The sequence below is a fragment of the Aulonocara sp. 'chitande type north' Nkhata Bay genome, linkage group LG10, assembly GCF_057382095.1.
Source record: "Aulonocara sp. 'chitande type north' Nkhata Bay isolate Kocher_YH1m ecotype deep benthic linkage group LG10, A_spYH_male_GT1.1, whole genome shotgun sequence".
Classification (NCBI taxonomy): Eukaryota; Metazoa; Chordata; class Actinopteri; order Cichliformes; family Cichlidae; genus Aulonocara; species Aulonocara sp. 'chitande type north' Nkhata Bay.
Window position 1 is genome coordinate 2635238 of NC_141353.1, and position 56800 is coordinate 2692037.

At 43.5% G+C, this 56800-nt stretch overlaps 6 protein-coding genes across 6 annotated transcripts in view; 1 reads left to right on the forward strand and 5 right to left on the reverse strand.

Moving 5' to 3' along the window:
- Positions 1-4089, reverse strand: part of wnt11 (wingless-type MMTV integration site family, member 11) — a 10057-nt gene extending 5968 nt beyond the window's left edge. Inside the window, exons 1-3 of the mRNA XM_086307791.1 lie at positions 3854-4089; positions 2324-2519; positions 1-155 (exon numbers count right to left, since the gene is read on the reverse strand). The exon at positions 1-155 is cut by the window's left edge and continues 90 nt beyond it. Coding sequence (XP_086163917.1) covers positions 1-155; positions 2324-2406 — 238 coding nt within the window. The 5' untranslated portion in view covers positions 2407-2519; positions 3854-4089. The remainder of the gene's footprint in view (positions 156-2323; positions 2520-3853) is intronic.
- Positions 4090-10152: 6063 nt separating this feature from the next.
- Positions 10153-23450, reverse strand: LOC147320005 (uncharacterized). Its single transcript, XM_086307792.1, has 11 exons — positions 23041-23450; positions 21227-21347; positions 20491-20598; positions 20353-20389; positions 18433-20237; positions 18301-18331; positions 14712-16480; positions 14575-14623; positions 12683-14481; positions 12436-12472; positions 10153-12319 (listed from the first exon to the last, which is right to left on the reverse strand). The coding sequence occupies exons 1-11, from the start codon at positions 23133-23135 to the stop codon at positions 10785-10787; spliced, it is 7386 nt and encodes a 2461-aa protein (XP_086163918.1). The 5' UTR covers positions 23136-23450; the 3' UTR covers positions 10153-10784.
- Positions 23451-24619: 1169 nt separating this feature from the next.
- On the reverse strand, positions 24620-30699 carry thap12a (THAP domain containing 12a). Its single transcript, XM_086307793.1, has 5 exons — positions 30512-30699; positions 29587-29704; positions 29330-29428; positions 26858-26894; positions 24620-26729 (listed from the first exon to the last, which is right to left on the reverse strand). The coding sequence occupies exons 1-5, from the start codon at positions 30595-30597 to the stop codon at positions 24913-24915; spliced, it is 2157 nt and encodes a 718-aa protein (XP_086163919.1). The 5' UTR covers positions 30598-30699; the 3' UTR covers positions 24620-24912.
- A 781-nt stretch (positions 30700-31480) lies between these two features.
- Positions 31481-34326, forward strand: LOC147320007 (uncharacterized). The gene is made up of 7 exons (XM_086307795.1): positions 31481-31726; positions 31995-32075; positions 32165-32850; positions 32943-33261; positions 33352-33412; positions 33489-33744; positions 33841-34326. The coding sequence occupies exons 2-7, from the start codon at positions 32034-32036 to the stop codon at positions 34103-34105; spliced, it is 1629 nt and encodes a 542-aa protein (XP_086163921.1). The 5' UTR covers positions 31481-31726; positions 31995-32033; the 3' UTR covers positions 34106-34326.
- A 445-nt stretch (positions 34327-34771) lies between these two features.
- stt3a (STT3 oligosaccharyltransferase complex catalytic subunit A) lies at positions 34772-41710 on the reverse strand. Its single transcript, XM_086307794.1, has 18 exons — positions 41625-41710; positions 40793-40913; positions 40638-40698; positions 40427-40548; positions 40165-40310; positions 39618-39708; positions 39343-39449; positions 39093-39257; positions 38755-38935; positions 38515-38670; positions 38335-38426; positions 37940-38095; positions 36670-36858; positions 36422-36538; positions 36243-36345; positions 35861-36049; positions 35585-35700; positions 34772-35136 (listed from the first exon to the last, which is right to left on the reverse strand). The coding sequence occupies exons 2-18, from the start codon at positions 40878-40880 to the stop codon at positions 35098-35100; spliced, it is 2118 nt and encodes a 705-aa protein (XP_086163920.1). The 5' UTR covers positions 40881-40913; positions 41625-41710; the 3' UTR covers positions 34772-35097.
- Positions 41711-42264: 554 nt separating this feature from the next.
- Positions 42265-56598, reverse strand: ei24 (EI24 autophagy associated transmembrane protein). The gene is made up of 11 exons (XM_086307796.1): positions 56446-56598; positions 55223-55359; positions 53684-53829; positions 53414-53474; positions 53204-53270; positions 52994-53118; positions 50730-50849; positions 50519-50630; positions 49999-50110; positions 43769-43843; positions 42265-43685 (listed from the first exon to the last, which is right to left on the reverse strand). The coding sequence occupies exons 2-11, from the start codon at positions 55262-55264 to the stop codon at positions 43523-43525; spliced, it is 1023 nt and encodes a 340-aa protein (XP_086163922.1). The 5' UTR covers positions 55265-55359; positions 56446-56598; the 3' UTR covers positions 42265-43522.
- Between the last annotated feature and the right edge of the window lie 202 nt (positions 56599-56800).

Below are 56800 nucleotides of genomic sequence, written 5' to 3' on the forward strand. Positions count from 1 at the left end.
ACGTCTTCTTGACTTCTCGAGCAGCTTGGATGATGGTCTGCATGAGTTCCAGGTTGCTGCGACACAGCTGAGCTTGGGAGGACACCATGCCGGGCAGTTGCTTACAGTGCTGGGTCTGGTTGATGTGTAACGATGCGGGAGTATGAGACAGCGCTCTGCGTGGAGTGGAAAGAAGCAGAAACAAAAGCTTTTGTGTCAGCATACGTTATTTAGTACTTATTCTTTTCATTGCCATGGTGACGGCAACAAAGGCTTGTTTTATGACTTGTTAAATTATCGCGTTTGTGGAAATGCAGGCACGCCGTGAGTTTTATTTGGAATGGTGTGTAAGCAATTTGAATTCCATGCGCAGGCACAATTCAAGCCCACAGTGAGACACGTTGGCTGTTAACAAACAATTGGAAAACTGCAGCAGATAACGCTCCGGGCAGGGAAACGTTTTTGGCATGCGTTGCAGCAGAAAACCATCTTATCACGGTGAGAATTCCAGAGGAAAGTCAGCTGCAGATTCATAAAATACACGTGACACGTTCTTGGTCTTTGGTTAAAGTGCACGAGAGGCCTCGAGGATATGCCAAAAAATCTAGAAGCCAGATAGAAAATTGTAGATCCCCTTATCGTCTGAGTGTTTCTGCAGGAAGCATTGCCCTCTGTGGCCTCGGTTTGACATAAATCACTATCAAAGGGAGCACATATTTGATTTGAACAATTTACTGGGAATGAATGTGACAGAGGAAGCACAGGTGGAGCAGGTTAGATCTGTGGGATCTGTCCCTTTGCACACTGCTGATTGGTTTGTGAGAACCGAGCAGGGCAGCCTGCACCATGGCCTGTTTTGCATTAGGAGGCCGAGGAGCCGCCGCTCTGTGCCCCATGAAAAGCTGTGACTCCACTGGGCTCGCAGTAACCTGGTGTTGTGCCAAAAAGTGATCGTCTGCCAAAAACTGATTTCCGGTATTTGCCAAAAACTGATTGCTCGTATTTAAACTGCTATAAGTAACTTGTTGGACTATAATATGTGAAACATATGTCAAATGCATCCCTCATGGATGACACAAAGTCATATTGAGCCACAAACAACATTCGTGTAACAAGGTAGAAGCTGCTATCAGTTTTTGGCAGCGACTTTTATAGAAACTTTATTTATGCAGTTAAAAAAATCTCATTAACATTAAAAATGTCTTTTGTAAGAGTAAGTTGGCCAAGAGGAAATATTACAATAGTTCAGTAAAAATATTTTAAGTGGGGATAAAGGACCGGATTGGTTATAATGTAAGTACAATAACACAGAGTTATAAAGATACTTGAAACACAGATAATGTTTTAATTCTATATATAAGCCCCCTTTGTAAACCCTGTTCACCAAGTCTATTTACCAACATAAAGATATTACACAGAAAAAAATGACACAGAAACATTGGAAATCAGTTTTTGGCACCCACAGGTGTTTACAGCCGCATCCGTTTGGCATTGCACCTCCGTCCTTATGAAGACTGTAAGACTTCTCATGGGACTTGGTGCGTGCCATCCCACCGCTCGTTGGCACATCTGCTCAAGCGCTCCCACTATGAGCATTGCAACTTTTCATTCTGATAGGAAGTCACAGATATTTTTGCTACAGCTAAATGCAGACTTTTCCCAGAAGGTCAGAGAAACAAGACAAACACCAAAAAAAGACGGAAAATGTTAACACACAAAGCGACATGAAAACGGTGAAGAAAACCTTCCAGGGTTCGTAAGATTGACGAACATAAATAAAACCTGGATGTCTGTGGACTTGTTCGTTGGGAAGTTATTGTTTGCATGTACCAGAAAGTAGTTGCAATGGTCCTTTCTTTCAGCTTGCACTGCGTCTTTCTGCAGCGAGCTGTTTTTTATGATTTGAGGAAAAAACTGGACAACACGCAGAAAGCAGTGACATCACTGTCTGCGCCACCATGAGGCCTCGCCAGCCCGATTTTATTTCCTGCTCTCTGCCTTTGAATACTGTGGATGGTAAATTAAAACTGAAATATTCATGCAGTCTTTTCTTCTTTTTTCTTACTTAGGCCACATTACAATCAATAACACAAAATAGTTGCTGGCATGGTTTCATACGCTGGAGCACTCATCACCACACATGGACAGAGCTCCCCACCACCGCCACCACCACCAGCAGAAACAGTGCAGGAATGCTGGGGCCCATTTCAAAGCTGCCATGAGCCCTCCCCTCTATGAAACATGCAGCAAAGAGCAGTGTGGTGTATCTTCATGATGTCATCTGTTTTGACGCTCCTTGAAAGCAAAGCGTTGTGTAAAAATGGCAAAACGACAGAATACTTACAGCCATTTGATGCCAGAGCAGACCTGAGACAGCATCAGAGCCGCGATCACACCAAGAGGCAGGACATGAGAGCTGCCCCTCATGGTTGGACAGTAGCTCCGGCTTACGCAGGACACAAAACACAAAAGACTCGATGAACTTCTCGGCTCAGACTCAAAGGTCAGCGCTCACGGCACGATGCCCCTTCTTCTAAACCCTGTGATAAATCACAAAGAAAACATCAGTGACTTAGAGCTGCCGTGATGCGCCAAGCTGAAGCATTTCCAGACTTTTTGTGAAGAGGGAGATGAAAACATCAATGTAAGCACTCAAGGACAGGACAGAGAAAATCCATTCAGCTTAAATATGCAGATACACACACTAGAAACTAAAGAAGAACAAAATTATTTCTTGCCTACTTTTGGTTATTTTGGAAAAACCTGGAAAAGACAGTTAATCATTAATACTAACCACAAAGCGCAGGATCATTCCTGATGTGATGTTTAGGGAGATATTTTTTTTTGGTTCGAGGCAGAAGGAGAACCTTTAATTAAACGCTCTGGAGAAAGTAATATTTTTAATTTTTATATTTAAGATTTTTTAGTTTTTTTGCTCTCTTCGGCTGTAAAAATTGCGGAAAAATCTCAACAATTTAGACTGGCATTAGGAGAACACCAGCGAGGATCAAGGCAGAGATGGAGGGCCAGCGGACAGGGAGCGCGTCACAGGCGTTTATCTGCCCGCTGATTTGAAAGCTCTTTGAAGGCAGCTTAAAGTGAGCGCGTTATCGCTGCAGGTAATAAACGGCTGATAAACGGCGCTCTGTGAAGGCACAGTTCCGCTCCTCGCCGCTCACTGGCCCCTTCAAAATTACACATATTAATTAGCGGTGTGACTAATAACCTTTCAAACGCCTACTTTATGCTCTAAGATTTTTTTTTAAATCGAATAAAAAAAGTTTCCAGAACAGCGTCGGCCCTTGTTTGCAGTTTGGCGTCAAATGCGTAATTCCCTCTGTCCAGATTTACTTCTGCGGGCCCTGCTGGTTAAAGCGGTCTAAGGGGCAGCTCGTGTTTCTCTCTAAAAGATGACGGCTGATAACCTTTTTTTTTTTTTTTTTTTAACTCTCTCTCTCTCTCTCTAGGTAGGCTAAGCGAGCCAGGGCGCATCGTGGATTATTTAGTCCTTCTTTTCCCCCTCGAACGACTGTGGCCTCTGAAGCTTGGCTACTAACACTCAATGCAAAACAATCATATTTTAATGTAATTAAATCTAATGTCATCTTATCATCAGTCTGTAACGCTGTTAGTCAAATCTCACGACGCACGCTGATGTCGACGTTTTTATATTTTAAACACCAAATTTAAATTTTAATCTGTGCCAGCAAACCAAAGTAACAGGGTTCAATAGTCTTCATATATTTTTAGTAAAAATTCCTCCTGCCGTTTTTTCCCAGCAAAAACTCCCTTCCTCTATTTCTATCCTAAACTTTTACGCACTGAGTTCTCAGACAGCCCGTGGGGCTTTTTCTGCAGCCAAACTGGGGCTCACCTTTGCCGTCGATCTCGGCTTTCCCGTTCAATAAATCAACAGAAGCGGAGAAAAGTCCAGTCCCAGTCTCAGTATCCTTTCAACAGAGCTGTCCGTGGCGCAGTCAGCCAGACGCTTTAGTAAAATCCAGCACGGGGTGGCAGAATAGCTCCGGGCAGGTACGCATGGTGTGTACCACAGCCGTGTCGGTCAGTGAGTGCGAGCGGGACAGAGCAAGGTTGGGCTAGAGGAGAATGAGTGAGTGAGCCTGAATGAGGGCAGACTCAGCTCTAAAGTACCCCTGCCCCACTTTGATCTCACTGCTGATGTCAGACCTGCATTAGCATAAGAAAGCAGTCCAGAGCCGAGCATGCAGGGCTACTGGGAAATGTTGCTGGACTGAAAGTGCTCCGGAACAGGGAGCTGGACTGACTTACGGCGTGTCACTGATGATGAATGGTCCACGCGCTGATCTTATTTTAAAAGCATTTACAGTGTCTCAGGCTTGTCATGCTCCCGACATCCCGGTATTCCTGAAGCTTTTTAAACACAGCCTGTGGCTGCTCATCAAGACCCGCGGAAATATTCTCACCTCAAATATTAGACTTCATATGAACAGATTGTTTGTGGATTCTTATTCTCATGCCACAATCCTGCTCTGTTCTCATGTTTTAAAGTAATAACGTATTTTATTATGACTTATTTATTATATTAAATGTGGTTAAAAATAGAAAGAAATTCAAAAACTGTGTCAAACTGGTGTGTGGACACTTTTATTTTCTATACTTGTCTCATGCTTTGCATCAAAGTCAAGTCACCAACTATACAACAGGGGCATGGCAGGAGAATATCTCTGTTTGGTCCTTCTCTCTTTTTTGTGTTTGTATTAAATCTTGGAAATAATGGAATAAAGGAAATGTCCTAGCGGTGGACACGCCCTGACGTGAAATATAAATCTTCACTAAAACTTTTAAATTGGAACCAGTGCGAAAGGTAAACGATGCTCTGAATTCACAGTGACAGCTTTTATTTATTAAGAGTGGATCCCATAAAAATGTTACAATATATATACTATAATACAGCGTGACATGATATTGTGGTACTCACACACACACATATGCACACAGACAGAAATACGCTCCAGCTTATATTATTTGAGAAAAAAAATCAAATAAAAGCCTCCTAAAGTTACAGCAAGCTTTCCCTCACTGGCTGATTTCCTTAAATCTTAACCACACTGAAAGTGATACGTCGCCGAGCCAGCTGTGGGAAAGTAATGTATAGTTTCCCTGAGACTCTCCTGCACCTCCAACGCCCAGACAAGAAGCCAGTACTGAGCTGTTGTCCAGACCTTGACCTTGCAACTGGTGCAGCTAAGCACGGCTGGCCTGGTGCACTGCAGGGAGCAGCAGGCCAGGTGCTGTCATGCTGTCCTCTGGAGCATTTACAGACCACAACGAGCCCTCTGCCTCTGCTCTCTGTAAAAATTTGTTTGCCAAACAGATCAAGGCATACGATAGCGTTGCATGTATGTATCTTTTTCACGGGACAAAGGTATGCGATCCTCGGTTCCAAGAGAGATTCGATGTGTTTTACATGGCAGTCAACTGTGAATGGGCACGGCGTCGGAGTGTGTGTGGGAGTCGTGGAGCTTCCAGCAGGACCGGGCCCGTCTACAGAGACATTTTACACACAGGCTCTCCATTCCTGAGTTTAAGATCAACACGCCGGCCCTTGATCTCCACATCTTGTCTTCCAAGCAACTCTTCTGACTACAGAAGAGAGCCACTGGAGTTCATGATAGCGAAATAACTCATGTCATATACCAGCAGAGGAATGACAGATAATCTACATCTCAGATGAAAACCAGCTTTACGCAGATAGGGTTACACTTACACGCTCTTTTTTTTAACTGTCACTGTAATCAGCTTTAGACATGCTGGGATCACTGGTGAGCACCAGTGTCTATGGAAATACCTTCTATAATTACAGTTCCCAAAACCGGCATTTGTATGGCACTGTTGTTTAACCCAGTGGTTTGAGCCTGAGCTTGGGAGTTTATTTTCAAATGAGCCAAGCAGCAAATGAGATAAATCCCCTCAGATTACAGTGAAATACTTCAAAAAACCAAAACATGTAAAATGTGCATAAATAGAAAGGGTCATTTATCAGCCGCGGAGAAATATTGTATGTGCAAATTGCACATCGCAGTTTTTGTTTTGCAAAACTTTCACCACAGTGTAAATGTTTGAGTTTTTTCTTTCTTGTTTTTGCTCTGTCGCGGAGTGGCCCGACTCTGGCTCAATAAAGTATTAATGTCTGATGAAGAATGAGTCTCACAGCGCTGGGCCATTGTCTCGTGGATCTCAAGAGGATCGAGCCAATATCGTGAGTCAGGAGGCTCACTGGGGGAAGTGGAATAAGGACACTCGACTTTCACCCAGGAGGATCAGGGGCTGAATGGGTGCAGAGCTGCTATTATGCCTGGGGAAAATATTCCCATGCTGCTGCTGAGTTGCAAAACTAAACCTTCGACCAAGGGCGCAGTGCAAAAGAAAAAAGTTTCATGTTAAAATAAAGCGCAGAATTAAATCACGCGTTCTTAATGTTTCAAGATGATGTAAAATAAGATGAGATCTCTTTGATTTTAGTACAAATGAAAAAGCTCAGTCATGTTTTTATTTTTTAAATCTGGTCCCTTTCATTTTGTCTGTTTGCTAAAATGACAGAAATATGCAAAGCGCTGTGATAAAAACGATAAAGGTTTAACTGATGAGGTGGCCCTACATACACATCTGCCTGTTCACCAGTGTAATTGCTCTCACAACAGATAGCATTCCATATTCAAATTCAAACCAGGAGTCTGATTAACAGCCATCATGAATGCAATAAAGCCAAAAACTTGAAAGGGAACGTTCAAATGGAAACAGTGAACCGTATCGTTTAGTTTTCATTTTGCCTCCGAACAGCGCAGGGCTCTGCTCTGACTGACTGTCGACGAATAACGAGAACGGGATGTCAAAGCCTCCTCGGAGGGGTGAAAATCATCCAATCTGACGTGGCGAGAGACCGTGACAGCTTCACATCAGTCAGGTGAAAATCCCATCACTCTGTGGTGTCCCCGCTGTGAAGGCCTGCCAGAGCTCACAGTGGGGCTCACCTCAGAAACGGCGACCTTTGTAAAGTCTGTGCCTCGCAGCACAAACCTGGGCCCACATCTTTCGTTTGCCATGTGTTTACAACCCTGGTCTGTAGTGGGCTTTGAAGACGGGGCCCTTTCATCAAGCGACAGATGGGATGCACTTTTTGAAACATGTCATGTGGTCCTCCAGGAGCGCTCGGACTGCGCTTCAACCACGATGAGCTATGTGTTCGCGAAGCCACCGCACGATCATTCCCGAAATAAATACCATCACTATGGATGCGGTGACCTGAGCTTGGGGCATAAAACTCGCCTACATTATGGGTTAACCATCCAAAGGAGGAGTGGATTCCAGTAATGCAGCTAATCAAACGCATTGCAGGCCTGCCATATCATCAGAACATCATAAATATCAGAGCTAAACGAGTCCAGTTGTGGCACGGAAAAGAGCAAACACGCTCAAATACTTCTTTTTCTCTGCAGTGAGCACAAAACACTGTCACCAAAGATGGAAATGAGAAGATCAGGACAATTAACGATTTCATCACAAATGCCTTTTTTTTCCTCTCCCGCTTCACGTTATCCGAGCTATACTTGAACACAGAGCCGCAACCTACAGCTGCGAATTACAATGTGTGTCTATAATCCATTAAAACGTCTCAGGGTCTGTTCTGTTATTTACCGTCTACAGAGCAGCTGCAGGATTTGTCTCCTGACATCACCGCTACAGTCTGACTCGTCCCTGCTCGGCCAGTTCGGGCCATCAATTAAAACGGAGCTCGAAAACGAACAAATGTGGATTCTGTTTTTCGGGGCTTGGGGGGGTTGAGTTCCCCCTTTAGAAAAAGAGACATTTTTCCCCGTGTCGAGGACAGCAGCGCCGCCTCGCACGGATCCTTAATCACTGCGTGTGTGACGCCATCTCAGTGTGTCTGCAGAGGTGCTGCTGAAGAGCAGCAAAAGGTGCTGAGGGCAGAGGGGATTGAAGTGAACCCTGTGGGTGGGGAGATGACTTCAGCAGCTTGGGACGCGCCGTCTCTCCGCCCGCACCCCTCCTGGTAAACAGAAAACCCAAGAGCGATAGAAGAATCACTAGGACAGGCACCAGCCTGGCTGCAGGCCTCCAAACAGCACAATAGATAAATTGTGCAGATACATCTGGTTCTTATGAATATACCCCTTTAGATTGTGGTTGATGGAGGCGTGAGAGCACCAGAGCATCCTTATAAATGATCAAAGCCAACTTCTTCAAGGAATACAAAAGAATTTGAAATTGCGAGTTGTGTGCCCGTTGCTCTGCGGAAACGGTTCAGGGCAAACACCAAGTCGCGCTTTGCGCAGGTTCAGGAAGCGAGCCGACCTGACACGGGTCACTTCAGAGACACAAATGAAGCTTGTGAGCATAGAATCATTATTCATGATCAGAGGATGTCTTCTACAACTTGCTGGTAAAGGAGCACACTCAAGTACAATCCTCCACATATGACTTACTGTCTCAAACAATATAGTTTTACAATGGCAAGTACAGATGAAGTGTTCTTGAAAAATAAAATCAATAAGCTGACATCTGAATAATTCAAACCAAAAGTTTTGCTCTTAGTACAAGAAGGATCTGAATTCTTGCCCCTGCTGCCAATTTTCCCTGAAAGGGAACCTTGAAATAAAATCCACTTAAGCCCTCTGTCTTTCCCCCCAGAGTGCAGTTAAATCCTTTCTGTGTATGGACATAATTACAGAGTGTCACGGATCTTACATCAGCGCAGAACCCTGACTTCCAGCAGGAAACCCGGTCCACGGGTCAATTAAGGCAATAGGATGTGCTCTTTATGCTCAAACATACGGGCCACACCTGAGAGTAACAGCGTCCAGCTCCACATCCAGCATGTAAATAAATAAAGCGCAGCTTGTAGGAGGTGTACAGCTCACAGGGGAGTGTGGAGAGTTATTGCAAAACAGCATATATACGTGCTGCTGCAGCGAGGCCCTCAAACCCTGTGGCTGGTGGCCCACAGCAGAGGCAGAATCAGCAGCTGAGAGGGGACAGAGAGCCTCCTTACACACCGAGCTGGGCACCGACAATTGGGCCATTGTCAGGGAGACGTGCTGTTCCTGCTCATAGGAAGAATACATGACTATTTAAAAAAAATGTTAGATGATAGAAGCTTTTCATGTCAGCAAACGTGTTTCAATAAGTCACGAAACCTGGAAATGTAGCCACTTTGTCACAGAAGTCATTTAGTCAAATCAAAACACAAACTGAAAATCTGATCAGATCTGAAACAAGCTCTGGTGTTTGTCGGTATAGATTCTGTCAGTAAATAAGCAGGTTCCCAGGAAGACTTGGAATAACCCAGAGGAAATTAAAATATTGTGCAACGCCACTTTAAATTTAGTTTATAATGTGGAGCAACAATATTGCCATTGTTCCAACAGCCAGACAGAAAGTATTAACCTACTGCTCAAACAAAGTCTTAAATGCTAACAGCTACATAACCTTGTTTCTTCAATTTTCAGCGCGGCAGGGTTTTTTTTTTAATTTTTGCTTCTTCACCATGTTGGAATTAATAGCAAATAATTGACAAGAAAGTCAGACAATGCCCTGCAGCAGACCTACACAATGCATCTACACTGAAAGCATCACACATTAACCAAAGCGTAGTTGTAACAATGCAGGCAAAGAGCGCCGATTTGCATCACTAGCGGAAAGTAGCCGGCAGTCTCTTACATGCCGAGCGTTGCAGTGCTTTTACTCATAGCTGGAGGACAAACAGAAATTGTGTAACACACATTTACCTGCTGTCCACAGATAACTTAGTGGTTGTATGACCTTAATAACAAACCTCCCTTTAAACCCACATCCTTGTTGATCAGTAAGTGAATCATGCAAGTCACGCTCCACTGAATACAACAGTCTGACCAGCATTTAGCAATCATGGATGTATCATCAAGTAGCTTCAGGAAGAACGCAGTTATTATAAAACCTGGCTCAGAAGAAAACATACACATTATAATCAACCCCACACATCCCAGCATTCATCAGTCACTTCATACCAGTCAAGTATTTCTGATGGCCCCATTGCGCCATCTTGTGTTAACACACTGATATGGCAACAGGCTTAAAGCAGTTCTTACCTCATGTACAAAGACAGGAAACCACAAGTCCAAGACCCAAAGCATCTTTTTGGAGCATTTTATTACTTTTTTGACAAATATATATGAAGGTTTTCCTATTAAGGAAACATTCTTTCAAAGATAAGTTTACAGCAAATTCATTCCTGCAAAGAGACAGGAAACAGATATGATGGAGCTAACCATTTCTATTTGTGCCCAGTAAAATGCAAGGGTGCAATTTAATCATTAGAATCAACTGATAACAGTGACACAAAAATCAGTATAGTCATTTCTGATAATGAAAAACAAACAAACCCAAAAAACAAGTATTTTTGAATGCCAATGGGACGTCTTTAAACATCCGTGTTATGATTTGGTGGGGTGAATTATTAGTTTTGCATCAAGGCACACAAGCATTGATAACTGTCAGTGGAGCATCATTTGTTTTCTTGATTTTTTTGCCAAGACACTGGTCCCACTTGGCAGTACAGCTGTACAAACTACAGAATAAAAACAAACCAAAAAAGCATAAGATAGGACATTGCATGATTATAACCAAAGGGAATCTCAAAGAATTCGGATCGATAAATGTACACAGCAATATTGAGTTCAGATCTTGGGACCTCCACCTGTGTCGAGTTCTTCAGTATGGTAGGGGGTGACATCGCACTGACTCTCACTGCTCAAATGTGCTAGCCGCTACAGAGGATGCAGCTCAGCGAGGGATCTCTTTTCCTGTTCACAAAACTCCTGTAAACTCCTCCTTCCCTGCCTGAAGTTGCTCTCCCTCCTTGAAAACGGTAAGATGACCTGAAGTCGGAGGAGAGTTTCAATGTTGCTGAAACTTCTAATGTGTGACGTCTTGAGTGTGTCGAGCACAGTAGTTGGAAGATAGCCTGCCAGAGGATCCAGCCATTTCTCCTTCCATGACTTAATCTCAGAGTGAAGGGAGGCCTGATCTGGCAGGTCCTCCTTGTACAGGCGGAACACAAGACCACTAAGAATGCTGGTTTCTACTTTGGACATTGCGTAAGGCACAATCTCCAGACACCTTAAGGTATCCAACACCTTTTCTGCAAAGAGGTCATCGATTTCTGCTATTGAATGCTCTACAATTTTCATGCTTAAAGATTCTTTGTAAAACTCGCTCAACGGCTCGAGGAGCGCTGAATGCAACATCGTAACGTGGAGTTTAGACGCCAGGGCAACAGCTTCCTCAAACCACACTTTGTGATGGCTGTCAAGATCACTCTTCAGTTTACTGAGGGATGCTTTGACATCAGGCAAGTTGTTCACGGCGAGCAACATATCTAAGGGTTTGCCCTGAAGCGACTGGCTTAGCTTTTTTGTAACAACCAAGACGTTCTTCTGCACCACCGTTGACAGAATGAACTCAAAGTTTCTGATTGTGTCAAAGAACTGAGATGCTTGTTGCTGGTTTGAAGTACTGCCCTCCACTTTCAGCTCATTCAAGCACAGCATGATTGCTTCTAGGATATCTACAATCACCTCGTGCATGTCGTGACTCTTCTCCCAGTTCTTCATGAGCCTGTCCCTCAACTCGTTGCCCTTTCCCTCATCGCGCCGGAACACTTGAATGATCACGTCTTCCAGCTTGTTCTGGCGTTTCGCGTCTTCTGTGAGCCAATGCAACAGCTTACCGATGAGAACCGCTCCATCGGCTGCCTCTTCGGCGGGACAAGACCTAGCGAGCCACACGTTGAGAGACAAAGCAGAGCTGACAGTTCTAATGGCATGCGGGTATTTCTTAGCTATCGCTAAACTTACAGCCCTCATCTGAGCTCCCACTTCACCAACACTCAGCGAGGCCTGACCTCTACAGTACTCCATGTTGAGCCCCCACTTCTCCGACAGGGCGTTTTCGATAGCATTCGCAAGGGTGGCTGGGTCTTCGCTAAAGGGGATAAAGGCCAGCGTTTCCTCACACTGGATGTCCTCTTTGTTCAAGTACCTGATGCACAACGGGACATAGAGCTCACCGTCAATTGCAACTGATTGCTCAGTTATAACTGTGAAGAACTGAGAGTCCCAGAGTTCCTTGAGGATTTCTTCACGTAGCTGGGGTTCGTAGAAGGACACGGCTGTTCTCGGTCCTGGAACCATCTCCGGTATCACGTCATCCTCGGCGGATTTCACCTCACCGTCTTTGGCTTTCTCTGCTACACTGGAGCCATCTGACTCTGTTGGGGCTGCTGGTTTTCTTTCAATGGCGGCTATTTAAAAGATAACAAATGTATTCAAATATTAATTAACACACACACACAAATTTCTACTCTTGGTGTCTGTTAGAACTACTCTACCGATATTTTGTTGCCAATAAAGCACTTACCGCTGTCCAGCCTGTGTTTTTGCAGAAATTCCATTACCTGAAAATAAATGTACAACCATGTGAGTTGTTTGTTGTTTGCAGTTTGTTTGTTTGACTAATGCAGCTATGGCAGCTATGGCTGCATTAGTCGTTTGAGCTATAAAATAGCAGCTTTTTCCAAACTGGCAAAGAGTCTTGACTTGAACACTTGGTGGGATGAATTAACGGCAGAGCTAGTTAATCAAAATGAAGAGTGTATTAAAGTTACCTGGGACAGGCATGGGCTGCTCTCTGGATCAACCTCCACGCACTTCTCAATGACCTCTGGCAGCCTCGTTAGTGTTGTGCAGTGAGAGAGGAGCATCACATGATCTGTTTTGCTTCCTTTGCATACAGTGTTTCTCAACAGGTCCCTCATCGAATTCAGGGTGGTCTTCATCAGATCACACTCCATACTGACACTAGGCAGGACAGCTACTAGCCTAAGCAGTAAGGTAACAGTTGGATGGCTCTTGGACTCGGGGTGGACTAGCGTTTCAGCGATGGATGTTGGAAGAGCAACATCTTGGTAGTTCTCCCTCCACATGGCTGCCCAGGTGTTGAGCTCTTGTTCGGCAACTTCGGGCTCGGGTAGATCTGTAAGGTAGAGACTGAAAGGCTTGTATGTGGACTCGGACAATACAGGCTGTGGATTGCAAGAAGGCAGCAACGACAGGACTGACAGAGCCTTTAGGTGGCTGTCTGAGAAGCTGTACTTCATTTCATCAATTAGACTTTGCAGAAGAGGGATGCTGAGATTTTCTCTGTAATATATTTCCGGTGATTCATAGCTGTTGGCTTCCTCTGAGAAGCACACTTGCTCCGGAGCGACCCTGGTCGCCAGCTGGAATGCTTGCTCAAACCAAGTGGAGTGCATAGCGCTAACATTTTCTAACATTTTGTTGAGAATCTCTATGACGGAGGGGATTTTTTCCACTTCACAGAGAATATCAGCAGGGTTTCCACAGCGAAAAACAGTGCTACAGTTACGAAGAGGAGCGCACGCGTTCTTCAGTATTACAAGGGTGACGATGTAATCCATATTTCTCAGAGCAGTAGACAAAACTTGCGCATGCATTGATTTGGCACCTGTGGCAGTAGAGCTCACAGCGTCTAGGCAGCTAAGAACACCCTCTAATGTGTCAGCGAGTATGTCAAAGAAGTCCTCCCTCTTTTTCCACCTCGAACAACAGGTTTCTGGAATTTCCTCCAGGGCCTCCCTCGGCATATTTAAAAGCCCGTCGATAGCCTGTGCCAACTGTCTTTCCAAACTCGGAGACTCATCAAAGAACAGCAGCAGGTCTTCTGTAACATCCAGCATTTTTGCAACCGATGAGCAAGGCACACTTCTCGCCAGCCAATGGGCAAGGCCACAAGACTCACTGGGTGTCACAACACAAAGCGGGTAGCTCCTGAGGAATTCCAAAGACATTTTCTTCAAGCTTTGATAACCTGGGCCCAGCTGCATGAATGCCTGCCCCCGGCACTGCGACATAGGCAAGCTCCAGTCTTCCGTGAGAATCTTTGCAAGGTTGTTCGCTTGTCTATCAACATGGCAGTTTTCATCGAACGGCAGAAAGCCCAGGAGCTCGACTTTTGGAGCCGACTCTCCAACGTACCTCACAAAAACAGGTAGATGGGTCTTGTCACCAATTTTAACAGCCTTGTCTGTGATGAGCGAGAAGAAAGGAGACTCCTGTATTTCTTTCAGTATGACGTCTCTGATTCCATTCATGAGGAGCTTCACCATTTCGTCACTGCCTATAGAAGATGTGTTTTTTCCCTCACATCCAAACCAGTGACACATCCTTAATTCCTGGACAAAAAGTTCTTGGTCTTCTTCTGAGAGCTCACAAAGAGTGCTATTCTTTTTCCCCAGTAGTGCAGCCAGCCGGAAAAGTGTTGCCAGACTCTGACGATTATCACCTTTGCTCCCATTCTCATCTGCCAGTTTCAGCTCGGGCTCCTCCATCTTGTCTGGAGATTGGGGGATTTGGAGCTCCTCAGCCTCCACCTTTATGTATTCAACTAATAAACGAGAAAAAAACAACAACACAGTGACTTTGACAAGTATTAGAAACATGGCAAAAAAAACCCCATAATGTCTCACAGCAACCGTACCTTCCATATTATTTTCAGTGTTCTTGTTGAAGCTCTTGGATTCCTTATCCTGTAAGAATACCGAGGTATATTATTCCAGTGTTCATTAAAGAAACCCAAAATAAAACAAACTCTATTAAAAAAACAGAAGCACATACCAGACAGATACCCTCCAAGGCTTGTGGCGTAACCTTCAAACACTGGGTCACCATGCGGTCCAAGTCTCTGCTGAAGTCCGTGCCCACCTGCAGCAGAGCCAAGCACAGCGACCTATCTTTGGGATTCGTATCCCTCAGGTACTCTTGGAACTTCTTGTGGCGCATTACAACGCCGCAGTCCTCCAGCGCTGTGCTGGGCAGCACCGACATAATCCTCAGCAGTGTGTTGATGTTCCCAAAGTACTGCATGAGCGGCAGGCGTAACGTGTGAAATATGGAGCTCGGGATGGTCACGGACGCCACTTTGGTCTTCCACGTCACTCTCCAACAGCACAGCTCGGTGAAGAAGTTGTCAGCGTCGGGCAGATCGCTGCTGTAGAGGGGCGGCTTTGATTTCAAGCTCTCAAACACGTAACTCACTGTGACCGAGCACGGGACCAGGGACAGGAAGTTCAGAGCTTCTTTGTGGTCTTCTGAGAAATGATCCTTCACAGTATTGATCAGGTTGTCTACCAGTGGCACGCTTAGGCCATCTTTATAATAACCGACCGGCTTTATCATGCTGTCCCGTGGTAAAGAGTTCTCAGGCACTTCAATCTGCACTCTCAGACTCTGTGCCATCGCACAGGCCTCGTCGAACCAGTTCTGGTGAAACACCTTCATGTTTGTTTTCACTCGGTTCAGAGTGGCCACAATACCGCTGATCTGACAAAGCTGGGATGCAGCAGTGAACTGGTCCTTCTGGATACCAGCACTCAGCTCTCTGGTAAAAGAGGACGCGTTCTTCAGCACCACCATGGCGATGATGAAATCAAACTCCATGACCTTGTGGAGAAGTGCTCCAGCTAGTTCCGATACAGACGCTTTCCATCTCTGTGGGTTGTTTTTGACCTTCTCCAGACATTCGACCAGAGGCTCCAGCATCTGCACAAACACCTCGTAAGAGTCGTGCTTCTCTTGCCAACAGGAACAGAACTTGCCCTGCAACTCCTGGACTTTTTCGTAGCTCTCTCTGAGACCAAAGTCTATCACGTGGTCGAGCTGCTTTTCTAGAGCAACGCTACTGCCAAAAAACATCAACACCTCTTCAAATGTATCCAGGGCTCTTTTAACAGCAGGCACTGGGATGGATTTTGACCACCACGTGTTGAAAGAATAGCAGGAGCAGTGTGTGCTTATAGCCAGAGGATACTTCTCTTGCACTTTGCAAGCAAAGGCTTTCAGCTTGTAGGAAACATCACCAGAGCCCAGGTACGCTTGACCTCTGCAATTTTTCAAATCGAGATGCCACTCCATGGTGACTATTCCCATAAGACGCTGTACCATGACATCGCATTCCAGATCCGCCTCGAGGAATCCCATCAGCTCTAAGCGCATGACATCGAAACTGTCCACAAACCGCAGAAAGAGCGGAAGATAGTCTCTCTCGCCCAGCTTCACAACGCGGTCAATAAACAAGGAAAAGAACGAGCTCCCCACCTCCATGATGATTCCCTCCCTGACAACGTTCTCGCACACACTGAGAACTTCTTTCATTTCAGACTTGGTCACGTACTCGACTTCTCCATCCTGAGGAGGACAGGCGTCACCGTGGAGCCTGCTTTGGCTGCTGTATGCAGAGGTCACTGCAGCCTGTAGCGCCGACTTCAGAGCTTCTCTGTCGGTTTCTGCACATTTCATCTCCACAAGCCTGTCTGGATCCATCTCCAGGTTTATGAGCTGCAGTTCTTCCTCAGTGTCCTTCTCTGCGTGGTTTCCAAAGGAAGTCACTGAAACAACAGGAACAATGTTTCTGATTTGATTTTGAAAATTTGAATTTGAAATATAAATGAATGTAATCGGAGTAAAGTTTTACACTTCAACCTCATTGAGTTAGTTTGGAGTTAGGGCTGTGCGATATGACCTAATTTTTTACATCCTGATATAAGACATTTATCGTCCCAACGACGATAAATAATCACAAAAATTTTAATTTTTTTTTTTTTTTTTTTTACACTCGACTTGCATGAAGTGTTTTCAGCTGGGCATCATGTACCTGGCGTCGAGCATACAAACTTATGTCTGAAAAAGCATAGTTTTAACAGCCATTTTCTTTGTGAGTCTTTATTACACGGCGTGCTGCGGGGAAAAAGCGTGCTCTAACGTTTGAGTCTGAGGTTATCTGGAGCACCTGACGGCTCTTTTTTTTGCTTCTCGTCCGTAAACTCTCTCCACACTCTTTCACGTGATTCCTGCATAGGTGGTTGAAGAGGTTTGCTGTGTTTGAGTCTGAGGTGGGGGCCGGCTTCCTGCATAATTTGCAGAGTACAGTTTTCTGGTCCGTGTCAGACTTTTCATAACCAACCCATGTCCGTGCTACAGAGGCAGCCCCTCGTTTAGGAATAAGGTCCTGGTTTGTTTTGACTGGTTTTTCCGTTTGTCATCATTTTAGTTTATTTTGAAAAGACTCAACAGGATCTTCAGCTTTATTGTGAAAGGTTTATGTGGAAAATAAACAAGGGGACGGCAGAGCCACACGCTGGGTTTATCGTCGTTGTTGCTAACGACAACACATAAAAACAGTCGCTTGTCCGGCCGTAGTGTGGTTATTTTAAATATAAGAGAAAGAGAGAACTTTAAGAAATTAATATAGCTGCTGCAGTGACCATCAAAACGATAAAATATTGCCATAAATAGTTTATTTTGTGACACCATGAAACAAACGATAGCGTGATATGAAACGATGTTTTTATATCGTCATCAGATACATATCATCATATCGAACAGGCCTATTTGGAGTCACCAAAGTTAAATAGCAAACAGTTGATTTAATGTGGTTAATTTGTTTTATTACATAATGAGATTACTCTATACTCTAAACCAGCAACCTTTCTTTGTGCTACGGACCAGTTTAATGTCGGTCAATATTTTCACGGACCGGCCTTTAAGGTGTCGCGGATAAATACAACAAAATAAAATGATACAACAAGACAAAAACGCTGGTATTTTGTAAATATAATAATAAATGCGAATTCAGTGTGTAATTGTGTAACTTTATTAGCAGCGCCCTCCTGAAATGCACCAACAACACTGAGAGTAACGTCCTCCTCTCTGCCCCTTAATGCTCTCTGGACGCTATGGTAACGTGTAAATATTTCTTAAATAAGACAACTACACCAGGGGAAAAGACCCAGGGAAAGCGAGTTAATGATAAAAACCCTGAAAACCATAAATTTCACACCTGAGCCACAACTCTCGCAGCCCGGTACCGGTCCGTGACCCGGTGGTTAGGGACCGCTTCTCTAAATGATGGTGTGCATATTTGGCTTACATTGTTGAGTCAGTGACTCGTGTACGTTGCAGTAGTTTCTTGGAGGAGGCCGAGCATGGAGCTGGTTCAAGTGCAGAGGCCAACCATGCTGACCGTATTTTGTTGTGAATAAAGTTCTGTTTAGTTGACTTCTGTTACAGGACCACTTACTTACTTACATTGTGCACAATGAGCACTTTTCCTATATACAGCTGCATTTAACTATATTCAATGGCTGATAAATAATGTGTGAACAACAAGCAGAAAATTATTTCATGATTTGCTTTTTCATAATCTCACCTTGTGGAGGCTTCTCTTTTGTATCATCATCCTGTAACACAAACAGGCACCAATGTGACGTCATGTCAGGATAAATAAACGATCACCACTGATTAAAGTCAGATATGAAATTTGCTCAGCTTATCAACTCACCATTTTCAGCATCAGTAGGATGTCTGGGTGCTTCTGGACATACGAATCCACCATTTGTTCAACACTGAAGTGCACGTCCTGGTTAACGTAGACGTACGCCATGCTGCACTGTCTTTGATCATCTGGCGTGGCTGTCAGGTACGAGTGGCAGCGCTCCAGCACCATGTGGTATTGACCATACACGTCTGCCTCCGCGTTTACGCAGGGAACAGTTCCCAAGACCCTCAGCAAGCTCTGCACGTTCGGGTAAAATCCGATATCTGGAATCTTGAGGGTAGCAAAGACCGTGGTTGGAAGAATCCTGCGCTTGCTCGCGTGCCTCCACTTCACTTCCCAGCAGCCGAGCTCTTCGTAGAACGTGTCAGGCCGCGCGAGGTTGTTCAAGTTGGCGTCTGCTACTTTATCCCTGCGGATGCTGAAATTATGGTCGGCCATGTAAGACGGCACCAACGAGAGCCATCTGAGAATCCTCACCATCTCTGTGCTGAACACTCTCTTCACCTCTGCGACGAGGTACTGCAAGATGGGCCGGCTCAGAGTTTCTCTGTAAAAGTCTTCCAGCGGCGTCTCGGTGGCGTCCCCTTGAGCCATCTCCGGTTTGGTGACCTCCACTCCCAGCTTCTTCGCTCGACCGACTGCGTCTGAAAACCATTTCCTGTGGAATATTGCAAGCTCTTGTTGGTATTTGCTTACCAACTTTAAGGCATTGGAAATTGTGTACTGCAAAGTACTGCTGATGCTAATTATTCCCCTGAGACTTGAGTTGAGTATGCTCACACAGCAGAGGGTGTTCTTCAGAACAACGAGTGTCATAATGAAATTGAAATTCTTCAAAATGGGCTTGAGCTTGGCCATCTGCTCAGCAGTGTCTTCATCTACCTTTGAAATGATCTCATTGATGCAGTTCAGGAATGGCTCAAGAATATCTAGCATGGTCTGGAAGCCATCAGTGCCGTATTCCCAGTTCCCACTAATAGCTGCCTTGATCCTGTCCACTTCCCCTTTTATGTGCCCGTATGTCATCTGGATCTTTCCCTCCAGTCGCTTGCACAGCTCTGGTGTTCTCCTGAGTAACGAGGCCACTTCCTCTACAGTGTCTGCAACCGTCTGGATGGAGGGCACGGGCATGCAGCGAATGATCCATATGTTGAAAGCGTACGGGTCGCTTGGCGACAGCACGACTTGTGGAAACTCCTGCAGAATTCGGCAAGTGAGATCTCGCATTTTCTGACACATGCTACCTGTAACGAGATAAGTGAGTCCTCTGCAGTGCTCCATTCTGAGCCCCCACTTGTTTCGCAGCTCAGACAGGAGCATGTAAAACAGATTCTCTCCATCCATGTCGCACGGCAAGAACCCGACGAGGTGCTTTTGTGGAAACCCAGCTACTGTGACGGACCTGATGAACACCGGGATCTGCTCCTTTCCTTCTATCTTGGTCACATCCTGAAGCAGAATGGAGAAGAACCTTGCCAGCCTGAGGCTGTTCTGGATCTCCTCTCGCATCAGACCTTCGCTGAACTGCAGGATCTCTTTCTTGTCGATCTTTTCCAAACAGACCTGACTGAGCGCCCGCTGACCCCTCGCGCCTCCGATCGGCTCGTCGGCATTGATGTTTGCACCGTTGATGCTGAATCCCGTCAATGCCAGGATTTCCTTAAAGTAGACTTTCAGAGTCTCTTTTGCTTTGGAGGTGGCTGCATCCTCTTGGGTTTGGTTTTCTTTTTGCAGTTCACTTGCTGCGCTGTTCTCTCCACATCCGCTCTCTTCTTTCGTCTCCTCCGTTACTTCTGCGGCTGTGTTTTCTTAAGCATGAGAAGACATACTGATTTCAAAAACACTTATTCAGTCCGTCAGCGTTTACAACACGAGCACATTCGTTAAAATACACGAAAAAATGAATCGAAGCAGTTACTGTACCTTTTGTCTTTTTCACAGCAGTATCATCCTCTTCTGACTAGTTTGGTGAAATGGATAATTAAACATTTTTAGGATGTTAATGTTTGATTTAAAAAACATTCCAACAAGAGCAATTCAAAGACCTGGACAGACACTTACAGGATCTCTGGCTCGCTTCCTGCTGTAGGTCGACTGATTGTTCGCAGGCCTTGTGACGTCAAATATTGTTGGAACAGCATCTTCCTTTAACACACAACTGGATGAACTCTGACAAAACAAACATGCACACAAACAAAAATATGAAGCATCACACTGATGCATTTCTCTACTATCAAAATGTCAATACAGGGGATTATAACAAAGAAATCAAAATGATCTGACATTTGTAAACAAAGCAGATTTTTGCACTTATAGTTTGAGTGGTGTTGATAAAACTGAAGAATCTTTTATAGTTTTATTAAGTTGCATTATGCTGATTGCACAGATGTGCTTGCAAAAAAGCACTTGTGTTTGACATCAATAAGCTGCACAAACATGGGGATTTTTAATCTCCTGTTGTATGATATCAGGCTGCCCACGTGTACCTAATGAACTGGAATTCTCTACTAGCACCTACTCGCCCCACACCGAGTGTCACCTCAGTGTGGGTGGGGCTGAAAGCCCTGTGACATCATTTGCATACTACATCCTTACAATCCCTCTGGATTCTGTCGGTGGCACAAAAACCTCTGCTTGCTTGGAACCCCGGCTGTGTAGGTACTAAAACAGTACCCGGTACCAGGTTCTACCACCTAATGGAAAAGTCTAAAAACCGAGTAGGTGTTACTGCAAAAGAGCCTTTTGTTTAGTTCGTTGATCTTAACTGAGAGCAATGAGCAGCAGACCCGCTTCTCACCTGGTGAGAGATCATAGACGGCTCAAAGTGCTTTGCACAAAGTCTGTAAAGCTTATGCAGCTGTTCAGGAGGTTCTGAAGCCAAATCTGGACGAAGACAGTTCTCCAACCATTGGTTGCAGCTGCAAAACACAAGAGGACAAAGGTGTCAGTTGTTGGAGGCACAAACAAATACAGAGTAAAACGGACACCAGCGAAACACCGAGCCGAAACAAAAAACCCATAAAAGCCCCCAAACATCATTTGGGTTCTCAAAGCATTGAAATGTCTTAGGATGTACTTAATTATGCGCTGTATCCAAGCACGGCCGTCACCCACCCAACTCCCCTGATGAACTTCACTCACAGTGAGCATAATGAACAGTTTGTCACAGCGCCCAAACCCGCCTCTCTCTCTCTCACACACACACACACACACGTATTTGGAAAGCTCTCTTAAGGGGCACAATGAGGTTCATGATTTTATGCATTGTGGTTTAACTGAGGCCATTTCTGGAAGCAGTGGCACACACCCACACACACGTCGCATAGATTAATGAATTACTTAACGCAGGACAGCAGCTGCTGAAGAGCATTTGGAGTGTAGTGTTTGGGCGCTGTTCCCGTGCTATGCTCAGGCTCACCTAGCTGCTAGGTGATCACAAATAAACTGGGGTCCACCTTGTAGATGTGGCACAGTTCAGATCACCTGGCCTAAGCAGCTCCTGTTTACTTTCACTTCAACGCTGTTCACTGTGAAGCAGAACTATGACTGCACTGCTTGTGTTTTTATGAACACTGAAACTTACAGCCAATGCAGTTTTATTCTTTATTTCTTCAGAGCGCATAATTGCACTTTGCCTCACTGGTGGCACTACTGGAACAAATTAAATGAATTAAGTGTGAATGACTGCCGTGGCTGATTCACATGCGCTCGTTTCCCTCTGACACAGCCTTATTATTCTTCATCTCTACTAAATTGCTTTAGTAGTGCATTATTAGCTGTTTTGACATCAGATGGGCGCTTATTTACACTTAAGCCAAAGCTGAAGGCAAACTCCTTTAAATATGTCTTAGACCTCATGATCTGCTAGTAGGCAGTATTTCCTCTGGCATGGAGGACTTCCTGTCCACAGACACTGTACCTTGATTCAGTCAGCTAGCGTGCATCTGTCACTCAGCCACAGTCCTTATTAATTCTCGAATTTATTTGTAAGTCGGTCAACAGAGCCAGTTATGATTCACGACAACAAAAAGCTAAAAGGACGGACGAGATAACTATTAATTCACAGGGCGATCACGTGGACACTGCTTAAATATTGTAATATTTATACGCTACACAATGAGCTGCGATGGAAAATTACTATGGAACTGCGCAGCTTTGTGAGCAACAACCAAAACACCACCAAAAGCATTATTAATTACAGGTGTTTTAATTGTGCTAAGCTAACGCGAGTCATTCTCATATTGCCGCACCGCTGGGATGGTAAGTGCTGTGCACTGATGGTGATTTAAATAGAGCACAAAAAAAAGTTTTTAACTAAGGCTTCTCAGCGTGTGTGAAATGACTGAACTTAAAGGAAATTCCCAAAAGGCCGTTTTTCACGTCGGTGTCCGTTTCTGAGGCTGAACGAGTGACCGGAGTGTTATTTCACACGGACTTTTCTTTCAGGAGTAACGTTAAGTCTGCGCCATTTTCCACCGAGTTGTGTCACTATTAGCCAACATGATGTTAGGCTAACGCCAGTGCTAACAGCCTGTAGCCAACACATTTATTCTGCATGCTCAGCGACTCGTTTCTCTAGCTGCATCTCAATGAAATAAGCATAAGTCTTACCGCTCCGGATCCAATGGAAAGCTAAAAAGTGGAGTGGTCTTTTCGGATCCCCGCTGCTGGTAATCACAGTTCGCTGCGGCGCAGCAGTCAGTCATTTTGGATTGCAATGAAGCTAGCAAGCAAGTTAGCTAGCTTAGCTGGCGGTTGCAAGCTGGCAAGCCTACTGTGAGCAAACCTGTAGGACAGTCTACAGAGTCATGCCTTGGGCAAAACCTGCAACCAACACAGTTGACTTTCACTGTTATTCTCGCTTATTGCCTCTTTGCCAGACTAAGAACCTACTAATTCCATGCTTTCAAAAGTTGATGCTGCGTGCTGAGCCAAAGTCGCCAAAAGCGTGTTATCCCATCAACCAGGAACTGAGTGCTGCAATAAAAATATTCACCAGCAGAGGGCAGAATACCATGACCAAAGAGCCTTATTGTCAAGATGACTTACTCCCTATTCTGATGTAGCCTGAAAATGCGCGCAGGAATTAAATAAAAGTAAGGTTTGTTTTGTTGGGATATACAAATAAACGAGGTTTGAATTCACAACTTTTGGCATGGCGTCGTTAAAATCCTCCGCATGCATCAGCTACTGGTACAGTTCAATAAAATGGCATTACACAAACATCAAGCACAGGTGTCGTACTTTTCTTGTTCTAACTGAACACTCTTTGAATTTGACTTGGCGCTTCCTTTTCTTTGAGCACATTTGATTGTTTCTTTCATTTCAGTGAAATACCTCCTGTCTGTGAAACGCCAGACAATTCATTAAATAAAATGTGGAAATAAATCATTTATGAATAGTTTTCCAAAATAAGAATTAATACAAATTTGACATATCTAATAATTTACATTTTTAATTACTCAATTGTTTCTGTGCTGCATCATGAATTAATTCTATCCTTCGACCTTAGCCATCAAAGTAATCAGCCTTTGAATTGGCCGGGAGTTGTTTTTTTTCAGTCGGCGTTTGTCAGTTTAAAGTGCAGAGTTTGTCCTTGCATACTCGCTAGTTCCTCTTTGGCAAGTACACTCAAGAGTCCAGACTTCTGAGGACACAGCAGCAGGTTTGATGACTATGGCTCACCTTAAGTATACTTTACTGGCTTTTTACCCTTATAAGTAATATTTACAATGAACATAGCATGTAATTGACCTAATTGTCTTCTTTTAGGTTATATATACAATTCTACAGGCACTCCAGCAAGTTGTTTGGCTATAAAAGAGTCCATCCATCCATCCATTCGCTTCTGCTTACCCTTTTCAGGGTCGCGGGGGGTGCTGGAGCCTAACCCAGCTGTCATAGGGCGAGAGGCGGGGTACACCCTGGACAGGTCGCCAGTCTGTCGCAGGGCCAACACACAGGGACAGACAATCATTCACACTCACTCGCACATTCACACCTAGTGCCTATTTGGATTTTCCAATTAACCTATCCGCCCATAAAAGAGTCACTGATGTTAAATTATTATGGAGTGAACACTGGGTTTATTTAGAAGAAGGCGATAAAGAACTATGCCAAAATTCTTCTTCTGCTGTTTTAAATGTCCACAGTAAAAGGGGATATGTTCAAGCAAGAAATCACTCGTCTGAATAATTTTATGGCTTTATTTTTTTTAACAAAGAAAATGCATCCAAATTATGGAAACCTGTGTAAGAAAACAAAAACAAAACCTGAACAGCGTTCAGGGCTGCACTCAACGTTCACCAAGCAGCCACGCTGCAGCACAGGAGGCCGTTTTCCTGTAAAGGGAGGGCCGTCATCGGCAAAACAAGATGGTGAACTTGTCATTTTTTCTTCAGTTTCTGGAGCCAGCACAGCGACGCTTGTATGTGTTAGGAAGTATCTAACACCTGTCTCTGCTCCGCTGAGCGTGATTCCCGACTACGACTCCTGCTGCACCTCAAGGTATGTCTTCACGTAGGTATCAGCCAATGAATCCAGATCAAACCTAACATCATAGTTAATGTTCAAAAGAGCAAGGCTTTTGGACTTAAATCTGTCAGGCGTGCTCTCCATGTACATTGTGAAGCGCTTGTATGCCACGTTGCAGTTGTCCTCTAAAGCCAAGGCAGGCAGGACACCGATCAGTCTGAAGACCGCCAGCATGTTTGGGAAGAACTTGACGTCAGCCAGCTGCAGTGTTTCATGGAGACTGGAGGGAAAAGTCTCACCTTTCCCCTTTTTGTTCCATTTAACCCACCAACAGTGCAACTCTGCAGAAAGGGTTCCTGCATTTGGGATGTCATTATTAAATGCCTGCACATTCACCTCTTCGGGCTCTGTGGATTTGTGCTGCTCTATGACAGCAGGGATCAGCGACAGACACCTGAGAAGCTTCAGGTGGTCTTCACAGAAGAGTCGATTCATTTCTCGGATGGTGTGATTCACCACAGGAACAGACAGGTGTTCCTTGTAGTAACTCTCTGGCCGCATGGATCCACATTCTGCCTGATGCTTCCTCAAGAACGACCGAGGAAGCTTCGCTGAAATTTCCATGGTTGCAGCTATGGTAAGAGCCTCATCGTTCCAGAATTCGTGATACACGTCGATGTTGTCAGACACCTCTTTCAGAGAATGCAACACAGCTTTTAAACTGGCTGCAGCTAAATGGGTTTCTGTTGCGTTCCCTTGTATATTTTTCCCAAAGGCTTGGGTGAGCGTCATCACGTTTTTCAGAACAACCAACGCTATCACGAACTCAAAGTCGGTCAGTGCTTTTGAAATCTCTAAAGCGTTTTGTGAGACTTGATCACTCCATTTCATATCTTCATTGTCATGCACGCTGTCTATACAGAGTAGCAGTGCCTCCAGGATATCCACTGCCACTTCAAACGCATCATTTCTTCTGGTCCATCCGGTGCGACAGATCTCTTTCAGTTCGTTGGCTTTCTCCTCGTTGTCAGGGTAGAAAATCGAAATTGCGTTCTCGAGCTCCAGCTGCAGTAACGCTGACTGACCGAAAAAAGACTCAATCTTCTTAAAGGTAAACATGACAAGCTGAACCCCTGACTGAGCCATCCCACTGGCCAGCGACATGTTCAAGGACTGACTGGAGCTCAGTGTGAGCACAGCCCTCGGATGCATCTCCATTAGTTTGGCAGCCAATATTTTTATTTGATTAAAATGCGTCCCTGAGCAGGAGTGAGCTTGTCCTCTACACTTTTCCATATCTAACCCCCATTTGTCAGTCATTTCAGACAGCAGTTTCTCTGCAAGGATATCTCTATCTCCTTCGAAGTTCAAGAATCCGACAAACCTTTCCCTCTGAAAGTTAGACTCGTCCACGTAGCGAACAAAGACAGGGAGCTGCCATTCTCCCGAGATCTTCACTGGATCACCAGTGAGTAAAGAGAAAAAACTGCTTTGTTTAATTTCCTCCACAAGCTTACTGCGGACGAATTTCTCACACACCTCAATCAGCTGATTCAGCTGTTCGGTGGAGCAGCACTCCTTGTTGTCATTGTACCTCTTCTTTAGGACTTCATCTCCACACATGATGCGATTATCTAGCAATGCCTGAAAGCTGCTGGACCCAAGGCCTTGGTCCTTATTATTGGCAGGCCCCATAGGAGGAATGCTTTGCTCTCCCAGCAGGAGAAGGACTTCAAATAATGACTTCAGATACTCTTTGTATTCTTCTTCCTCTGATAACGTCGGGATGTCTTCCTTAGCTGTTGCTGCTTGAGACTTTTTCATTTCTGAAAAAGAAAAGGAAACGCTTGAAGGAAAACTCAACAACTCCTCTGTAACAAATGAGCCTGTGGGATGTTTATAGTGCCATTTTTCATTAATAAATATCTGTGTGTGTGTTGATGTTTCTACTTACTCTTCCTTCCCTTGCTTTCCATTTCATTGTCTTTGGTCTACCAAAAAAGATATAAAAAAAGAGTTAATATATACCACTGAGATACAATCATAATATACACATGTGGTCAGAAGTTTACAAACATGCATGATTGTTATGGTAATTTTAGGCCTTTAATAATTCTTTTAAAGTGTCCTTTTCCTAAGATGAATAACAGAGTACTTAACTGACTGCCCAGCTTGAGGAGCTTGTGCTAAATAAAAAGCAGTGCCTGTTATTCAGACACGTTTTTAGCTTTAGTGAAGATAACACCAAACAAAAAGAAGGAAACAAAACACTTGCAGCACAATTATATTACAGAAGTCTCCCAGCTTTAGTAGAGTAAGCTATTCACAGTAGAAACCCAGTGAACTAAAGGAAAGAGAGTGTGCATGTTGATGTGTTGATGATATTGCACTGTGGTGTGGCTAAACAGAGTACGATCAACAGCACAGTGATTCCTGACACACATGAGAATGTCTTCCTTCGTGGATAAAAGCAAGGCCCAAAGCCCAGAACTGAACCCTCCTGAATATTTGTGGACTATAGTAGTAAAAAACAGCTCCATGCCAGGAAGCCAACCAGTTCTGCCAAGAGTGATCAAATATTCTACCAGAACTATCCTAGATGCTTGTTAATGACTACCAAAGGCATGTGGTCAAGGTGAAACTTGCTATTTAATCAAATATGTCCAATTTCAAACCTGTGTGAATTAAAGAAAATTCAAAAGAAATTCAAAGTTCTGCACCAAATTCTTGTATTTTCGGAATTCATTACAGATGTATGCTGTAATGAGATGCTTTTTTTTTTTTTAAATATGAAATAAAAAACTATACAGAAACATGAGATATCATGTTTCTGTATAGTTTTTTATTTCATATTTATATCCTGTTCATAGCTTGTACTCACTACAGCCTGTACATACTTATAGTTATAGAATATTCACAACATACTTCATACCGTGTACATTATAACATACCATAATAGACCCATTTCTGTAATATACTTACATATCTATATTATTGCTAATATATATTGTAATATGTCTATATCATGGCTAAAGCACTTCTGGATGGATGCAAACTGCATTTCGTTGCCCTGTACCTGTGACATGTGCAATGACAATAAAGTTGAATTCTATTCTATTCTATTACTACAAGATCCAGATGTTTAATTATGAATAAAGGTATGTGTCCTTTCTCAGCTGTCTTTGTAATGAATATTAAAATCTTTCCTCAATTTTAAAGACATAATGTTAAACATGAATAAAGTCTTCATTTGTGTAATGCTGGTATACATTTTTTGTGATATAAAAAAAGTCATTTTTCGACTTCATTGCTATAACACAGCCATGCGTTTACATTTCATACTGTGCAACCATGAGACAAGCGCAGACATGTCTGAGAGCTGCGTGTCAGCCTCTGTTGATCATTCACTACAAACAAAGCACATTACTTAAAAACACACCATCATATACAAATGACTCCACCGAGCACTGCTGGAGCACAAGAGAGTTACACTCCATAGGACAGGAAGACCAAAAGGCTCATGGAAACTACTGTTGCAGTTAAATGGTGGACATGCAGGGCTTTAAGCAGCTGGTTAAAAAGCTCAGCCCAAGATACAGCATCCTAATCCCAATATTTTCCAGTTTTATTGTGTTACAATATTGTTCAGGCTCCTGAAGAGTTAGACGTTTACTTTAGTTACTGTTTAAGTGTCACGCAGTTATTTTCTACTTAAAATGTGCAGCAAAAAAACTGCCTACGCTTACATTTGTCACTGGATATACTCCTGTGTCTTTATTATTGCACTATAACGGTGCTGTTGGGGCTGTGTGTCAGTAGACTCACATTACAAATTAGGCAGTCTGTCATAACTGACAGTAGTTCAGTGGAAAAGAAGGATGGAAATATCGTGATATAATTTTGGAGCTGTATTGCTCACTCTTATTGCTCCATACAAGAACTGTTGACTATCTTTTGAACCACGTTGTGTTAAAAATACAGTAGTTATTCATTCTTTTTGGTTTGTATAACATGCAACGGCTACTATTATCTTCACCCCTTATATGCAAACACAAAATGCCTCTCTCACTTTGTGAGAGCACAGAATGACTGCTTTTCCTCTTCCTCTCTTTTTGTGCTGACACACACTAAATGTCACGTGCCCCATGTAACTGCATTTATCTCATTTTGCTTTTGGTAGGCATTTCTGTCACAAATATTCCTCTATTTATCCTCCCATCCACCAAGATGGTTTGCTCGTTTAGTTTTTGGTATGCTCTATATCAAATATATTTTCATGTATATTTATTCTTTTAACTTTGGTGCATTAAAGCCTGAGTATACTGCAAAACCAGAATAGATCATCAATAATTAAAAATGTCTGACTTTATCAGGGATTCGCATCCCTGATGGGAATCCCTGAACACTTCTGATTAATTTAACCCACCGTCGGTTTAGTGCGCTTCGCCTGTCCATTCTGAGGTTGGCTTGACATATCAAAAGCAGTTGGTATGGAATCATCCTTCAGCACTGTACTCTGAGCATCCTGTAACCAAAACACATACGATGACCTCGTTAATGAGGTAAAACCTGAACTACAACAAAAATAAACTGAAACCCCAATTTATTTTTTCAGATTTTATATAAGGACTGAAAACTCCATTGTTTCTTGTAATACGGACAATTTGGACCAATAGTACTTACACTGTCAATCAAAGACGTTTCAAAATGTTTCCCACAAACTCTGTAGTATCTGTACAGGTGCTCTGGTGATCTGTCAATCAGGTCTTGCCTCTGGCATTTTTCAGCCCACTTCTTGGACCTGAAACAAGGAACCAAACTGTGGACAAACTTCAACAGTACTGTATACTAATTAAACAAGATCCTTTATTGCACATTTGCAGATATTAAAATGATACAGAGACTGACTGAATATACAATGTTGAAAAACAGATTTTTATTGAATTTGGAAACAATTGCTAGGTTGGGTTAGAAGTATAGTGACTGTCTTACAAGAGATGCTTTTACAATGTTTTGAATATGAAAGCTATGAATGCACACAGAAGCTTCAGTGCATATAGATCACACAAGGCAATTTTCAAAAGCTTCCAGTAACAAATTCAACGTTATAGCTTTGTGTATTCTCGAGGAACGATGCAGGAGATCGGCAATTAGTTCTTTATTGTATACTAAGTGAACCAACATGCTCTACACAGGATACTGCACATGATACTTCTTTGTGAGACTATATGTCTCACAAACTATAGAAGCTGCTGGTAGAATTCAGACACTAATTAAAGTTTTACAAGGATTGGCCGGTGAGTTTGAACACCTAACTGCCATTGACTCGTTGATATTTACATTTTTAAAACTTTATTTCCTACCCTGCTTAAATCTTGTAACACTGCTTTTACCAAACTGTTATGACAAACCGTGATCTTCCAGATGTGCTTAGCAATATGCAAAAAAGCAAACCTACGAACATTTTTACTACCAAATGCTTTTGAATAAAAACGGTACTAAACAGTTAAATGCAAAGGTTGCAAAAAGCGTGCCATAGTTTCCTCTATAACAAAGTCTCACTTCTTGCTAGCTTGGGGTTACTGTTTGCGATGCTAACATCAGTTACCTTTCTGCATCATTCGGGAACCGGAAGAGGGGCTGAGGGTCAGATTTGCCACTGGGACAGTTCGGCACAGCGCAGTGATTTTGCATTCTATATATTTTACGAAAGAAACCCTTTTTATAAAAATCGTTTTATTTTCAGAGGGTAGCAAAAGAACTGCTAACGTCAATAGCGGAAGCTTAAAAGAGCTTCCGAGTTGTGCTTTCAAAATAAAATACTTTGGGCTAACTGGGTAATAATTTTATATAATTTTATAAAATACTTTTAGTATTTTTAAGAAAAAGATTTTTGTTCCTTATCAACTCAAAAACTACTGTACTTCTTTACAGTTTTCAAGGCTTTTTTAAAACTACTCTATATTTCTAGCCTACGCACAAAAAAGGTTTATGAATTTAAATAGACCTAATGAAAATGCCTAGAACGCGACACATATAAGCAAACAAATAACAAATGCATGGATAAAATTATAAATTGCCGCCTCGGTATGCAATATATGCCATTATGTGCTCATACGACTTTATTCTGAAGGCTGTTATTGAGTAGCTTGACTTGGAAAATAACGTGCATCAAATGAGCGCGCGTTTCTTTTCTGTCCCATAATCCTCAGCGGTCTTTTCAAACTCTGAAAACATGCCGAGGCATAATCCCAAATGTATCTTGTGTTTGTGCTGAGGCGTGGGATCCGTAATATTAATATATCACACACAGTCATTGACTGTTATGCTTATTTTAAAAAGATAATTAGCTTTTATGTACTTGTGCAGAAAACAAAGTTAAAGGCTTGTGAAGACTGACATAAAAGCACCGCTTAATACAGTAGAGGCTTTCATAAGTCACACTCTCGTGTATTCGTTTGTTCCAACTCTATTTCCTGACAGCTGGTGTTTAACTGTCTCGACTTCTTTTTTTTAAGGGCAACATTGGGTGTGTATCGGTCAGCACGGACCGGTATTACAGGAATTTTATTTGGGTTCAAACATTTAAACAGAAGGGGGGATAAAAACCTAAGGGCTGGAAGAATAACGTTATCTGTTGTTCTCGCGCTTAGTTTGGAGATATTTTATTGGTTGGTTTTGGTTTCTCGCGATACAGAGGTGGCCAATCGGAGCGCTGCAGCGCCAAGTCAAATCCTGAAGAAGCAAAACGAGGCGTGTTTTTCCCTCAGATTGAGCTGTGGGGCTGAGGTGGAGGGGTTTCTTGGAAGATTATAACGAAGGGGTAAGTCAGTGTTTCATATATAAGCATTACTTTAGCCCACTATCGGAGACTAACGGCAAATTTTCATTATGTCCAACTTGTATTCTTTAAGGTTATATTAGCTAGCTAACGTTAATTTACGACAGAGTACTGCATATGCGTATTCAACACGTAAAGTGAAGTTTAAGTTCGTCGGTTTTACTAAATTATTGAGTTTCGAGCACTTCGCGTGCAAGATGATGTTAATAACTAATCACGCAGTGTATTCCTTGCTTTGCTCACATTCCAGCATTCCTGACTGATTTAAGCAGTTTTGAGGGGCTACACAATGGAAGTTGCAGTTTCAAGACGGAACCACATCAGTAAGAAAGTAAGCTGACATAACATGACATTTTTTTGAAAGCCCATCTTGAATTTAGAAGATATCATGATGTAATGTTGTTGTTGTTTTTGTAACAGGAAAACAAGGAAAATGCCCAGCCTGCACATGAAAGAAAGTTAATTATAAAAGGAGAGAAAACATCTGTTGTGCCATTCCAACTGAAAAATGGCCCAAAACAGCAGACCCTACCAAAGAGTCAGCCCCTTAGAGCTAAGGCTAAACAAACTGACACTAGGTCAGTGCCTGAGGCCCAGAAACTGGCACCAGCTGCTGTGTCGTTATCAAGGAATGCTCTAGGAATGTATAAAGGAAAGATTGTCCAGTCAAAAATTGGGTCTATTTGGAAGGCAAGTGCAGGTATGATGGATCCTAACCCATCAGCACTGAAAATGGAGAACCAAAGGCCTGGAAAAATGGCAAGAAGAAGGTCCAAATCTGCTGCTGAGATGCAGAGACATGGTACTCAAAAACCTGCACCAGTGAGGTCCAAGTCTGTGTCTGATGGACCTGCTCAGGTTTCCAAGCCTGCTGCCAGCAGTCGTCATCCTGCTGGATTCTCCTCTGCTCGCCCGCCTGCAAGAATCGTCCCAGCAACACTAACCACTGCTGGCTCTAGAAACACTACTGTGGCTCCCACCAAGGCAGGTGGGACTCACAACCCAAAGACACAGATTTCAGAACCTGACAAGAAGGTCAGCAAGCCTCTTGCCTCAAACACTATCAGTCAATACAGATTTACTATGGAGACTGCAGAAGAGAGAAAGTAAGATGTTCCACACATACATGCGATGTTTGCTATATTACAATTTAAAAAAAAAAAAAAAAAAAGGTAATTTATTTATGTGCTTTCTACAGAGCAAAACTGGCTGAGTGGCTGGCTTCAAAGGGTAAGGCTCTCAAGAGACCAGCCATGTCGACAGCAAAGCCCTCCAAAACCAACGTTTCTACAAAACCTGTCGTCAAACTTCAATCTCAGCCTGCTGCACGCCACATGCCTGAGCCAAGACTGGAAATGTACAACGCTGACACTGCTGTAGGCACTGTTTCCTGTGGAGATACTCAGAGGGCAGGACCAACAGCATCCAGCCAAACTCCAGTGATCATGAACACTACACTAGACCTAGAAACTTCTGATGGGGATCTGTCTGCTGAGTCACAAGACAGAGTGGATGATGTAAGCAGAAATGGAGCATGGTTTCATCCTCTAATTAGCTCGATTAAAATGTATAATATTGAACATCAAAGATCTCCCTTTGTTTTATAGATTGTTGTGAATCTCTGTGATGCCTTGGAGGCCATGGAAACGCCATCGAGATGTAGCAATGGTAAAATAATCAGCATTATGCAGTTCTTTAAATATCTGATGCCTTTGTTTACATATTTGTCATTTGTGTTGATAAGAACTCACAGGTTTGACAGATAAATGCAACAGTGAAATGGAGGACAGCATAAATGAATGTAAAGCGGAGGAACTGAAGATTGACATGCCTGAGGATGCTGGTAAGCAGGTGAAGGATGAAGCAGAAGAAAGCGATGATCAGAAAGTGGAGATGGATTATGTAGAAAGTGATGATGACGACGTGATAGAGACTACTCCAGAGATGGAGGATGCATCAGTGATCAAATACAGCGTGAAAACAACGCCATACTTGCAAAGGTGAGCCGGTCAACTTTGTCTTAGCAAATCTATTCAGTTGAGTATTTGAGCCACTTCGTTCTTAACTCTTACAAAATGATTCTCTCAACATTTCAGTGTCAGAAAAACAATTGAAGGCGAGGTCGGCACGAGTGCATCCAGGAGAAAGAGCAACATTAATGATCTCAAGTTTCTGACACCTGTGCGCCGCTCCTCCCGCATCCACAAGAAATCCAGCCAGCTGCCCAAGATGCTCGTCGATCACGATCCCTGCGTGTCATCGCTGGCTGAGCTGGTGAAGCTGGATGATAATCCTAACGCCTACATCTACAGAAAGAACACTGCACTCGTCGCGGATCTCCCGGACAAGTCCAGCCTCTAAAGAAACCTATATTTGTACTATTTCTAAGGGGGGGTGTATTCAGCAATGCTTGGTACTCAACCTAATTGACACTTTAAAGATGATTTTAATATTGAATTGTCCTAATATGAAATATTTTACTGTATTTATGTTCATGCTGTCCTGCTTTGTTTCCTTGAATACTAACTTTTCTAAAGTTAACACTTTACGACAATTAAACACTTTTCTGAAGTTGTCTTTAAAAAATGAAGTCTTGAGTGCATCTTTTTATAGAACCTATGTAATGAATTGAAACTGTCTTCCATCTATAAAGTGAGCAAGAGTTAAAATTATGATAAGTAACCCTACATTCTGGCAGCTAATTGGCTGTTGTTCACTGATGTCGGACCATCACATTTCAGAGCTTCCAGAGTAGCTCATGGATAATTTGTTCCCTGGCAGAAAATGAGTGGGGAGACTAAATCCAATCATTTTCTTGCTTTCCATATGAACCATTACCTGCTCAAGTGTGGTTGGTCAGCAGTAAACTCTACAAACATTTTTGCTCCTAGCCTACTGTTCAAAGCGTGAGAAACAAGAGGATCGGGCAGCCAACAAAACTGATCCAACTGAATATCAACAGCTGACTACAGCCTACACTGCATTTCATTTCAGTGACGGGGAAGGAAAAAAAAAAAAGACACTCAGTTGTATTCCGATTTAATCCCACTTTAATTGACCACATTGTAAAAATTCAACCGCTCACAAATGACCACCTCTTGGCAAAATACACTTCCTAGATCAAACTGGACGTTTTGACATCATCTCCCTCTGATCCCAGATGAGAGGTTTCATTATAAACAAAATTTAAAAAATGAAAATCATCTATAAAGAAAAAGGAGACATGTGTGATGCCATTTTCTTCCCCCAAACAAAAGGCATATAAAAAAGGTACTCTTTTCCCGCTCGACTGCTGACCACAGAGGAAGGCGTTCAGTGCGCTTAAAGGCCGTTTTCACTGCTGTCTGTGCGCCTTATGTCCTTGAAAGACCCCGATTGTCCAGATCTTTCACCTAAAGAACAGGAGAACACTTAGCTTAGAAAGTTCTGTTCTGAAACTGATTTTAGATGTTTACACAGTTTAACTTTAAACTGTGGAAAGGTCACTTTATTAAAAAGACAAAAAACAAAAAAAGCCCGTCCTCAAACAAACTAATCTTTGAGTGATTTAAAAGGTAAAATCACAAGAATTTGCATTAATCAGTAAACTTAAGCTTTTATAGTTTAGTCATATAACATTTCATTAAATTAAAAACAATGTTTACTATAATGTAAGATAAGCATGTGAGAAGCTTGATTCAGTTTTAAGCAATAATTCCCCTCATATTCTAATAATCAGAAAAACAAAGTGATAAAAACTGAAATGAGTAAACCTACAATGGAAACAATCTGGAACCAAACACTCAACATGAAAATACAGAACTATAACAACTGTTATAGAGACAAAGTTAGCTTGTTTACCTTGTATATCCTAACCAGCCAGTGCTCTGTTGTGTAAGCCTCCTCCAGTACATCCAGTTCAAAGTCTTTGTTCCCAATCTCGGCATTCCTCACTCTGTCATAACCAGGTGGGCGCTCTGCAAAAGAGGGAACCAGAATTAATCAGAAAAACCACTGGCTGTGTATTTGTTTTGTTTTTTTAATTTCTGAATCACATTCCTCCAGTTGGAATTTAGGAGGCTCATATAAAGTGATAAATAGATCAGACTAGGGGTAGAAGGTACTAGAAGCACTCACTGGCCTCTGTGTAGACCTGGCCAAAGCGGTAGTAACACATCTTGTACATGAGGCAGTTAAGCAGGACTGGCGAGCCCTCGCGGTCCACCCTGAACTCTCCGGTGGGAGTGTAGTAGTCGTGCTCCTTGATATGCTTGCCGGTGTCTGTACTTCCTCCAATACGGACCATCCACAGAAACTTGTTGATGTCTGTCATGCAAACACATACACCAATTAGAAAGGTGCTCATAACCGTCCAAACAGCAATGTCTTACTTCATGTGCTGAATGTTTAATGAGTTGACAAAAAAATGGAACTCCTAAAATTCAATTTCACTTATTTAGAAGCTTAAAAACACAACACCTTACATGCTGCACTAGTTATAAAGTATTAGGCGGCGTACCATCTGAAGAGTAGCCCGTCAGCCCTCCAAAGATGACCAGAACATAACTGACGTCGAGCTCTCTCATAATCTCGTAGGCCCTTTCCTCTGTCGATGCCATGGCCTGCAAAAGAAACGGCAGCATGGTCAGCACAGCAGCATTTCATAGACAATTTCACCTTAAAGGTCACCCAGCTCACCTGTCCAACTCTGGAGATGTGAGTATTGTTCCATGTGTTGTTGTCCACTAGAATGGTTCGATTAGCCATGGCAGTTATCTGATATCCGTAATCCCACCATGACATGACTTTGGCATCCTGGATAGGAAAAATAACACTCAGACACGCAGATGGGAAATCTGATCAAACGGCTGTGACTGCTGATCACTCATGACAACGATCTATAGTTTAATGATCAACCTTTTCTTCCTCACGTGGGATTAACTGACCTCAGGTGTGTTGTGGCGGAGCCAGTAGTAGGCCTCTCTGAAGTCATCAAAGATGATGCGGCTGCCGTCACCTCCACGGGCTGACAGGACAATCGATGGAGAGGAGTAGGCTTCGCTGGTCACCCAGGTAGAGTGGAACGTGTACGTGATGAGGAAGAAAGCCATTACCAGAATCATCCCACTGGCAACCTGGTAGGTTTACACAGACATGTCAACATGCTTTTATATTCATTATTACTACACTTTATTTGGGATCAGGTAGTTTAAAACCAGGAACTGGGCCACTTAACGGGTAATGGAATAAATTGAGGGAGTGTGAAATAAAGAATGGGAGGAGATTTCTCTGATCTTTGAGTTTTGTCTCAAAGGTGAAAACAGCCAAATACTCAAGTGAGAAAGTGTAGAGAGAACCTTCTAAAGTCTCATTTGTGTGTTTAATTCCCTCTAGTGAGTAACGTTGTTGTTGCACTTATAATTTTTGTGGGAGTGTCTGCATTGCTCTGCAGGCACAAGTAAAATGGAGTGCTTATGTTGACTTGGAGCAAACAAATTTTGAACAACATTTACTGACACTGAGACGCACGAAGGAGGAAACACTGAGTCTATACATTTTGTCAACAGCACATCAAGACTGCCAGGATACTAACATTAGCACAAACTAGATGCAATTGCAGCAAATTCCATTTTGTTTTATAGAGGTCTCATCTTTGTGCTGTCAACACACTGAGGTCACACTGCATATTACCATCAAGCAGATCTATCATAGCTGTTGAGATCTGTGTAAATGCATAGTTATATTTCTTGGCAGGTGCAGGTCAGACTGGTGTAGCTTTGCACCCATCGCTACACTGAAAAATCATCTAAATCATGAGGAAGAATCTCAACTAAACACATTTATTTGGTCAAGGTTGTCAACCTTCAACAATGCAGTGTACCTACCCCACAATTGTTTGTAAACCTAACAGTAATTATACAACAATTCACCTTTAAGTGTAGTATCTGTTTCAAGTTGCATGAAATATCAAATACAAGAAGAGAAGAAAAGGTTTGTGTTCTCTTGGACAAGATTTTAAACATGAAAATCAAGACTATAAAACACTGAGCTGAGAGCTTGACAATGATGGATTATTTAAAATAATCAGTAGTTCTTTTTTTTTGTACAGGTTCAACCTGTCCGAATGCACAGATTTCATGTCACAACACGACCATGGCATAACAAAAGTCACTGTCACCACCTTACACAGCAAGCTTATCCTGTCAGCCAACTCACCTCATTTTTGATTGGGTAGGTGGAATCCTGCTGCTTCTTGCTCTTTTTGTCTGGCCGGCTGACGTCCAAATTCTTCATGTAAGTGGTTAGAACCTGGGACACGCCGATGCCTGACAGGATGCACATGACCGGAGCGAGTACCAGCATCAGACGCACCTGAGGAGGAAACAAGCAGTGCAGTTAAAAAAACAAAAACAACCAACATATGACACAGACGGGGCGCATACAACATCCTAGACACCATTTCTTGTTTGCTTCGGTTACATTTAATGGTGTAAAAGTGATGCTATCAGGTTGCTTTTAAAATCCCAGAAGCAAACAACTGTCTCAGATGGCATGTGTAACACACACACACGTTTACAGAAAATAAAAGAAGGGCATTTAGGCAGCAGTACCATGACAGCTGAGAAGTACATGCTGGTGACGCCGTACATGATGATGAAGATCCTGGCATCCGACAGGTTGTTAAAACAGTAGTACAGACCGACTGTAAGAAGAGAAAGGTAAACTGGAATGAAATATAGAGTGATTACAGAATATTAAGCCAGTGCTACGCTGTGCTTTTGCTGCCTTGCCTGGGAACATGAAGACTAGGAGCTGCAGATCAAAGTAGTATGAGGACCAGGTGGTAGGCTGGTGCTCGGACACAGAGGCGATGATGGGAATATTGTTCTTGGCATAGGAAGGGTCCAGCAAGGAGTAGAAACGCCCGGTCCACGGAGAGATTTTACCTGACAGAAACGTGCTTATCATGTCACGTCAAAAGCTTTTAGAAAGGTTTTCCCATTCATTACTGTTATTGTTAATCCTCTTACCTGTCAGCATGAGAACAGCACCTACAGACAACAGGATAAAGCCCACCAGAGAGATGACGCTCTTGAACAGCACCTCAAATTGCTGAGCATTGAGTTTGCTGCGCAGGTAGTCCACAAAAGCATGGATCTGGCACAGACCAAACACGCCAAAGGCTGCCATGTGCTCCGATGACTGCACCGGCTGGTAAATGAAAAAAGGGAGACAAGGAACTGAACAGTGTGATACAAAGCAAAGTGAAACTTCTCATCATGAGAATATCACTACTTTTTAATCTTTAACAAAAAACCGTCCTGGAAGGAGGGTGTGTCAGGTGATGAAATGAGATTGTTCTTTTTACCTGGAAACCAACAAAAGAGATTTGCATGGAGAGGATGGTGCCCAGGCAGTAGACTGTGCAGTAAGCCACATATATGCGGTGTGAGAATCGGCCTGTGAGCATCAGAACCAGGACGTGGAGGGGAATAAGGTTGATGAGGAACACGTAGCCACCCCAGGAGGAAACCTAAATGCACACAGAGACCATTTCATGACCAAAGTCACCTCGTAATGCACTCAGTACAACATGCAGATCAGCTGCATCTCCTCACCATGTAGAAGTAAGCCAGCGCACACATGGACGACCAATACACTGAGCCTGTTTTCACAGCCTTGATCCACATGTAGTAGGTCAACAGCATGCAGAAGATGGCAATACCTGAGCAGGGAGGATCATTTTCTTATTATACTGTTTTGCACTTTCGGTGTATATCCTCTAATGCTACAGCTTTACTTTCATTATTGACTGAATATATAACATAGTTTACCAGGGAAAAAGCACTTTCTGACTGATGAATAAAATGAGCAGCCACTGAGTTTCTGTTACCTTCATTATCGTAGGAGCCAGCAACAGAACGAGAGATGTAACCAGGCACCACTGCAATCATGGCAGCTGCCAGGAGCCCAGCACCTGCATCCTGAAGAGACAAAAACACACTTAGTTAAAACTAGTGTAGGTTAACACCACAGTCCTGCAATAAAGAGTCTTTACCATGTTCAGTTTTGTTCTAACAGTCTTAAGCCACTTTCACACACTTTCATTTAAGCTCTGTGGGAGCTTAAGTCTGAGAGGGAGAATGGACCCCCTAATGGTCCTCTACCTAATCACATGAGCCAAGGTGTGAAAATGGGTGTGGGTCACAATCAGCCAAGGTTTTGGGTGAGCTCATTGGGAAACCTGGCCCCACCCTATCATGCGATTTCCTGAGGTCAGATGGCCCAGGATGTGAGTAGGTGTTAAGGCGTCTGGGAAGGATCTCAAAACTGGATTATAGATGGCAGACAGTTGGTGTCGTAAACCACCGCCTCTGTTTTCCTGCAACATGATTCTTAATGAACAATGTGTCTGTGTTATAGGGTGATTTTCTTTTTACCTTCAGCTCCTTGGTTAAGTGGTACGTGACTATGGCGGTGAATGAGGAGAACAGGGGAGCCAGGAAGACGCAGACATTACGGATGTCAATTGTGATGTGGAAAAAATGTAGGACATGGTACAGGACAGCAGACGTGATCATCAGTCCTGGAGAAAGAAAACAGAAGCACACCATCATAATTTGACGTGAGCCTTCAAAAACTCACGTAACACACAAACTGCTCCACACGACAGGAGAATCTTACGACAATTTATGGTCTTACCCGGATAAATGGTGCCACCAATGATCCTCCCCAGAGGATACCAAGCCCTGTCATCAAACCAGTTGTGAAACTTATAAAATCCTTCTTCTGCCAAGAAGCGGGTGGTACGGTAGTTGAAGTACCTGGTTGTGACATTAAGGTGAAGGTGAGACAGGACTCTTCAGGAGGAAAAACTATTAATGTAATGAATGATGATGCAGACAGTACTTACGGGTCAAACTCATGGATGACACTTTCAAACCTCAACACGGAGAAGAGCCTGGTGGAGAATGCTGAGGAGGGAAAAGAAAGATTACATGGATCATTGTGATGTGTGTGTTGTATAGTGTTGTCCATGCTATCATATTCAGCGAGCAGAGGACTCACAGAGGACAGCGGCCATAGACAGGATCAGTAGCTTCAGCAGCGTGTCCTGTTTCTCATAGGACAAACGCAGGAAGCCCAGCTTGGTCATCTTGGTGAGGTTAGGGAAAGCTACCCGTACTACCTAATGGGAGAAAGACAATGGTTCTAAGCACAATAGAAAAGGCACTACAAATGCACTTTTAGACATATGTTTATGCATGTATAAAAATCCCGCGGAATATGTTTCCAAGTCAGGTTCTAAGAAACAGAATCAGCAATCCAGATGTCAGGAGTTAACTTCCACGTCCAGCCCAACCACATAAGGCCACGCACTAACGTGTGGCGTCACAAAGCAGGAAGTAGACACTCTGGAAACCGTTTGCATGGATTTGTGCCCGTCTATTTCACATGTGCATTAAAAAGGTTTTACGAAAAGTGTCGAACCACTAAGCTCCAACGAGCCCTCATGCTTTCAAGACAGCACCACTATCAGAACGAGCCTCAAGTGCTGACAGCTAACCCACATCACCGAAAGCGCAAATGAACGGCAGCTAATACGGTTAAACCAGATCTCAACAACTGCACATATAAAGTGCATTCAGGCATAGTTGTAGTTTGTGCAGCGTCTTATTGCTAGTTAGCGTCAGGCCGGCTTGCATCCACTTCAAAGTGTGTTAGTTGCTAGGCTAACCTGCTAGCCTCTTTTTAATGAAAACCACAGTCACGCGCCAACTCCCTGGCTTATTTTTTAAAAAGAAGTATCTGCATCTCCTTCATATATAGCAACAGAAAATAAAAACTGGTAGTCCTGGAAAAGCTAACGCTTTTTAATATGTAATCTTCAGACACTTACCCGCTCCGCTCCTGCTACTCACTTTTCACACACAACCCTCACCAAGAGCTAATCCCGCCCCGACTAGAACATACTGCGTGCTTATTGGTTATGTGTCATTCAACGTTTTATTTTCTCGTATCTTATTGGTTCTTTGGATGTCAATCAGATTTTGTTCCTTACCCCGCCGCTGTAGTGTAGTGACGTGTCCTTACCGAGAAAAGAACACAGCCCCCTGTTGGTTGAAAATACTTTCACCTCATTTCGTTGGTGTAGATTCATTCTCATTATTTTTCACGTTGTTTCCTCTTACAAATCAACGTGTTACTTTTGAGTAAAGTTTTTCTTTCTCTCTCTATTAAAATAAAACTGCCCAAAAATAATTAATCCTCCCACTGTATCTTTTGGTGATCAGTTAATCACAGGTCTTTTTTAGCTCAATCAAGTACAAAAGTCCATCTGCATCTGTGTTAAGCCAGTTTTCAAAACATCTCTGATACCTTTCTGTTAGATGCCTGAAACATTTTTTTTTTTATCAACCATGAACAATTTGGAGTGCAACCCAAGGACCTAATCTGATTTTCAGTGATATAAATCCTTTATCTATCCTTATCTTTGCAATGCTGAGTTTGAAATGTCGTAGAGAAACAAAAAACACAGAAACACAAGAGCTCAAATATTGAATACTGACCAATTTTATTCAAATTAGAAGTATTACTTTTACAAAACCTCACTCACAAATATCAGTCTGCACAAACACTATGCTCTTCTTACAATAATTGCACACTGTTTAAAATCATGGCCCCGCTCCACATCCACGAGCTCTGATGAGACAAAGGTTGGGGTGGGGTCACTGTGTGGCGCTGGGCTTCTGACTGAACATTCAGGAGGTATTAACATTATGTACAGCACAAATAACCAAACAGCCAATGATATTTGGGGATCAGTTATATTTGCATCAAGCTCTCTTTAAGGTGCAAGGGGCACTACAGCAAGCGAGTCGAGGCTGATCACCCGTCTGTTGTAAAGCTACGAGCTACATGACTCCTTTGTGACAGAGCTTAGCGTTGAAGTGGTCAAAGTAAAGTTAAAGATGCAGCGGTTTGGCAGTGTCGTCTCATCTATCAATACACTAAAAGCTCTAATGAAGCTTGCCCTTTGCCGGTGTAGCCGTGTGTATTGTGACGTTAGACAGCAGAATCCAGACTTTTTATTTTTGGGATGGGACGCAGAGGAACAGTTATGTCAATGCACACAAGTGAATTTCTGGTTGATTTCCGTTACAAAAAGGTCACTCTGCCTTTTAATAGCAGCTCCTGAAACGATGCTTGTACTCTACTGAAAACAAAGCTGTGGGGATTTCAAACTAAAAAGCCTCCCTTTATAACTGTACAAGGTTGCAGACGGGACTGTGAGGAGAGCAGAATTTAATAGAGAAACACGTCCGTGTGCAAGAAAGTGTTGGATCTGTGAGGGAGGAATGTGACTTTTAAGAAAACACACCTGTGCTTTGCTTCTGAACACAAAAAAGCCCCTTCAAAGAGAAAAATATCCTTCTTTAGTCACGTTTGCTTAAAGAAATTAAAACTTTGTGATGTCTTGTGCTGTAATTTATTAAAAGGAGAGTCACTCAAATGGCACATTATGCAAAGAAAGAAAGAAAAGTAAAAAGAAGTCTGGATCTTAGTATTTAAAGTGTTTTGAGTGTGAGGCACAGGTCAGTCGATTTTTGTGTCACACAGAAAAGGTGGATAAAAATGAGTAACTGAGGCGGCACAGATTACACAAAAACATGTAAACCCTTTGTCCTGAACCACATGAACCAGCTGAACTCATCTTCATTAAGGGCGATCCTTCTAGAAAAAGAAAAAAAAAATTTTTTTCAGTGAAACCGCTTGTTGGTGACTATCCTATCTCCTTCACTGGGTGGGCAGCAGCCTCTGGCGGGTCGGGGAGGTGTGAGGTGTTGACAGCCTCTCTGTGGAGGCAGATGACGTCAGTGATGACTGCAGGTGGACAGTCTTGTGGAAAAGCTTGTTGCTGATCAGCACGACCAGGGAGAAGAGACGCAGTTGGAAGTGGCTGGAAGAGTGAAATCGACATCAGTCACTTGTGAAATAGATCCTTTTATTTATTGTTCTTACAGTGTGTTGTTGGACACTCACTACAGCTTTGTTGGTGTCTTTGCCTCATTAGCACTGATGATGAACAGAGGGAAAAGGATGGAGAACAAGCAACCGCTGCATAGGAAACAAAGATAGCATTTAAAAACCATTAAAAACAGAGCAGAAGGTCCAAATTCCAGATTCCTCTCTATTAGAAAGTTCTGACATGTTTGTGACCATTCACTATATTTATTTATAACTAATTACTCCTTTGTAATATATTGTAATTATAAATAGTGGAGTTCCTCTCCTTCTCAAAGTGAAGGGGATGAGCAGACTGTTTCCTGATGAAGCTCAGGAAGCTTTAATGAGTGCAGCAGGATGGTGGAGATCTACCAGTCTGTGGTAGCGAGTTACATCTGTTTTGCTGTTATATGCTGGGGAGAAGGGTCAGCAACAGACCCAGAGATGCTGGAACCATCACTGACCAGAATCTGGAGGCGTTTGAGTCAGTGAGGTTTAGGAGGTCGCTGAACAAACTGCTCTCCATCATGGACAGCCCATCTCTATTGCGCACTTCTGAGGCAGCACAGCTCCATCTCCCTCAGAATAATTCAACAGCGTTGCCATAAAGAACACTTCAGGAAATCATTCCTATCATTATCTATAAAACTGTACAGTAACTCCTCCTTGTTACGTGTGAACACACCTGCCAGGCATCAGTGTGGACTCTGATGTTTGCTATTTGTCACTGCCATACTCTGATGGAGATGAGACAGCATAAAGGGTGGAGGTAGAAAACTTGTCCCGGTGGTGCTCAAGAAATAACCCAAAGCTGAACGTCCTTAAAACATAAGAACTCATAATGAACTTCAGGAGACACAGACAGGTCCACCTCTCATTATAAACGCAGAACAGGCGGAATCTGTCTCCACCTTCAGTTTTCTGGGCACGCCACATCTCCGCTGATCTGATCTGGACCCACAACACCAACGCGCTGGTAAAGAAGGCCCAACAGCAGCTGCACTTCCTCCTGTCCTGAGGAAGAATAACCTGGACCAGAAGCTGCTGCTGGCCTTCACCGCTCCTCAGTGGAGAGCGTGCTCTCCTACTGCCTGGGTGTTTGGTACACAGGGGACAATAATGAGAACAGGACGGCTGTACTGAGGGTAATTAACACTGCCCTAAAAATCACTGGCTGCCCTCAGCCACCCCTGGAGGCCATCACCAGATCCTCCTGTCTCAGGAAAACCAGGGCCATCCCACGTGACCCCTTGCACCCCGCCCAACAACTGTTTGACTCGCTGGTCGGCACCTCAGGTCAATCAGGTCCCACACCTCCACTCTCATAAACAGCTTCTTCCCCTGAGCCATTCGGACTGTTAACAAACACTATCCCCCCACCCTCTTCACCAGTCGGAGCCATGGTCTTAGTAACCCTCATCACTCAGGCCACTCACATACGGACTCTCTACTCAGACCAAGTCCTTTGCACCTACTTCTGAGCACTTTGTTCTCCAATATGTGCCTTTCATTAGTTTTGAATATATTTCTGTAGTTTGTGTGTGTGTGTGTGTGTGTGTGTGTGTGTGTATATATATATATATATAAAAACAACACCCAGCACGCCCCTGCGGGCGGTTTATCCTTCAAGCTCGGGTCCTCTACCAGAGGCCTGGGAGCTTGAGGGTCCTGCGCAGTATCTTAGCTGTTCCCAGGACTGCGCTCTTCTGGACAGAGATCTCCGATGTTGTTCCCGGGATCTGCTGGAGCCACTCGCCTAGCTTGGGAGTCACCGCACCTAGTGCTCCGATTACCACGGGGACCACCGTTACCTTCACCCTCCACATCCTCTCGAGCTCTTCTCTGAGCCCTTGGTATTTCTCCAGCTTCTCGTGTTCCTTCTTCCTGATATTGCTGTCATTCGGAACCGCTACATCGATCACTACGGCCGTCTTCTTCTGTTTGTCTACCACCACTATGTCCGGTTGGTTAGCCACCACCATTTTGTCCGTCTGTATCTGGAAGTCCCACAGGATCTTAGCTCGGTCATTCTCCACCACCCTTGGGGGCATCTCCCATTTTGACCTCGGGACTTCCAGGTTATACTCCGCACAGATGTTCCTGTACACTATGCCGGCCACTTGGTTATGGCGTTCCATGTATGCCTTGCCTGCTAGCATCTTGCACCCTGCTGTTATGTGCTGGATTGTCTCTGGGGCATCTTTACACAGCCTGCACCTGGGGTCTTGCCTGGTGTGATAGACCCCAGCCTCTATGGATCTTGTGCTCAGAGCTTGTTCTTGTGCTGCCATGATTAGTGCTTCTGTGCTGTCTTTCAGTCCAGCTTTGTCCAGCCACTGGTAGGATTTCTGGATATCAGCCACCTCCTCTATCTGCCGGTGGTACATACCGTGCAGGGGCCTGTCCTTCCATGATGGTTCCTCGTCTCCCTCCTCTTTCTTGGGTTTCTGCTGCCTGAGGTATTCACTGAGCACTCGGTCAGTTGGGGCCATCTTCCCAATGTATTCTTGGATGTTCCTTGTCTCATCCTGGACTGTGGTGCTGACACTCACCAGTCCCCGGCCCCCTTCCTTCCGCTTAGCGTACAGCCTCAGGGTGCTGGATTTGGGGTGAAACCCTCCATGCATGGTAAGGAGCTTTCTTGTCTTTATGTCAGTGGCTTCTATCTCCTCCTTTGGCCAGCCTATTACCCCAGCAGGGTACCTGATCACGGGCAGGGCGTACGTGTTGATGGCCCGGATCTTGTTCTTACCATTCAGCTGACTCCTCAGGACTTGCCTGACCCTCTGCAGGTACTTGGTGGTTGCAGCTTTTCTAGCGGCCTCTTCATGGTTCCCATTCGCCTGTGGGATCCCCAAGTACTTGTAACTGTCCTCTATGTCTGCAATGTTGCCTTCTGGTAGTTCAATCCCCTCAGTTCTGACTACCTTCCCTCTCTTTGTTACCATCCGACTACACTTCTCCAGTCCGAACGACATTCCAATGTCATTGCTGTATAGCCTGGTAGTGTGGATCAGTGAATTGATGTCTCGTTCACTCTTGGCATACAGCTTGATGTCATCCATGTACAGGAGGTGGCTGACAACTGCTCCGTTCCGGAGTCTGTATCCGTAGCCAGTCTTGTTAATGATCTCACTGAGGGGGTTCAGGCCTATGCAGAACAGCAGTGGGGACAGAGCATCTCCTTGGTAGATCCCGCACTTGATGGTGACTTGTGCTATGGGCTTGGAGTTGGCCTCTAGTGTTGTACGCCACATCCCCATTGAGTTCCTGATGAAGGCTCTTAGGGTCCCATTGATCTTGTACAATTCTAGGCATTCCAGTATCCAGCTGTGGGGCATTGAGTCATAGGCCTTCTTGTAATCAATCCAGGCAGTGCACAGGTTGGTCAGTCTGGTCTTGCAGTCTCGGCTGATTGTTCTGTCTACCAGTTGCTGGTGTTTTGCGCCTCTGGTATTCTTGCCAATTCCTTTCTGTGTCCCGCTCATGTATTGACCCATGTGCCTGTTCATCTTAGCCGATATGATGCCTGACAGGAGCTTCCATGTAGTACTGAGGCAGGTTATTGGTCGGTAGTTGGAGGGGACCGGTCCCTTCTTGGGGTCCTTGGGGATCAGGACCGTCCGGCCTTCAGTTAGCCATTCCGGGTGTCTCTCGTTAACTAGCAGCTGGTTCATTTGTGCTGCCAGACGCTCGTGGAGTGCAGTCAGCTTCTTCAGCCAGTAGGCGTGAACCATGTCGGGCCCTGGTGCTGTCCAACTCTTCATACTGGAGACCCTTTCTTGGATATCTGCCACTGTGATGGTTACTGGACCCTGTTCAGGGAGGTCGCTGTGGTCTGCCCTCAGATCCTCTAGCCACTGAGCATTGCCGTTATGGGTTGCATCCTTCTCCCATATGCTCTTCCAGTATTGCTCCGTCTCCAGCCTTGGTGGTGCTGTTCTCTTATTGTTCCCTTGCCACTGAGAGTACACCTTTGCTGGTTCTGTGGAGAACAGCTGGTTTATTCTCCTGCCTTCTATCTCTCTGGTGTACCTCCTCAAGCGGCTGGCCAAGGCTGTGAGTCTTTGCTTGGCAGTTTCCAAGGCCTCAGGTATGGACAGCTTGCTGTATTTCTTAGGCACCTTATTTGTCGCACCTTTCTGCAACTCCGTTAGTTGGCTAACCTCCCTAGCAGCTGGATAGCGTAGTGGTTAGACTACACGCCTTTGGAACAGAGGATCGCAAGTTCGATTCCTGCCTGGGGCGTCTGTATCCAGTAAGGGTCCTAAGGCTAGACCCCCTATGCTAAGCAAGCCTACCGCAGACATGAGCGAGACAGATAAATATGAAGGCATGCCGGCTCGGACGTCGCCCGGATCAACAAGGTCCGCGTCAGGTGTTGAGGAACCAGGGCACCCTGACGAAAAGTGGGCTACTGGAACAAGAAGGCATCGGTGGGCAAGAGACGAAAACAGGGCATTGTTGGAATGCTACTACGCAAGTAACCCTGGCGGAAGGGGCTACATGAATAGGATGAGGGACCTATGGATATATATATATATATATATATACACACACACACACACATACAGTGGGGCAAAAAAGTATTTAGTCAGCCACCGATTGTGCAAGTTCCCCCACTTAAAATGATGACAGAGGTCAGTAATTTGCACCAGAGGTACACTTCAACTGTGAGAGACAGAATGTGAAAAAAAAAAATCCATGAATCCACATGGTAGGATTTGTAAAGAATTTATTGGTAAATCAGGGTGGAAAATAAGTATTTGGTCAATAACAAAAATACAACTCAATACTTTGTAACATAACCTTTGTTGGCAATAACAGAGGTCAAACGTTTACTATAGGTCTTTACCAGGTTTGCACACACAGTAGCTGGTATTTTGGCCCATTCCTCCATGCAGATCTTCTCGAGAGCAGTGATGTTTTGGGGCTGTCGCCGAGCAACACGGACTTTCAACTCCCGCCACAGATTTTCTATGGGGTTGAGGTCTGGAGACTGGCTAGGCCACTCCAGGACTTTCAAATGCTTCTTACGGAGCCACTCCTTTGTTGTGTTTTGGATCATTGTCATGTTGGAAGACCCAGCCTCGTTTCATCTTCAAAGTTCTCACTGATGGAAGGAGGTTTTGGCTCAAAATCTCACGATACATGGCCCCATTCATTCTGTCCTTAACACGGATCAGTCGTCCTGTCCCCTTGGCAGAAAAACAGCCCCATAGCATGATGTTTCCACCCCCATGCTTCACAGTAGGTATGGTGTTCTTGGGATGCAACTCAGTATTCTTCTTCCTCCAAACACGACGAGTTGAGTTTATACCAAAAAGTTCTACTTTGGTTTCATCTGACCACATGACATTCTCCCAATCCTCTGCTGTATCATCCATGTGCTCTCTGGCAAACTTCAGACGGGCCTGGACATGCACTGGCTTCAGCAGCGGAACACGTCTGGCACTGCGGGATTTGATTCCCTGCCGTTGTAGTGTGTTACTGATGGTGACCTTTGTTACTTTGGTCCCAGCTCTCTGCAGGTCATTCACCAGGTCCCCCCGTGTGGTTCTGGGATCTTTGCTCACCGTTCTCATGATCATTTTGACCCCACGGGATGAGATCTTGCGTGGAGCCCCAGATCGAGGGAGATTATCAGTGGTCTTGTATGTCTTCCATTTTCTGATGATTGCTCCCACAGTTGATTTTTTCACACCAAGCTGCTTGCCTATTGTAGATTCACTCTTCCCAGTCTGGTGCAGGTCTACAATACTTTTCCTGGTGTCCTTCGAAAGCTCTTTGGTCTTGGCCATGGCGGAGTTTGGAGTCTGACTGTTTGAGGCTGTGGACAGGTGTCTTTTATACAGATGATGAGTTCAAACAGGTGCCATTCATACAGGTAACGAGTGGGGGACAGAAAAGCTTCTTACAGAAGACGTTACAGGTCTGTGAGAGCCAGAGATTTTCCTTGTTTGAGGTGACCAAATACTTATTTTCCACCCTGATTTACGAATAAATTCTTTACAAATCCTACCATGTGGATTCATGGATTTTTTTTTTTCACATTCTGTCTCTCACAGTTGAAGTGTACCTCTGGTGCAAATTACTGACCTCTGTCATCATTTTAAGTGGGGGAACTTGCACAGTCGGTGGCTGACTAAATACTTTTTTGCCCCACTGTATATATAAAGTGTAATAAAAAAAACATGACTGGAAAATGGACCACAAACAAAATAATACTTGTAATAATGATCACAAAAAAATCACGCAGTGTTAACCTGATGATGTATGATGAGGGCATGGCAGTCAGCAGAGCCATGGGTAAGCCGAAGCCAAAGTAATATGGCCAGTTCCTCTCAATGTTGGACAGCCGCTGGTGCATCTCGATGCCTTAGACAAACACAAAAAAACACATCGTTTAGAGCATAGGTGTCAAACTCTGGCCCGCGGGCCAAATTTGGCCCACAGCCTAATTACATTTGGCCCGCGAAGCCATACCAAATTACTATTAGAGCTGGCCTACTGGTATTATACAGCTAATATATATATTGTTTAGTATTAAGCTTTGCTTGTTCCATATTCAGTTTTTCAGCAAAACTTGTTTGAGTACATAAGAAAAGATTCATTCTTACATCTGGAGGAAGATTTTTTTTTTCAATAAATATTAATGTTAGCCTGCGACTTTGTTCCATTTTGAATTTTGGCCCACTGTGTATTTGAGTTTGACACCCCTGGTTTAGAGGTTCCCATTGAATTCAGATGAGTCTGTGTCTGTATAGAAGCTGACAGAGGACTCACCATGGTTGAACCAGCGATACTCAAAGCAGTACAGGGAGTAGAGCAGAGACATGTGGAGGAGGCTAACCATCTGTCCAATAGCATCGATGGGGAAGAGACTAACGATCATACCCTGGAGGACCACAAAAATACACACAGCGACACTCGTTGGAATAAAGTGAGAAACACAGGCAGCTATGCAGATTTATTTTAAAGAAAGGATAAAATGTACCTGAATGAGGAAGAGCGCCTGGAGGAGGAGGTTAAAAAGCATGTCTGCGATGATCTTACTGACGCTGGGGAATGGCTGAGCTTTACAGCCAGACACTTCAAATGCAAGGTCAGCTATGTCCTATAACACAGAGCAACGTAATGATATCAGTGTCACTGCAGCCAAACAGGACGTATAACTGCTTTTAACTCTGTAATGGACATCTGACCCTGCTGGGGAAATGTTTTCCAGTTCTTATTTTCGAATATCATCCTCTCAAAATAACCACAACAACAAATGTTTGTCAGAAGTTCATCGACAGGTCTGAGGTTTTGTGCTTTGGCATTATCGTGCTGAAAACAGCCCGGTCTTGTTTGACAAAGATGCCCTTTTTTAAGATCTTAATAGAATGCTCATTTCACATTGATTTTCAGCCTTGTATATTGTGCACAAAGACTTGAATTAATAGAGGGAATATTTGAATAATATTATGTGCCATATTATTTTACATCCCATAGTGCTTCTGCTTTCTCCTGTCTCTTCATGTATCACCCTTTCTGCAGCTCTGTGATTGAGCACAGTTGGTTTCCACTTGCTCATCAGAGTCAGGAGTATGAGACCGATGAGAGTCGCCGGCAGCACCAGTGGGCCATTTCTCTGACAGTGTGTGGCACTGTGCTTGTTCCATCAGCCAGAAGAAGGGTGTGTGATTAGCCCTTTCTTGTGGAGGCAGGGTGATTAATCTGTTTTAACCATTAAAAAATACTTTACAATATTTTCGGTTTTCTGTTGTTAGTGTGGTAGTCACAAATTGATTCATATTCAGTTAGATCAAAGACATGATGCACACATGCCACTAGGTTCTGCTGAATCGGTGAGTGCTCTGGAGACCTCTTTCCTTCCCCTGGCTCATCTGCTCCTACGTGTGGAAATCACACCTGATGATGAGCTGGTAGTCTCCTCTGGTGGTCAGCAGTGTGGTGTGTTGGATGTGCTACTTCTGGTGTTGGGTTGATTAAAGTTATTTTTTTAAGCTGTGGGACCCTAGCATAAACCAATCACGACTTTCTTTACTGTGAGAAACATTATTCTGTAACCGTATGGTTGAGTTATTAAAAATCACGACCCCATTCTAACTTACCAGGATGCTCTGTTACACTTACTTATCTCTTGCTAAAGAACATAGTTATGAGGTGCACACAGCATTGCATAACTTCAGGGGTTTTTTATTACAACATTTTTTAGTTTGTAATAGTTGCTTTTATAATTTGCAAATAATCATATTTAGCTTTTATTTCCATTTTACACAATATCCAAATTTGTATTAAAAATAGTTGTACAGGAAGGACACCAAAAATTTAACCTTAGACTGTTTCTGTATAATTAAACGTCACATATGGCCTCATCCATGAATAGAAGCAACATCTGTGTCTACAGCTTCTTTATTAATAAAGCGCTGCAATACCATCTAACAGCTGACTTTATTAAACACCAATGTTCCCTCTAATGTTTCATGTGTCTGAGCGAACACACAAACTCCCTGAGCGGACACTTGGACCACTGTGAGCAACAGCAGACGTGTGCACTTTTTCCGTCAGTTGTTCCGTCTGTCCTGCTCACATCTCCAATGGTTGTACACGTTGTCATTAACGTGGCTTCACTCCACATCAGCCACTTTGCTAAAACACCGGCGTCGGCACATAAGGACGCTGTCATAGCCTGTCAACCACGTTGATTAGCTGCGTATATACGAATGTGAATCGCATTATTGGCTGGATTATGGGATAAGGTGGCATCGTTGTAATCCCATACGGGAGCAGCCAGTCACTCACTGACTAACACTGCAAAACAGAATTGTTAAAGTTTTAATTTTAATTTCAATTCAGGTTAGATTTTTTTTTGTGTGCAACGCAGATTTTCTGTGCGCAGAGACGTGCCAGCAGTGCGCAATTGTGCACACGCGCAGTTTAGAGGGAACATTATTAAACACCCCTTCTTCTCTGTATCCTCTGTCTTTCTTTACATTTTGGGGCTATTTCTGATGAGAGAGCAGTCTGAACTATTGCAAAGGAAGAGTCAGCAGCCCTTGAGGCAGCGCTGGCTTTATAAATCTCAGCAGCTGACACTGATTCAGTATAGTCTACTGCGCTGTGAGCTAAAGTGGAATGCTACTACAGAAAATCGTACACCAGAAGTAATAACAGTCTCCGATGCCTGAAGGGGACAAAAAAAGTTACCATCTCGTGTGCATGGCGTGGAAGTCTGATTTTAAAGAAGGGCCTGACCTGGAACCAGATGGCATTGACGATCTTGCTGAGGACAAACAAGGGGAGGACCCAGAGAGCACTGAAGACGGACGTCAGGATGAACTCTAACCAGGACCACACACTGCCATGGAGGGAGGGGTCACCTGGAGTAAAAACAGCTTTGTTAATTATCTGCTTCCCGTAACACACCGGAAAACTTGGTCCAGATTGAGCAGCAGCCATACATACCAATGATTTTTGCCGTGAGAGCCTGCAGGAGTGGAATAAACACCCGGTAAAAGAGAAACAGACTGAGCTGAGAAGAGAAAGAGAAATACCTTTGTTATTCTTTAACTTGTGCTTCCCTGCATAGCGTGGTTGTTTAACTTTGGTATTCAGCTTTGATACTTTAGTGGATAATGATGTTTCACATTTGAGGCAGTAACAGTTTAAGCTTACCCAGAACACTCCTCCATTCCAGGCACAGCATTGAAAAATCCTGCTGGCTACTTTGGGATCACTAGAAGAAAAATGAACAACACTAATGTTTCACTTTCGCATGACTTGATTTCATTGCTTCTAAACAAACTCCTGAGAACTGTCAGCGTGCTGCAGTTTGCAGGGTGGATATGATGATGGCCCCAACTAGATAACATATTGTAATTCACACATTATTATATTTACTAGTGAAGAAAACAAAATGCGACCAAAATGTGTTCGGGTGCTTACTTGTCCGGTTTGCGCTCCTCACTCTGTGCCCGTCTCTGTGCCAGGGCCCCGCTGGCCCTTCTCCTCCGCTGCTCTTCCCTTTTCTGCTGGATACGAGCATCCAGCTTGGAGATTGTTCCAATCCCCAATATGGAGTCCTTGATCCCCTGTAGAGCATAAATACAAAAAGAGACAGTCGGAGCATTTCTACAAGTCTTAAATCTTCTCTGTAATGAATGATCCCCGTGAGGTCAGTAAAGAACATTTGACATTATTTCAAAGACAAATATTATTTCTGGAGGCTCTTGAAGTAACCCGGACACGTTCAGGCTGCACAGGTTCAAAGTATGGCTTAATAACACCGTCACTGGAGCCCAGCTGTAGTTACAGTAGTGCCAACTGTGCTTTGCATGGTCATGGCCACACATCTTAATCTTTGAAGTCAAACACTGTCAGTCTCATGGCCATGCAGTCTGGTTTTACCAACATTTGTAAAAGAATGAGTCATTCTAAAGACCTTACTGAATAATGCCTAAACATTGCCAATGATCTGCTGAATCAGTAACTGCAGAGCAACATCCACCTCTGGCATTAACATCAGCTCAAACTGTGTGATGCAAGCTTCATTGCATGCATTTCCATGGGTGAGCTGATGATGTCCTGATTTGACCAATGCCTGGGGTTTTAGGTTTTGTGAAGCCAGCTAATCCACAGAAAACCTGGCTATGATGAACTTGCTTCACAGTAAAGCTCTTTAGAGAAACATATGCAAACATTATTGTGTCTTTGGAGGTTTTGTCTGGTTGAGTTTCTCTTCTTCTTACACTTCAGTCACAGATTCAATTTCTGATGAGTATTTCTATGCACTCAGTGAGTGCTGAAACTGGAAACAACCTCGTGTTTGCACAGATGCATGGACACAGCAGAGGTTTCAACACAGTTTCTGCTGCATGGAGGCACCTCTCTCTGCTCGTTATGTCCCTACTGTGGATCCACATTGTGAATTAGCGTGACATTTGTTGAGTAGAGAAGCTGTTCATTTTGGCTCTGCACTGGACCGTTACTGAAGCATTAATGATGTTAAACAGTGTAACTTAAGAGGCAAAAAAGCTCTTTAAACTTAGAGCAAAGTTTCCAAACTTGTGAAATTGTTTTTATTGAATATGACTTGTGTTTCTGTACAAGCAGTTTTTCTGTCCCAGTGACCACTGAAATGATCGCTCGACTTTTATTTAGAAAGAGACTTAAAAATGAGAGTCTGGGCTTATTCCAAGATGTCGGCTGCCAAGTTTCAAAACTGGCTACTCGCAGAACTTTAACATCCAAAACTCTGACACCAAATGGATGGAACATACTATCTACATTAAGATTGCTAAATCATGTGTATGTCACAGAAATCAGTCAGAATTACGATCTTCAGCTCGCTCTTTCTACTGTTTCAACCAGCAGGGCTGAATGGGTCCATTGTTTTGAATGTTTCTGTTTCAGTTTGCATACACTACATACTTGCACATTATGTCATAAATTATTTATGAGTGCAGTGTCTTTGTGTTTGCTAACCGTCGCAACATCGCGGAGGAAAGCCCTGACGCTGTCTGTCATCTCTGCACCAGCTGCAGATCCATCAACTGCAGAAGGAGGGGGGGCTGGTGACCTGGTGGTCCGCTCTCATGGCAGGGAGGGGCTCACCCAGTAACCTGCAACAAACCAAAACCCAAGGAAACAAAGTGAGGGGCTGAATGGAAAACCTTCAACCTTTGAAATGCAGATGCTAACAGCTCTTGCTACTTGCTTTGCTAAGACACACAACTGCTTGAAGACCTATTTTCTTGTGATTTTTGTTAACTCAACTGTCACATAATATTTAATGTTTTTACCTCTTCAATGAATCAGCTACCTGTATAACAAGCTTATCATTTGGCTTTTACAAACAGTAGCCTTTCTAAACCTGGTAGTTTTCCATGCACATCCATAAAAATAAACCTCCATTAGTTTGTGTTTTACATACATCAGAAAAAGCCTTCTAATACTAAGAAAGTTCAACAATACAATGTTTGGCAAATTCTCTCAGAGTTTTGATATTTGGTCACCGTTTTTAGTGTTTCACAAGCTGATGATGATGTAAGTCTTTATTTTAAAAACCATTATCAGCAACATTTGACATATAGATATCTATATCTATATAGATATAGATATATATCTTTCTAAAAATACTTGTCCGCACACTAAACACGTGCTCTTACAGAATACCTAACGAGTTTCATATAGATCACAACTTAATAACTTCTGAACAAAATCTATCAGCATCTAATGCCTTGCTAAGAGAAGCAAAGCTTATGTGCGTTTCATAAACGCTGCTATCGTCTTATTTGTTGCATGGTGACATTATACACCAGCGATGTCCTCTCCTTTGTCTTAAGATGCAAACGTTTGTCCACCTATTGTCTCTGTGCGATACTGTTTTATTCAACGCTAGCAAGCTGACTCAGTGGGTTAGCGCAAAAAAGATGATAACACACACTCAGGCTAACTGGCTCATTGTGGTCTGCTTAAAAATCCTCTAAAACTGGCATAATCTCATATATAGAGTTCAGCATGTTGACTATGGCCCTGTAATCGATGACTTTCGCTTCTTTAGTGTTCAACTAGCTTGTCTGTTTGTGATGCTAGCTAAATTATCGCTCAACAACTAATTTAACTGTAGACTTTTTCTTCCTGCTAACGTCCATACAAATGATTAACAGACAGATAGAGCACACATTTAACAAAGGTCTGGTGCTTACCTCATGCGACAGCCACGGTGTTACAATAGCTTGGGAAATTCTTTCTTTCTCTTCCTTAATGTAAACACAACAAACAGCATACAGCCACTGCCAGCAGCTAGGGCCGTGGAAAACAAATTGCGCAAGCTCCAACCTCGAAGGAGCATGGGAAGCGTAGTCCTCAATACTGGAAGGCGAAGACAGAAAGTGGAGTAAAAGCTCATTAAAATGCTAAGGGGTGTGTCCACTTTATGACGCATGTGTCGAGCATTCATTACGTATTTATAATAAGTTATTAAGACGACAGCGATATTTTATTTTCTATATCTCTGATGTTATATGATTGTGAGAGAAGCTAGATAGCTTTGTTAGCTTT

Coding starts and splice junctions, on each gene's coding strand:
- LOC147320005 (XM_086307792.1), bottom strand. CDS start 23,135: ATGACTGACTGCTGCGCCGCAGCGAACTGTGATTACCAGCAGCGGGGA. Junction 21,348..23,040: donor TTTCCATTGGATCCGGAGCG/GTAAGACTTATG, acceptor TGTGTTTTGCAG/CTGCAACCAATGGTTGGAGA. Junction 16,481..18,300: donor AAAAGAGAAGCCTCCACAAG/GTGAGATTATGA, acceptor CTGTTGTTTCAG/TGACTTCCTTTGGAAACCAC.
- thap12a (XM_086307793.1), bottom strand. CDS start 30,597: ATGCAAAATCACTGCGCTGTGCCGAACTGTCCCAGTGGCAAATCTGAC. Junction 29,705..30,511: donor TTCCCGAATGATGCAGAAAG/GTAACTGATGTT, acceptor TCCTTGTTTCAG/GTCCAAGAAGTGGGCTGAAA. Junction 26,895..29,329: donor CGAAGCGCACTAAACCGACG/GTGGGTTAAATT, acceptor CTTTTTTGGTAG/ACCAAAGACAATGAAATGGA.
- LOC147320007 (XM_086307795.1), top strand. CDS start 32,034: ATGGAAGTTGCAGTTTCAAGACGGAACCACATCAGTAAGAAA. Junction 32,851..32,942: donor GAGACTGCAGAAGAGAGAAA/GTAAGATGTTCC, acceptor TGCTTTCTACAG/AGCAAAACTGGCTGAGTGGC. Junction 33,413..33,488: donor GCCATCGAGATGTAGCAATG/GTAAAATAATCA, acceptor TGTGTTGATAAG/AACTCACAGGTTTGACAGAT.
- stt3a (XM_086307794.1), bottom strand. CDS start 40,880: ATGACCAAGCTGGGCTTCCTGCGTTTGTCCTATGAGAAACAGGACACG. Junction 40,699..40,792: donor GTCTATGGCCGCTGTCCTCT/GTGAGTCCTCTG, acceptor TTCCCTCCTCAG/CATTCTCCACCAGGCTCTTC. Junction 36,346..36,421: donor ACATCTCCAGAGTTGGACAG/GTGAGCTGGGTG, acceptor TTTCTTTTGCAG/GCCATGGCATCGACAGAGGA.
- ei24 (XM_086307796.1), bottom strand. CDS start 55,264: ATGACAGACAGCGTCAGGGCTTTCCTCCGCGATGTTGCGACG. Junction 53,271..53,413: donor GGAATGGAGGAGTGTTCTGG/GTAAGCTTAAAC, acceptor TTCTCTTCTCAG/CTCAGTCTGTTTCTCTTTTA. Junction 50,850..52,993: donor TCAATGCCATCTGGTTCCAG/GTCAGGCCCTTC, acceptor TCTGTGTTATAG/GACATAGCTGACCTTGCATT.